We start from the raw sequence: 60,948 nt of genomic DNA, 5'->3' as shown, positions 1-60,948 counted from the left end.
ACTCAGTTGTGCCTTACAGTTTTTGAAAAATTTTTTATCAAACAAAGCAGCAGTCTCTGAGCCATTCCTAAACAATGAAAAAATCGACGAGAAGGTGGGACACTCCTCACTCAAAGACTGCCCACAGGCGAATGACGTAACCGACAGGCGTGAAAAAACTCTCGCATGCCCACGAGGGTTCAAGCATGTCTGATGTAATCACACGTGATTCAAATCCATATGGTTTTTGAAAAAAATAATAAGGTCCGTTACTTTTCTCACAGGCCTCGTATGTGACAAGATAACTGAAAATATCTGAAAAAATATTGATGACTGGAAGAACTGGAAGAATGTACTACAAACCTAATTCCAATGAAGTTGGGACATTGTGTAAAAAGTAAATAAAAACAGAATACAATGATTTGCAAATCCTCTTCAACCACAAAGACAAGATATTCAATGTTCAAACTGATAAGCTTTATTGTTTTTGTGCAAATATTTGCTTATTTTGAAATGGATGCCTGCAACACATTTAAAAAAAGCTGGGACAGTGGTGTTTACCACAGTGTTTCCAAAAACAATTTGAAATGTGGACTCATCAGACCACAGCACACTTTTCCACTTTGCATCTGTCCATTTCAAATGAGCTCAGGGCTCAGAGAAGGCGGCAGCATTTCTGGATGTTGTTGATGTATGGCTTTCGCTTTGCATGGTAGAGTTTTAACTTGCACTTATAGATGTAGCGACGAACTGTGTTAACTGACAATGGTTTTCTGAAGTGTTTCTGAGCCCATATGCAGTAAGATCCTTTACACAATGATGTTGGTTTTTAATGTAAGAGATCGAAAGTCACGAGCATCCAATGTTGGTTTTCGGCCTTGCCACTTACATGTAGAAAGTTCTCCAGATTCTCTGAATATTCTGATTATGTTATGGACTGTAGATGATGGAATCCCTAAATTACTTGCAGTTGAACATTGAGAAACATTGTTCTTAAACTGTACTGGACTATTTTTTCACGCAATTGTTAACAAAGTGGTGATCCTCGCCCCATCTTTGCTTGTGAACGGCTGAGTCTTTTGGGGATGCTCCTTTTATACCAAATCATGACACTCACCTGTTGCCAATTAACCTGTTTACCTGTGGAATATTCCAAACAGGTGTTCTCTGAGCATTCATCAACTTTCCCAGTCTCTTGTTGCCACTGTCCCAGCTTTTTTGAAATATGTTGCAGGTATCCATTTCAAAATGAGCAAATATTTGCACAAAAACAAAAAAGTCTATCAGTTGGAACATTAAATATCTTGTCTTTGTGGTGTATTCAATTGAATATAGGTTGAAGAGGATTTGAAAATCATTGTATTCTGTTTTTATTTACATTTCACACAACGTCCCAACCTCATTGGAATTGGGGTTGTATGTATGTGAGGGAAATTATATGTGACTATGTGAATGCATGCATTTGAGAAGAAAAATTACTCTGTAAGGCAGACTGAGTATATCTATACTGTCCCCTTATCCTACCGCTTCACCCTTTCCCTTCATTTTGCACATTCACGTGAATGTGCAAAATGAAGAGAATGCATGTGTGACAAAGTGAATATACTGTATGTAAGATAAAACTACAAGAATACATGCATGTGATGTAAAATGGAGCAAGAACACGTGCATGTGAGAAAGTGAATATAGTGTATATGAGATAAAATGGATCAAGAATACATGCATGTGAGAAAGTGAATATAGTGTAAGTGAGATAAAATGGAGAAAGAATACATGCATGTGAGAAAGTGAATATTGTATATGAGATAAAATGGAGCAAGAACACACGCATGTGAGAAAGTGAATATAGTGTATGTGAGAAAAAACTGCAAGAATACATGCGTTGTGAAAAAGTGAACATAGTATATGTGAGATAAAATGGAGCAAGAATACATGCATGTGAGAAAGTGAATATAGTGTATGTGAGATAAAATGGAACAAGAATACACGCATGTGAGAAAGTGAATATAGTGTATGTGAGATAAAATACACATGAGAAAGTGAATATACTATATGTGAGATAAAATGGAGCAAGAACACACGCATGTGAGAAAGTGAATATAGTGTATGTGAGATAAAATGGAACAAGAATACACGCATGTGAGAAAGTGAATATAGTGTATGTGAGATAAAATGGAACAAGAATACACGCATGTGAGAAAATGAATATAGTGTATGTGAGATAAAATACACATGAGAAAGTGAATATACTATATGTGAGATAAAATGGAGCAAGAACACACGCATGTGAGAAAGTGAATATACTATATGTGAGATAAAACTGCAAGAATACACACGTGAGAAAATGAATATAATGTATGTGAGATAAAATACACATGAGAAAGTGAATATACTATATGTGAGATAAAATGGAGCAAGAACACACGCATGTGAGAAAGTGAATATACTGTATGTGAGATAAAACTGCAAGAATACACACGTGAGAAAGTGAATATACTGTTGTTGTCCATTCAGCTGCTCCCGTTTTGTCCAGGGTCGCCACAGTGGATACAGCCAGATCCGCATAGGCATTTGGCACAAGTTTTACGCCGGATGCCCTTCCTGGCACAACTCCAATGTAACCTGGAGAAACACACAACCGCTGGTATTCCAAAGACGTCTCCCATCCAAGTAATAGCCAGGCCCTGCACTGCTTAGCTTCTGAAATCTCACGGGATCAGGCTTACACAGAGCAGATCAGCTGCAAGAAAGTGAATATACTGTATGTGAGATAAAATGGAGCAAGAATACACACGTGAGAAAGTGAATATACTGTATGTGAGATAAACTGCAAGAAACATCCATGTGAAAGTGAATGTAGTGTATGTGAGATAAAATGGAGCAAGAATACACACGTGAGGAAGTGAATATACTATATGTGAGATAATACAGAGCAAGAATACACACATGACAGAGCAAGTGAATATAGTGTACAGTATGTGAGGTAAAACTGAGTAAGAATACATCCATGTGAGAGCAGGTGAATATAGTGTATGTGAGATAAAATGGAACAAGAATACATGCATGTGAGAAAGTGAACATACTGTATGTGAGATAAAATAGAGCAAGAATACACGCATGTGTATTCAAGTGAATATACTTTATGTGAAGTAAAACGGCGAGAATGCATGCATGTGAGAACAAGTAAATATGCTGTAGTTGAGGTAAAACGACGAGAATGCATGCATGTTAGAGCAACTGGATATACTGTATGTGAGGTAAAATGGTGAAAATGCATGTTAGAGCAACTGAATATATTGTAAGTGAGGTAAAATGGCGAAAATGCATGCATGTGAGAACAAATGAACATATAGGATTTGAGGGGAAACAGTGAGAATGCATGCATGTGAGAGCAAGTGAATATACTGTATGTGAGGCAAAACAGAGCAAGAATGCATGTGTGTGTGAGACAAAGTGAATATACTGTATGAGACAAAACTGTAAGAACGCATGCATGTGAGAAGAAACTAAGAATGCATCCATGCAGGAAAGTGATTACACTGTATGTGAGATAAACCAACAAGAATGCAAGCATGTGAGAGAAAGTGAATCTAGTGTATGTAAGGTAAAACTAAGATAAATGCATGTAAGAAAGTGACTATATTGTTGTGAGGGTAACCGTGTGTGTGCGAGTAGAGGAAAAACTACAATGAATTATCGCTTGCACTGGTTCATACATATCTGCATTGTTCTTGATATCACCTTCTTTGCCACATCAGCGTTCCTGCTGCTGCATCTGTTTTTGTGCTTATTTGCATGGAAACCAGACAAAATGACACTGCTTTGCCTTTATTGACTCAAAAGCTTTTGATTCCATAGATGATTGAAAATATGCTTTTTGCATTCAGTTTATCCACATGAAAATCTCTTTTGAATATGTTTTGCTTTTGCATAATTGACTTTGATGATCTGTCCTAGAAAATCCATTATGACCAACAATGGCTCACCTGTTCATCAGTGTTTTGTTTTTGACCACAAAGTCATTACGGATGTCTGCCTTTTATCTATCTCTACTTTAGAGTCTGAGAGTGGGTACCAACAACACATGGCTTGTGTCAATAAACATGACTCAAATTATATAGAACACAGTAAAATCATATTTCCCAGTTTCATGCAAAGTAGATGTGAACCTGTAAGCTGTCTTGGCAAAGTTTAATGATGTTATCGTGACATGTCCCCGCAGACGTACAGCATTAAGGTTCCCTGCTTCCCCTTGTTGTGCTTCACTGGCGCTGAGGGATTTTGTACACTGACGCAAACTCGAGTCTCTCATGGGGGAAACGAGCAGATAAATAAAGTGGTGACTGTGTGCTGAGTGCTGGAAAGACTGACTCAGAACTACAAAAATGTAATGTAAAGTTCTATATTACGATATCAGCAACAGAATGATTTATTTTCTGTGGGTAGTTTTGGTGTGACTCGCACAGCTGTCACACTTTGATCAGTTAATAAGCAGTTAAGGCAGGTCACCAGTGGTGGGCACAACTAACTGAAAAGTTAGCTTTGAAAAGTTAACTTTTATAATGCTAAACCGATAAACAGCTATCCCACACATTGTCATTATCTTTATCAAAAGCAGTAAATCACCTTATTAGAAGTCACACTTTATCTCTATATTACATATTTATAAACTGTTAATGGAGCTACGGCTCACCCGTATTCGCCCTATTGACGTTTCAAATCCCGGAAAACCTCAGAGAGGTCGCTGCGCTGTGAGATCTCAGTAACATTGAGAACTGCATTGAGACGCTCTGATCGGGCTGCACTTTAACCGCTGCACACGGACAACACCATTAACATCGCAACATAAAACTATTTTTATATTGTGCCTAAAACTCTCATGAATATATTCTCTGGGTTTATAGACGTTGTTATTGCGTTTGTTTTATGCAAACATGGGAGAATCACAGGCTGTCTCTCTGTTATTTTCAATGGGAGCTGCTGTGAGCTACAATCGCTTCCTGATTGTTGTTCTGGGGGAAAGTGAAGTTTGCTCTTTAACGTCTTGATTATTGTTCTTTACAACACTGTTTGTCCTCTTTGTTCCAGACTAATATATATAATATGTCTGAAATTCGGTTTGCGTTTATTAAATTCCACAATTAAACATAGCAGACACGGATTATTTGTTATAATTGTTTTAGCAAGTTTTCAGGGTATCATGCATGCAGTTTCTTATTAACGTGACGGAAAGCATAAAAAAATTACATTTTTGTAGGATAATATTCATTTAAAATTGTCATCATGTGGATTCTCTATATGTTGTTTGACTGCAGTGACTCTCCGGCATGCAAGGGATTATGGGATACGTCAACAGGGCGAATTGTGTTTACAAACAGAAAACAAAAGCATGAAAAATTAATAAATGGAAATATTTGAGCTGCTTACATACCGTTTTTGTGCACAATGTAACTTCTTTTGGCTCTATGTGGCAACAACAGCAGTGCTTATGTACTTTGACCTATGAACCGGAAGTGTTAGCTAGCTCTCTGCATTCATGAGCAGGCACTAATGTACAATTTTAGGGTTTACAAATGTTTTTGACCATTAATTTACTCACTTTACCAGCAACAAAATGTGAGTGGACTGAAAGTTGGCGGAACTAAGTTTAGCGGAAGCTAATTGGTCCACTGATGGTTTTCAAAGTTAGCTGAAAAGCTAAAATGTTAGCTTAGCTACTTAGCAATTAGTGGAACTGTGCCCACCACTGCAGGTTGCCATGGTAGATGTTTGTTAGAGTCCCTTGATTGAGAGCGTAAATGGTGCCATGTTCTAAGTTGACGTTACTCTCCTCAATCAAGGTACTTTGTTTGTATGGTTTCTTTTTTCATGCAGCTCAAAGTTAACAGCTGCAAGAAAAAGTATGTGAACCCTTGAGGTACTACACTTCTGTATGTTGGAATGATATCAGAAGAAAAAAAAAAATCACGCTTCTGTACTTAAAAATTTCTAAAATGTTGTCCTTTAAACTCGCAGTGAAAACTAAACTCTATAACATGATGGAGATGAAATACAAATATAAAAGCCAAGCTGATGGGTTGCGTTAGTAATGGCACCTTTTAGCGTAAGCCACCCTGCTCAGAGTGCCGCTCTCATTGGACTGACATCTCTGCTATTTTAGCATTGTGGGATAGCTCGCGCCCACAAGTTGAGCTCGCCGGACTACTTTTCAGCGTGTCGCTCTCGATGGAGCAACAACACAGAGAATGTCTCTTCCCAGATAGATCTCTTTCAGTGCAGCTTCTTGTTCTGCCTTTAACACGAAGTTAACACCCAAGTCTTTCATCGCCAATTGTACGAGGTCTATTAGATAATAAACCGACCCTTTTATTTATTTTTTTAACTATATGGATTTGAATGACGTGCGATTACACCAATCATGCTTGAACCCTCGTGCGCATGCGTGAGTTTTTTCACGCGTGTCGGTGACATCATTTCCCTGTGGGCAGGCCTTGAGTGAGATGTGGTCCCGCCCTCTCGGCTGAATTCCTTTGTTTCACACGCTGCTCGAGACGGCGTGCGTTGCTTTATCAGAATTTTTTCTGGACCTGTGAGGAATATCCGAGTGGACACTATTCGAGAACTTAAGCTGGTTTTCGGTGAAAAGTTTAACGGCTGATGAGAGATTATGGGGTGTTTCTGTTGGTGTAAGGACTTCCCACGGAGCGTGACGTCGTGCAGCACTTCCAGGCGCCGTCGTCGGCCTGTTTCGACCTGAAAACATCCTAATTTAAGGCTTAATTAACCCAGGACGTCGTGAGAGAACAGAGAAGATTCAGAAGAGGCCGGCATGAGGACTTTATGCGGACATTCCACTGTTTAAGGACATTTTCTAATGAAAGACGTGTGTGCAAATTCGCCGAGTCGTTTCCGTGACGACTCGGCGAATCTGTGTGCGCCGCGACAGGAAAAACACCTCCGTGTTGAAAACCATTTGTAAAATTGAGGTGGCTTTTGATGGCTTTCAACAAGTGAGTAACTGAGAAATTGTTTAACAGCTTGGGCATGTTCCAACTTGTCCGTTAAGGTTTCCAACGGAGGTGTTTTTCCTGTCGCGACCCCCCGCGGTCGGGTCTGGCCCGACATGCGACTCTGCCCGCACGTTCTTTCATTACAAAATGTCTGTTAACAATGGAATGTCCGAATAAACTCCTCATGCCGACTTCTTCTGAAAGTTCTCTGTTCTCTGACGACTTCCTGGGTCGACAGAGCCTGAAATGTGGAAGTTTTCAACTTGAAACGGCGAGACGCTGCCGCCTCGAAGCGCAGATCGCCGTCAGGCACTGTGGGCCGTCCTTACGGCAACACTACCAGACCAAAATCTCTCATCAGCCGTTAAAATTTTTACCGAAAACCAGCTGAATTTATCGAATGGTGTCCACTCAGTTGTGCCTTACAGTTTTGAAAAAATTTTTATCAAACAAAGCAACAGTCTCTGAGCCATTCCTAAACAATGAAAAAATCGACGAGAGGGTGGACGACTCCTCACTCAAAGACTGCCCACAGGCAAATGACGTAACCGACAGGCGTGAAAAAACTCTCGCATGCCCACGAGGGTTCAAGCATGTCTGATGTAATCACACGTGATTCAAATCCATATGGTTTTTGAAAAAAATAATAAGGTCGGATACTTTTCTAATAGACCTCGTAAATGGTAATCAAAACATTCCAATCGTATCTTTCTGAACCCTTCTGCATCAAACTCCATCGTGTCAGTGTTTACAGTGCTCATAAACTTTTAAGTTTCTTAAATATTTATTATGGCCACTCTTAAAACTTAAGTTCTCTTTATAATTTTATTACTGGTAAATTTGAGAATTGATTTAGATGAAATATACTCATGATCTCACAGGAATATATCACAATTATCTGGGAACTACTTTTTGCACAGGAATTTATCAAGCATATCAGCTGCAGGTGCGTACTAACACAGAATCCCCAGAAACTGTGGAAAGTTGTTCGGCCAAAACAAGAGCGTCCACTTTTAGCTTGTCATAAGCTAAGCTAGTGGCACTCATAAAGAGTGTGGCGTAACGCAAGTAAATCATCACTTGTAAGGCCAGTTTGGTTCAGACAAATCGGGATGAATACATGAATATTTCCAAGTCACTGAATATGTCTTGGTCTTCATTTACATCAGTTATTAAGAAATACAAACAGTATGGTACTATGCCAAATCTGTCTGGAGGAGGCATGTCTGAAGAAGTTAGATTCTTCTGTGGCTGTGGTTGGAGAAATTGTGCACAGTGCAAGTTTTGCATTTTGAATCACCAGTTGTACAGCTTCATGATGAAGTGGTATAGAGGAGGATTTTCTTCAAAAGAAGACCTTAAAGTTCAACTATTCATGGTTTTAGAGTATCCCAGAGTCCTTTGCGCGCTGGAGAGCGAGACTTGATAATGCCTCAGCTTAATGCTAACTTTAAACATTGAAAATGCCATAGACATGCTAATGCGTTAGCATCGGTCCCGTTTTTAAGTTATAAAATACATCTGTCAACTATTTCAGAAGACCATAACAGGTCGGTTTAACATAAAAAAGGTAAATATTACTCAGACATGCTCTTTAGGTTTTAGTGGGGGAAAAATTAAGATAAACCGAAATAAAATAAAGAACCAACAAAGCAGATCAAAGATCGAAGCACTGCTTCACTGGTTCAAGGTTCAAAGCAAAGCCGCACTGCAGAAATGGTTGATTACAGACTTGCTGCAGGGTCTGCAGTCAATGTAAAGAAATGATCATTTTCCTGACAAACACCCCCCAAAACAACGGCCACTCTGAAAGACTGATAAGGGAATCGTTAAGCCATAATGCTATTGATGCCGATGGATCCAATCATTTCTTAAGGATACCGGAAATAAAGAACCGGTTCATGACATGCGACCCTAATACCAACATGCTTTTTTTTTTTTTTTTAAAGTTGCTTGTTACTTGTCCATTCCACCACCCACATATGCTTGTTTACACTAACAATGAAATCTCGGCCTCCCCAGCGAGAATGTAATTATGCGCGAGATTTGACACTGTAAAGGTGTCAATACTCAAATTTTTTATATGCAGAAGCTGGATTTTTCTGTTTTGATTTGATGCCATTTAAACATTCAGATGTGTCATAGCTGAAGGGTTCACATCCTTTTTCTTGCCACTGTAGAATCACAAAGCTGAAGAATTAATGAGTGAACATTACATTCACGCAAATTACTATTATTCTGAGTAAACCATTCTCTGTCACACCTCCACACAACCCTGCAGAAAGGATATTTGTATGAAAAGCAGACCGAAGCACTTCTTACTTGAGAATCAGTTCTGAATTTTTCAGTCCGTTGGAATCGTACGCCTTATCAATCCCTCTTACCTATGTTTTCTGGCAGTTCCATCATAACATCAAGCTTTCAGCTGGAAACCTGGCTGCAGCGACACTGAACACCTTTGTAGGCCTTCATTTTTCCACACAGAAAAGAAATAAAGAATTGATAAGGGAACTGAAAAAGAATCCGACCAATGGGCAGAATCAATAAAGGTATATATTGATAAAATCTTATCAGCTCCCTTCCCCAGTGTTCACCTTGTAATCAGCCTTTATATGGTCGATAAAATCATTGAGGTCACAGACTTTTATTGCACAACCATCACAAAAGCTGGAGATCCCAGATGTGATGAAACTATTGATTTGTAGACAAATTCACATGTACATAAAACAATTATCACATCAAATTACTGATTAATATGAAGGAAACTAGAGCACCGCGCTCACAGAGTGCAAACCTCCGCTACTTTCCAACACTAGTTTTTAATTCCACAAATTTGTACCTTGGAAAACATTTTGAAGGTCAAAGTCCTGTTAGGATTGACTTTTCATAACCTAAAATATAATTCAAAATATAGATCAAAAGGGCTTTTCAATGTTAAAATCAAATATCTGATAAATCCACAATATGGATCAGACGTGGATCAGATCTATTCACTGAGAGTGCTAGTCTGCATTTTTTTTGCATTTTTGAGATATTTGATTTCGGTGTACCCGTGATTATGCGGACCTGGTCAGGATAGGGTTCACCGAGGCAAACCCTATCCTGTAATGTAAAATGTACATTAAATGGGTTTTCAATGTTAAATTTAAATGTCTACAAAATCCACCATCTGCATCATATCGGGATCAAACTTCAATAGTGATAGTGAGGCGATAGTGAGTGCCAGTCTGCACCTCATCTTCAATATGAGAGTAATTGGGAGATGTTTGATTAACATATAATGTAAAATATACATTAAATCAGGTTTTCAATGTTTAAACGTCTGCAAAATCCACAATCCGGATCAGATCCAGATCAAACTTTGTCAGGTGATAGTGAGTGCCAGTCTGCACCTCACCTTCAAATATGAGAGTAATTGGGGCATGTTTGATTAAGATATAATGTAAAATATACATTAAATGGGGTTTTCAATGTTAAATTTAAATGTCTACAAAATCCACAGTCTGCATCATATCGGGATCAAACTTTGTCAGGCGATAGTGAGTGCCAGTCTGCACCTCATCTTCAATATGAAAGTGATTGGGACATGTTTGATTAAGATACCTGTATAATGTAAAATATACATTAAATGGGGTTTTCAATGTTTAAATGTCTGCAAAATCCACAATCCGGATCAGATCCGGATCAAACTTTGTCAGGTGATAGTGAGTGCCAGTCTGCACCTCACCTTCAAATATGAGAGTAATTGGGGCATGTTTGATTAAGATATAATGTAAAATATACATTAAATGGGGTTTTCAATGTTAAATTTAAATGTCTACAAAATCCACAGTCTGCATCATATCGGGATCAAACTTTGTCAGGCGATAGTGAGTGCCAGTCTGCACCTCATCTTCAATATGAAAGTGATTGGGACATGTTTGATTAAGATACCTGTATAATGTAAAATATACATTAAATGGGGTTTTCAATGTTTAAATGTCTGCAAAATCCACAATCCGGATCAGATCCGGATCAAACTTTGTCAGGTGATAGTGAGTGCCAGTCTGCACCTCACCTTCAAATATGAGAGTAATTGGGGCATGTTTGATTAAGATATAATGTAAAATATACATTAAATGGGGTTTTCAATGTTAAATTTAAATGGCCACAAAATCTGCAATCTGGATCAAATCCGGATCAAACATTGTCAGTCCATAAAGGATACCGTCCTACATAATGCTCTCAAATATGAAATAAATTTCATCTTTTTTGACAGTTATGAGTTTTTGAAAATGATAGGGATTTTTCCCAATTTTCCAGGATTTTTCCTGACTTTGCTCTTTGACCTTGAAAATGGAATCAGTTCTTGCCTATCAAGATATGAATCTTCGGTAAAAAGGTCATAACAATATTTGAAAAATTGTGAGCTCCAGGCTGTTCACAAACAGGCAAACAAACAAACATGGCCGATAATACAACCTCCTCTAACTTCGTCGGTGGAGGAAATAAAGGTCACGCTTGCCACAGTGTCGTGACCTCCCTGTTCTGAGCAGACGTTTTGCTCTGATGTGTTGCTCCGTCACATTTCTCGTGTGTTTGGTCGACCTCAGTGCGGCGTGAATAATTTCTCACTCTTTATGAATCTCTTAAGAATCTCCGCGGCTTTGACTCACACACTTTGTAGTCGGCCCCCGACTGTGAGTAACTCAGCTGTTGTCTTTAACATTCTTGCATATTTGGGAAGCGGTTACACCGCTACTTTAAATGACTTAAAACTGAAATATTTGTATGAAAGGTTTTTTTTTATTTAATGTGTATGGCTGCTGATTAATTTGAATGTTTTCTGTGTTTTGTGCAGTTACAGTGTGAGTATTATAATTAGTGTGTGTGGCTTTCATTCTTTATGTGCGGCCTTCGTAATTTTTTTTTTTATGTCCGTCTGTCAATTTTTTGTGTTCAAGTGGAGCAAACGCTTTACGCTTCTCATTAGCTTCCATTTCCAACAACGGAACATTTAAAGTGTATCCTGCACTGATGAGGTGCGTCGTTGGGGGCCAAATTTGTTGCATTGTGTAAGTCAAATGTTAAAGAAAAGCACTTGTAACATGATAAGGCCGACCCGGCGTTATCCCTCTTTACCATTATTCATCTCCTCAGAAGATTGCGACTTCCCTCAGGCTGACACGCCGGCGTTTGATGCAATTCAGTCCTAATCAGACACTGTTTGCCTGTTTGTGGAACCTCTCTCATCATGTTAAAGGAGCGGCGCCTCAGGCACCGCTGACTGCGACGGGCCCCCACATGGGACCCCATGGCTGCTCCATAGGGAGGAGCTCTAATCCAGGATTATTCTCTCAGACCCGCAGCCAGCTGGATTATGGGAGAGCGGAAAAGGCCGTCGTCAGCACTCTTTCCTGAGCAGCTCAGTGGATTAGAGCCGAGCAGACATGGAGCTGCGTGTGAAGGAGCAGCGAAGCTCGCCGGTCCCCTCACATCCAAACAGCAGCACCATACATGGAGATGGAAAAAAACAGCATGGCTGAGCGCACACCCATGCACATCTGAGAGTTGATTTTTCCACTCTTGACCTGGGGGGTGTTCAAATATGGTGTCAGGAGATAATATCCTGCTTAACGAAATGAGGGAAGGGGAAATTTAATTAAAGGCTGGGTTCATACTGCTACAAACTAGAAGGCACTCAGAGAGAACATACCTCAGCCAATTCTGGATCCAGAATATGTTCTGGATCAAATCCAAATTCAAATCCCTCCTTTTTATAACACATTGTCCATCTGCTCACTAAATTTCAACAACATCCTCACAACTTTTTCCACTTAAATGTTCCTATTTGCCAAACATTATTCTGGATTTTAGTTTCAGAATAGATTCTGGATTATCTCCACAATTATTTCTTGGAACATTATCTATCTGCTTGCCAAAATTTATTGAACTCTGTTCATTGCTTTTTGAGTTATCCTGCGCAGAGACAAATGGACAAATGCTGGTAAAACATTATACCTCACAAACTGATTAGCCCACTTTCAAGAAACGTGACTAAACCCTCCTTTATAACTGTGAGTATAAACCAAAATGTTTAGGGGCAGACCTGAAAAAGGGGTGGAGCAAAGAGAAGACAAGACATCCTGGACTCTGTTCCAATTTTCTGGCATTGCAAGAGAGATCATTTGACTGATTTACATTTTCAAACAAAACTTTTTAATGAGAGCGTGCTTATTCTGGAATAAATTCCATTACAATGGGAAAAAACAAACAAAAAAAAGGTGTTGAGGTGGTGGTGGTGGTGGGGGGGTGTTCCTACGAGAAACTGCCAATTTTGTGCAAAACAACTATCCAATGAATATTTGCAGCCTCAGGCCAATTAAATTAAGTTATAATACATGTATGTTATTTGCTGACTCACATGCGATGCTGTGTGAGTCTATGTAATGAATGATCCGTCTGTCATCGTTGTTATGCACGAGGACCCTACGTCAAAGTTTTTTCCAGGTACTATAGTTTTACTAAGTGTGGACACGGAGATTCTATATGCGGCAGCATCTGCTGTCCAGATGATTACTACATGATGCATTATTATCCTATACCCATGTGTATTTTTGGCATAAAAAACTGACTTTTGACCAAAAAAAAAAAAAATTGACATTGGCTATAACTTTAATGCTTTAAGGAATACAGTTTTCATATTCACTGACAATATATTATTCAATTACGGCCCTGTGATGAGGGCAAACAAAACAAACTTCTGTTGATGTTTAAAAATGTTTTTTTCATAAAAGTCTATTATAATAGGGACTGAGCAAGCTAGGCGGCAGGCGAGACCATACTGTGCTTCTGGTTATAGTTTTTGACATGATACTAATAGGGATGATACATAGTAACACGTTTGTTACATGATATGAGACGACTTGTGACATGGTGGTCACGGATTAGTGATTTTGGGGGGGAAATATATTTTGAGAACTTTGATTTCACACTTTGAGTATATAATTCTGGGGAAGACTAGTTAGAATTCAATTGTATCAATAACCGTCCATAACCATCCATGATTCAGTTTCTCCCAGATGTGTTACCAAGGATTTAAATGATTACTTGAAAATATTTTCATAATGTCTGTGTTTTTGAGAACTTTGATTTCAGACTTCGATTGCGAGTACTATGTCACTTTTTATGTCATAGATTCTTTGCTGGTTGCATGTGAGTCACATGAGTTTCTACCTGCTATATTTTGTGTTGGGAGTGTTTGGTTATTGGATGGACATCTTTCCCAAAACACACACACACACACACACACTTTTCTTTTCTTTTTTTATATTGCATAATGGGATCTTCTTGGTCATGCGAAAGGTATGCACTCTACGGGATGCTTTTGTAGTTACTGTTGCTACTGTCATCGCCACCATCTGTCTGGAAAAAAGTAGACTATGGATTTAAATTCAGTTTTTGTGGAGAGATTCATTTTGGAAGAGTTGAGTAACTTTGGTGGTGAAGTTGTCTGTTTGATTTTGATCTCATTCTTAAAAGTTGTCTTTCCTTATGATACTGTGTTGATGTAAAGTCCAGAATTCCAGCGTCCGTTCTCTGACACCTTGGCGGTCATGCTGGTTGGTTATTATTAACCTGGCAGAGACCTGCACTTGCAGAGTTCCCTCCTAGTTCCTGCAGTAAACAGTATTTCATCTTTGACTGTTTAAGCTGTCGCGTGTGCGTGCAACCGTGCCGTAACCGGATACAGACAGCCTCCCTCGTTAATTACAGATTGTCTCCGTCGCAGTTTGCGTGCATAGTTTTCATGCATTTTACAGCATGTTTTGTGTGCATGTTTTGTGTGCACAAGGCTGGCGGCAGCTTGTGAGCGTTTTTGTGGTGCAGCTGAAACTCGCTGTTTGATTGTAGCAGCAGAGAGGCGTCGCACATCCTAGCTATAGTTTCTCCAGCGGTAATCAGCAACTATTGATTGTGAAGTAGTCGATGAGGGTAAAGTCTCAATGCGGCCTCGGAGCATCGATCATCCGGGCCTGCTGCTGAGCCTCTGTGTGACCACAATAATGGAATGTGCAACATTTGCAGAAGATTTGGCTACGACGCTCACATGCACAAAACCACGGTGACGCTCTGTCAAAACCACATCCTATCAAAAGTAATGGGGAGGAAAAAAGAGGCCATATTGAAATTGCCAGGTGCCTAATTTGGTCGTTGTCGTCCATAATTGAAAGCAATCATCCCTCCCCCTGCAACGGGGGGAGGCAGAGCCTGAGAGATGATTTCCTTATAAGGCAGCAGGCTGTTCGGAGTGTGACGTCTCATTCCCAGCAGCCTGCTGGCAGATGATACGGTAAAGCCCACATTTCAAATCCATCCGAAGCGCGCCGGCTCTCCCAGGCTTTGGTTAGATAGCTCCAGCTGTCTCGGTCAGGACTGTGCGGTGGGGGTGCCGTCGGTGTAGGTGCACCATGTTATTGACTCCTCAATTACGTCTCTGCAGGGGCATTTTGTTGGGAATTTGTCTTTGTGGGGAAGGACGGAGGGATGCTGACTCAGTGCAGGTGGAGGCGACATTGTTTTCCTCCGCCTCTTTTGTTCTTTCCATCCTTCTCCGCAGTGCCGTCTTCTCGCCGCATCCTTTTCTCTTCGCTGCTCATCTCGCTCCCTCTCACCATCACTATCCTTCAGTGTCTCCCTGCATCCCGGCGTTCCCCTCCCCCAACCAGACAGCAGGGCGGGATGCATACGCGTGCACGTGAATGTGTGCATGCACTCCCAGCTGGGGGCAGCAGTAGGGAGGGATGTTCTTTGGGGAAATGGAGGACAGTTTGCAGTCTGCTCTTCTTGGAAAACAGTCAGCCTCTCCTCATCTGTTCTGCTCTTCCTCACTGTTTTCAAGTTTGTACATTCTCTTTTTAAATGTCACCATTTATTCAGTCTGATTTTGCCAACCTTCCAAAATGAGCTATTGGAGGTTGCAGAGCAGATCAGTCTACCCCCGTGGTTATTTATGAAAATGTTTATCTCTGCACATAAGGTCCAGATAAGTCAGACAGAGTGGTCAGTACACTCATCTGGGAGAGTGCACATTTTATTTCGCCATGGTAGTGTATGTGCATGGAAGGCGCTCGTGGCACTGTCCACATTAGTGTAACCGAAGGACCTGTCTTTGTGGCTCAGATGGCAGTGGGATTTGAACACCGGACTGCTCAAACTGAAGACCAAAACTGCCAAAATTCAACCAGGTCAGCCAAAAGGGAATTCCCCTTTGGCTGACCTGGTCAAGTTTTAGTCTTCAGTTCAAGCAGTCCGGTCGGCAGGATGTGGGTAGTCACAGAACATGCTTAAATGCACCTGTGACTTCGGGACAAAGTCAAAAAAGGTGGGGAAATGTATAGCAAGGTGAAGTCCGGATTGAAAAGATGTTCCTGCTAGCTTGGCTAGCGGGGAATTCCCCCTTGGTCTTCCGTTTGAGCAGTCTGGTGTTTCAATCCCGCCGCCGTCCTGGCAACAAAGATAGTTCCTCCGGTTACATTAGCAAAAAATATATTTGTGAATGGCATTAAAACTTTAAAGTCCTAATCCTGACATTAATCCTTACTGTACGTTGAGGGTAGATCTTGACAATTTATAGCACACGGTCTGAAGCAATGACAGTTTGCATGGTGCATAATCTGGGTGCCAACTAAGTAAGAAGCCAATCAACACCTTCAAGATAGACCTTCAACTGCTCACATGGGCAAGGTTCTATGGTCAGACAAGGCAAAGATTGAGCTATTTAGCCACAATGACAAGAGGTGTGTTTGGAGGAGTAAAGGTGAGGCTTTCAAATCTAAGAACACTGTACTAACTGTCAAGCATGGTGGTGGTAGTGTCATGCTCTGGGGCTGTTTTGCTGTCAGTGGTACTGGTGCATTGCATCAAGTAGATGGAATAACAAAGAAGGACTACCTCCAAATTCTTCACTGTCACCTCAGATCAACAACTAGACGGTTGAAATTTGACCACAATTGGGTGTTCCAACAGGACAATGATCCTAAACACACATCAAAACTGGTTGTGGGTTAGATAAAGCTAAACAAGCTGCGTTCACTAAGCTTCTGGAATGGCCTTCCCCAAAGTCCCGACCTCAACCCTAATGAAAATTCGTGGGCTATGCTGAAAAGCTGGTTTTATTTCAGGAAACCACAACCGATTTGAATGAACTCTACCAAGTCTGCCAAGAAGAGCAGTCAAATATCCATCCATAATTATGTCAGAAGCTTACTGATGGCTAATAAGAGTCTGGTCAAGGTGCAGCTTGCTAAGGGGCGTATTAGTAGGAGTGTATGCATGTATATATATATATGCACTTGTATGTATAGTTTTGACCCTGTGTAGATGAGAGAGGATCCAAAATAAATTCAAACTTGTGCACCCAATTCTTGTTTCATTCCATCCTGACAAAAGTGCAGTTCAAAGACATCAATAAAAGCCCAAAACTACCATGACAGTCATGCCCACGATGAGTGGATGTAAACATCAGATCACAACTGATGATAATGTGTCTTGTCCAAGCGCATGGACAAGTAGCCTGAAACACACCTGGAATGGCATTTTGGTCTATATATTGATAGTCCATCACCAGTCTCAAAGAGCCACACACCTTTTGAGAGTGACAGATATTAAACCAACCAGACTGTCATTAACTTTAAGATTGATGTTTGCTGAAACCTGGGACATTGCTATGTACATGGGGAAACAGAAGTGAGAGGTTTTCTGGCAAGGAAGCATATCATTTATGGCAGCAGCCACCAAAACTCACTGAGCTGAAACAGTTGAGCACCTTGCTCCTGCAGCATCTCCTCCTCCATATTGTTGGTGGAGACAGAAAAAAACAATAACTGTTTTTATCTTGTAATTCTCCAAACTAAAAGGGTGAATAAAGAGGATAATCTGCTTAAAATTTAACTTTGATGCGCCGGATCAATCGTGATGGTAAGCTTGTTTTACTTATTGAATATACAATACACCTGTCTGCTGTCTGCTGGAATTGTCCAGGATTGTTGCAGTAAATAATCTTTTCATCACAGGCATAATGGAAATTAGGAGCAGGTGTGGTTGAAATCTGGGGTTCTTTCACTTCCAAAGCGTGGGTCTGAGGGCCACCCAGGCTGCTGCTGCTTGTGTATCAATCAGTCTGAGCAACAGCAGTTTATGACTAAATATTTTACCCCTCACCTTTTCTCCCTTTTCTTTTTCTGATGGTTTTTTTGTTGTTTGTTGGTGTTGCTTGATGCCCTCTCAGCGTGCGCAGCTGTCCCCCCACAGAGTGGGTTTTCTCCTGTCACTACACACAGCTCACACTGTTCTCTCTCCACCAACAGTCTCTTTAAAGCTCAGCCCCGCCATTTATTTCTTATCTCTCCCTCTTTTTTTAATCTCACCTCTTTTTAAAGATGTGCCGCAAGCTCCTTTCAATTATCTTGCACTTTGTCTTTGTAGTCGCTGGGAGACAGATTTTCTCTGCAAATATTTGTTTTTCATGAATGTGCCGTCGTTAAGCATCCTGCTATAGGTGTGGGTGCAGCACTGTGGAAATGTTAATTACGGCTCGGCGAGGGTCTCTCATGCATTCCTCCCTGTGCTGGAATCTGGCAGGAGCTCAGACATGGAACAGACCGTCTGGGTCAGGGCAGGCTAAGGCAGAGAGACTGTAATCGAGGCTGAGACTGAGGGAAGGAAGGAGAGCAAAAAGACGTGATTGTTACAATTCAAAGCTCTTCTTGTGTTCTTTCCTAAACACTGCACTTCACCTGTGGATCTTACGGTGGCACTGTAGTGCAAAGCTATTCTAACACTCATCTGTAAGATGCTTCCTGCAGTATGGGAAGATGAACCAAACTGGATGTTTTTGTGCTTCTGACAACACTGTTGGCCCGATCTGAAGGGGCGCTGAGTGCTTCTGGAGTCAGAATGAGCCGCTTGATACCTCAGCTGCCTAGCGATCTTGCAGATCACATTGTCTTAAATAGTTTAGTGGTAGTCCAACGACTTGCCCATGTTTCACCTGGCTGCATCAAATAAATGTTAGTTTTGAGAGGTGAAGACAGACCAGCTGTCTGCCTGGATGGTTGTCATCCAGAACCCAAGGCAGTTCCATGGTGTGGCAGATGTGGCAATGCACTGGTCTGGTTAAAAAAGCACAAATAACATTTGTGGGTCACAAGTGTGCTTCTCTGGCATCTGGTGAGACAAATGCCTGATTACAATGTACATATTCTAATCCAATTACAATTTTTCAGTGAATCTGATTGGTTTATTGTGTGAGATTTCAGACCATAAAATATCACGAGGACGGTGGCAAAATATTAAAACTGTTTCACATTTGATGTGTTACTCTGCCCCCTGACCGCATTGCTGCACAGGTGTCAACAATGACGCTGTCACCTGAGACCAACAGAAACTAGTGCAGCAACGACGATCCTGAAATGCGTGGATTTAATGGATTTAACTGGATTGATTGATAGATTTAGCGTTGATTTAACTCAATACAGCTGATGAGATGGATAAATCTGTGGGTCTGCTCACAGAATTTCCAATTTGGCATCAAGAGGCACCCCAGTCTCACGACTTGTCGTGATTCAGCAGCACGAAATATACATTAATTTATTAGTTTGTCATATTGTCACGAAAAGTCCAAAATTTTCATCATGGGAGCACGAATTTATTGTAATTCATTCCGTGACGGGTGCACGGAATTAAAAGTGCAGCGGGGGGTGGTTATGATTAGGGTTAGGGGAAGGAGTAGGGTTAGGTTATGGTTAAGGTTAGGGTTGGGGGTAGGAGCAGTATTAGTAACAGTGAGTTAAAAAAAAACGTGAGTCTGGGCTGGAACACACTGTCGTGACGGTAAGTTTTGACAAGCCGACCGCATCCTTTCACAACGATTCGCCGACCGAATTTCTTACAGAATAATAAACCGTGCAAACGATGGAACTGGATTAGAATGGTCGCAAATAATGCGTCGCTGGTAAAATTCAATTTGCGACCATAAAATCCAGCATGAACGTCCACAAATTATCAGACACGATAGGGTTATTCCCTAATTACTGTCAATATAGGGTTTAGCAACAGCGCTAACTTAGCCACTTAGCTCCTGCCTCAGGCTGAAAGCACGAGGGATAAAACTTTCCCACATAGCCACAAAGACAGGCAAGACTTAAACAACAGACTACACAAGTTTGATCTGTTAAAACAGAATAACTCCTTTCATGAACACTTACCGAAGACTATAGTGAAAAGCAGCTTACCTCCGGGGCCACAGAGCTGTCACATCACCGTCCAGAGTCCAAACCAAGCGGCAAACGTCAACGATCTCAGATGAAGCCCTACCACAAGAAAAAAAAGTTGCAGTTCCTTGATTGGCTGCTTGAGGCTGGCTCCAAAATAGAGCAACTTCCCATTCAGCTCCATAGTTCTTATCAGAGTCGGCACTATTTTGTTCTCGCAATATCAGTGTGTGTGGTGCATGCTGGGATTGCCTCGGGGCAAACAACAACGGCTTCAGTCAGTTTACTGTGGAACTAATCCAAAACAGTTTTTAATTGAGCGTGCCAATGAGGTTTATGAACTGGGCGTACCCTGTCAACAGTCCTTTGAAGACTACATGAAGTAATGCCAAACAGCCATCCACAGAAAGTTGCACCTTGATTAGCTAACTTACAGTTTAGCTTCCCTTTCGAGCTACGTCATGAAGTTTACCTTCGTCAACAGAGACTGCGTTCACAACTGCACGTCAGATCATATTTATTTAAGACTCATCTATCACAGCGATATGGTGATAGAAATAACTCAAGTTTTTACAACTGTCTTTATAAACACTGTTTGCATCATCAGCATGTGCTGATAAATTATTCCACAAAGTAGTTACCATATTATTGAAATTGGAATTAATCAGCTAATATTACACCCTGCTACACTTCTCCTCCTGTGAGACCAACAGTGGGGTGGACCACTGCTCACTCAAAGCGTGCTCACAGGCGAATGACGCAACCGACAAGCGTGAAAAAACTCACGCATGCGCACGAAGGTTCAAGCTTGGCTGATGCAATCACACGTGATTCAAATCCATATAGTTTTTGAAAAAAATAAAAGGTCTGTTACTTTTTGGACAGATCTCGTAAGTGAAGACAGTGTCACATCAATGTGATGTACATTGGTTGCTTGTGCAAACAAAATATACCAAGATGGTGGATTCCGCTCAGACACAGCTGTATTTCTGTATAAATCAAATATGTTTGGCACTTTTTTCCTCATATTTTGTAAACATTAGAAATAACGAAATAAAGAAATAACATTTTCAAATCTAAAAACAGTTAATAGGTAATACCTCTGAAGTGATTTACAAGACATGTTACGTAGATGCGAGCATGCTAACTAGCAATACAGATATAAGTCACTGTGAAAGACATTGGACTGAAATGAACCAGTCGAACGTTGAGACATATGCAGAGGAAAAGCTCATAGTGACAGTGTCTGGTTTCTCCATGTTTTATAACCAAATCTGACTTGATTGTTTTTTTTGGATCTTTTTTCCTCCCTGAATGAAAAAAGGTGGATTTTCTGTCTGTCTGTCTGTCTGTCTGTCTGTCTGTCTATTTGAGTGGGATTCAATAAGGTCTGATCACACATCTGGCTTGAATCCGACTAACTCAGGGATCATGAGGTCATACTTCGTCACGATGATTGTGTGCCCACAGTATCCTCTCCACTGTGACGGTGTTCAGTGCAGCTGCACTGGCAAAGACAGCAAACACCTGTCATTATCTGTGGCGCCTTCTCACCAAAAGAATCCACTGGGTGCATTCCCTTCCACGTGTCGCACACACCCGTGCTCTCATGTCCAAATCCACATACATACACACACACACACACTCTCACGCCCAGATCTACATGCACACACCCGTGCTCTCACTTTCGAATCCTCACGTCCAGATCCACAAACACACACCCCGTGCTGTTACATCCAGATCCTTGTGTCCAGATCTACATGCACACACCCAAGCTCTCACATTCAGATCCTCACATCTAGATCCACATGCACACAGCCGTGCTCTTACAACCAGACCCGCACGCACACACCCGTGCTCTCACATTCAGATTTTCACATCCAGATCCACACACCCACACTCTCATGCCCATATCCACACGCACACACCCATGCTCTAAAGCTAGATCCACACACACCCGTGCTCTCACATTCAGATCCACACATGCATGCACCTGTGCTCTCACATTTAGATTTTCATGTCCAGATCCACACACCCACACTCTCTTGCCCATATCCACATGCACACACCCAATCTGTAACATCCAGATCCACACACACACCTGTGCGCTCACATTCAGATCCTCACATCCAGATCCATGTGCACACACCCACGCTCTAACGTCTAGATCCACACATGCACACACCTGTGCTCTCACATTCAGATCCTCACTTCCAGATTCACACACACACGCACACACGCACACACACACACACACACACACACACACTGTCATGTATAGATTAAAGAAACTCTTACCAAATTTTTTGGTGAAACTGCAAGAATTCGGCTTGAATCAGGTTGAGTTTGGACGTGTGTGAGTGTAGGATGAGCTGGATTTGAAAAACAGGTCTGAACGCTAGCCATCCAGATTGAATCCAGATTGAGCCGGTGTCGCAGGCAGAACAGTTCCCCCCTAAAAATTGGTCTGGTCTGCCTCCACCGTGCATGCGTCATTTCGGAGCCCAGCAGCTTGTCTGAGATGGACTCTCTTCACCCAAAGTGATCAAAGGCAATAATGGGATTATTAACCATCAGATGAATCATTCTAAAGTCAGTTTTAAGCAGAAACAAGGCCATTTGAAGTATAAACAGGTGATAATCTGTGCCGCTTTGAAATGACGGAGGCGCAGTGAACGCAGCAGAAGCAGCTCATGTAGCTGCGGCGCTCTGATCACTTCCTCTGTCTTTTATTATGAAACAATGCTGAATTTATGTGGAAATGATTGTTGTACAGAAGCTTCAGATATCTGTTGCTGAGATAGATGATAACTGGAGTGCAGTTTGAAGCAGAAACGAGGTGATGATCGGTGAAATACTGCCAACGCTCCGAAATGACACATGCGCAGTGAAGGCAGGGCAGACTGATTTTTAGGGAGGACCGTTCCGTCTGCAACACCAGATTGCGAACCACAGGCTGAATGGGGTCTTAATGTTTACCAATGTGTTTTTGGCATGCTAGCTCATACCATAACGTATATTACAAATCTGATCTATGTACTGGCAACACCCTCAAATGCAGTAATAGTTTATTAATGCTAGTGGTAGCACCTCTGCTAATGAATAGCAACATTTTCCTGGGTAACCGTCCATCTATATTGTAAACCTGCTTATTCTAGTTAAAGGTCAGGGGGTGAAGTCTACCACAGGGATCATAGGGTGAGAGACGGGGTTACACTTTGGACACGCTGCCAGTCTGCTACAAGCCAAACACATAGACAGACCTCGACCAGGATGGAATGACAAAATTATGTTCTTGGCTTTTCATTACTGTGAAGTTTGTAAGCAGAGAGAGGGACATTATGTAAATAGCCTCTTTTTGGAAACTTGGCTTTATTTTATGCTTTACAACCATTTTATAGACTTTTATCATAATTTATTTTCAACTTACTCCAATGTTGCAATATTACTACCCAGTAATTTTTGTCCCATAGTTTTTGATTCCCCCTGTTGTTTTACTTGCTTTTAATTACACACTAGCCTCCTATCTCGAGTCTCCTCTTTCCCTTTAGAGCTTTGCATTTAATGAAACGTGTTTTTTATCACACACATTGTCACTGATGTTATTGAAGCCAGAAAACTGACAGTGTTTATGCTGGAGGGACTTCAGTCATCAATTCTGACACAACTGGATGAGAAGCAAGAAGCCAACATGAGAAAAAGGGATTAGAGTCCATTTCAACATGGAGCTGGTATCTGTTGCAGGATCGACTTAATGTGGTGAACAGCAACGGCTTTGTTTTAGGCACGGAATGCAACCAGGTCAGAGGCGGCTATTTTTCTTTTGGCAGGAAGGCTTTTCCTATGTTGATAGACCTCCTCAACAGGGGGCGTAGTAAGACATGAAGCACAGCAGCTCCAATCAAACAGCCTGTGTGGTTTCATGCCAACGACAGAAGACATAGTTTGATATTTGTTCCAAGAACAAATGAAGGATTTATCCTTAAACTCAGCAGACAGCAACCAGTGGATCTGTTCTTTGTCAAGCTCCAGAATAAATCCACTTTGTTTCCAGTCTAGTATGATCAAATCGGTACAAATGATGACGCCTTGAGGAACCTGTGTCAAACAGGTGCACAAACAAATTGAACAACCAAGTGATGATAAAGGTAAGCACTCATGTATACAAGGTTTTTTTTCCTGCAAAATTCCAGTGGTCAAGTTGCTGTTACTCTGAGGGCATTTTTACCTTCAAATATGCATCTCTTCTCTGTGCAAGATTGACATTAAAGATCCTCCATCTTTGTTGGCACAAGTAACAGTCATTGTTACAACGGTGGACTATGGACTCTGAATTTCTTTCAAAATACCTTCATCACATCCAGATCAGTCTGTTTTTTTTGTGCCCCCACACATTTGTTACAAGGCCATCTGAGAGGTATAATCCCTCCAGTGTCTTCTGAGTCATCCCAGTTGGAGGAGCCTGGAAGACCTCCCCAAGGAGACGACCAGGAGGCCAAATACCCCAGCCACCTCAACTGGCTCATTTCGATGCAATGAAGCAGCGGCACTGCTTCAAGTCCCTCTCAGATACTTGAGCTTCTCACCCTTTCCCTGAGTGTAAGCCAAGACACCTGACGGAGGAATCTTATCTTGGCCACATATATCCGCAACCTTGTTCTCTCTGTCATTACACAAAGGTCTAGACCACTGGTGAAGACAGGAGTGTAAATCAACGAGTAAGTTGAGAACTTCATCTTGTGGCTCAGCTCTTTCTACACCAAGATGGCATAGTGTCCACGGGACATCAGATTCATCCCAATCCATCTAGTGAGCTCATGGTTCACCTTACCCCCACTAAGACCTCCATTTGAGGCAATAACTCTCCCCTGTCCAAGAGGGGATAAATCAGTCTTTTCCAACAGAGGACCATGCTCTCAGATTTGGAGATACTGCAAACCTGCTGAATGCACGTTGGAGGTTAATGTTTGATGAAGCCAAGAGAACCATACCGTCTTCAAATAGCAGAGAACTAATTCTGAGGCCATGCCAGCTGAGCTGCTTGTTCTGCTGCCACTGCAACCTAGACCTGGATTAGCAGCAGAAAATGAATGCTGAGTGAACTCTGAAGTGAGAGATTTTCTGCTATGGAAACAGATCTGCATATGAGTGGGAGCAGCCGTCATCCACCACAGCTCCCTGAGGTGAAACATTTCATCACCTCATTCTGCAACACCTCCTCCTTGTCTTCTTCCACCCTCCAAATCTCTTCCCTATCTATAAACAGAATGTGTTTTTCTATTACTTTTTACTTTAATTTTATTTTAAATGTTTGGTTTTCAGTTCGGTTTCATAGTAGTACGATTCTCCTCCCTATGTGTACGCATGATGTAAACTTGAAGCACATCTGATTATTCCTCCATGTAAAAATAACTCCGTTCAACTTTAGACCAGGTTTTTGGTGCAGTCGCTTGCTGCTGCCACATGAAAACGTGCTCTGCGCCTGACCAAACATAATTTTTAGACCAGCATGCCCATAGGCACACAAATGAGTACAATTGCCCCTTAGATGACATGGATGCCAAATGTGAAAATGATAACAGCATTGGTTGTTGTTAGGTTCTTTTATCACAGTGAGTAATCTTCAAAGAATTGGACAGGAAACGGACTTTAAAGTTTAGATGTTTTATTGTAAAGAGTTGTTATACTGATACAGAGAATCATCTCGGCGCTGGAATCTTATCATAAGGTCACATGCACCTGGGACAAAGAACCTAGATTTTCCTCCTTCACTGCCTTTTGTTCCTTCAGACTAAGGCACCCCCATATGGGGGGTCCTTAACCTGGCTTGAATCAGTGTCTGTGAGATGGCTGCAAAGTGAGGTTAATATTAGGGATGGGTACCGGGAATCTGTTCTTTTCGGGTATCGTTAAGAAATGATTCGATCCACTGACATTGACAGCCTTTTTGCTTAACGATTCCCTTATCGGTCCATCAGAGCGGCTGTTGTTTTTGAGGGTGTTTGTCGGGAAAATGATCATTTCTCTACATTGATTACAGACCCTGCAGCGGGTCTGTAATCAACCATTTCTGCAGCGTGGCTTTGCTTTGAACCTTGAACCAATGAAGCATTGCTTTAATCTGCTGCTTCGTTGGTTCATTGTTTCGCTTCTTTTCAGAAGTGGCAACTCTGCTTCTTAACCTCTCAAAGCCATTAAAATATGTTGTGGGTCACTTTTGTGCAGATTAAAGTGACTAACTGAGACTCCTGTCTTATTGCAAGAAAGAAACGAGAATCGTCCTCCGTTCCGTTGCTCCAAATGCTGTGCCGCTGTCTGCTGAGTCGAGTCCGCTCGGAATTAATAACTTCAAAGCGAATCGCCTCTTTAAATCAAATGACACCTCTTTCCAAACGTTGTCATACAAACAATAAACTACAATTGATCAAAACATTTCTTTTTTCCTCCTAAAATGAGACGTCCTATATTGATGTGCAGCAGCCCAAGAGTGTATGGCTGCAGACCTGCAGACTCCAGCAGCCAGCTGAGCTCAGTTCAGATGTATGGAGAGGCAATCATGCCATTAATGTCTGAAAGGAAATGCTTTTGACAAAAAACTACAGATTTTGTTTATTTCTATTTAAGTCCAGAGATCAAGGATCCAGTGACCAATTTCATATTTATTTACTTTAAGACTCAGTAAAATGTTGTTGACATAGAAAACCTGTAAAGCCTACTTTTAGTCCATAGAAAATTCACAAGAGGTATCGATAAGGGAATCGATAAGGAATTGGCTCGATAAGCAGAATCGATAATGGTATCGATATCGATAAAATCTTATCAATACCCAACCCTAGTGAAAATAGGCAGCTGTGGTTATGTAAAAATTTTATAGTGTGTTTATGTATGTAGTGTACTGGCACGCAATAAAACAGTGTTCCATCATGCTGATTGGTTTTAATCAGTTAAACATCTATAAAATATCAGATGGTTTTATCAATTAGACAGTTGTAAAAAGATCAATCAGATAGTTTTACCAAATACAAGGACATTTTGTGCGTCAGCCATTTTATGTTATGCTTCATGGAACTCTTACGGTTGCACACTAGCAACGACACTTAGGCTGCACTGTGTGCTGCTTTGTGTTGGATGAAAGCTCGCTTTATCTCAGAAAGTGATTGACTGATTTTGAAATTATTTTACAGAGAAATGGTCTCTGGGTGCGGGAAGAGTTGATTAAATTTTGAGCGTCTTTCTCTGACGTATTCCCTTTAATGCAGTCTTTAACATTCCTGCTTTATGACATCATAAATATGTGGTAACAGGAGTTGATCATTATGGTTTCGGCTCCTGCACCGGATAAGCAGATGCACAGTAGATAAAGGAGGGATGGAGGAGAGATGGTGCAGGAAAGATGCTCCTCCTCACGGCTCCTCCGCTGGAATGCATCTGATGTGGATTTGTACGAGTGTTTGGCTCACTTTCATCCATTTTCATTCACTTCTTTGCCATTCATGCCCTCTTATTCAACCTTTTCTGCATCGACAATCAGTTGTGAAACTGTCATGTGCTGGCAGAACAGGCGTGTGTGGGTGGAAGGATGCTTCCTCTTCCTCATTATGCTCTGATTTATTGCTTTAAAACATTCTTCCTTCCACAGCTTGTTTCTGTTCTCTTCCACAGGTGAACACTCCTGCACCTTCCCTCCTTTGTCTCTACTCTGTCGCCCTGCCCCCCTCTGCACGTCTGCTTCTTTCCCAGAGAAGTCAACCTGTTATCAGGAGGGTCTATGAATAGCGGCGGGCTGGAGCTGCGACCCACTCACCTCCCTAACGCAGCTCATGTCTTATGCATTGCTCCTGCATGCCAGAAATCCCTCCAGCCATCACAGCAGCTATTTCTGTCATTACTACAACTTCATCCCACAAACATTTTGAGGAATACGCCGCTATCCCAGAACCTTTACGCACTGCAGCGTATTAATGCATTCAGCTTACAGAAGCGATGACATTGTTCATAGTGTTGAAATAATGTAAAACATTCTGTTATCAGTTTGTTTGAACTTTGGCAGAAAAAAGTTCCATTTTATTTGTAACTTATGAGTCTTATTTGAATGCACAACAAACAGTGTATAATGCAGTGATATGCAAAACAGCACATTATGATGTCACAAAGATTTCTATTTACAAAATGATGAAGTTCTCAATTTTAATATTAAACTTGAAATTCACAAAACAATTGGCCAGTTGTGTATCAACTGGCGAACTGGTGTTGGAATAAACAGCGTGGGAACAAAAAGCCCTGAAGAATGACATTAATTTATGCAAAAAGGAAGCAAAACTGTCTTTTGTGAGTCTGAAACACAGGAAGGGTGCATAAGATTAACTTGGTCAATTGGGCAGCGCAGTCTCATTTGAGGGCGGGCGCTAAACAGGTAAAATATGACACATATGTAACCCAGTCTCACGGTATGTCGTGATTCAGCAGCACAAAATATACATTAATCTATTGGTTTGTCATATTGTCACGAAAAGTGCCAAATTTTCGTCATGGGAGCACAAAATTCATTCTAATTCTTTCTGTGACGGCTGCACAAAATTAAAAGTGCAGCGGGCAGGGGGGGTATGGTTAGGGTTGGGGTAGGATTAGGGTTAATAATAGTGAGTTAAAAAAAAAAAAACCCCGTCACGAAAATGTCAATCATTTTGTGACGGGAGCATGAAAAAAACGTGAGACTGATGTAATTTCTCTACTTCCGGGTCAGAAACACAGCATTATCTCTGATGTTTTGGGCAAATTACACACAGACAAAGTGAAAATGTAAAGAAAAAGTGACAATGCGGTGGAAAGTGGACATGTCTTGTGGTTTATTTATGACCCGGAGCTCAAACGTGTTGAGGCGGTTGTGCAGGAGAGAGAACACAGCTACTCTGGTTCATACTCTCATGTGCGCCACCAGCTTAGTTTATGGCAAGCTACCACTAGCAACAGTGGTAAGGAAAATTTCCCCCTGACTTACTTAATACACTGGGTTCTTGTCCATGTGAGATCTGATTTTAAGGTTGGCCATATGATAAATTATACCCAAGCCACCAAATAATTGCATATTCCCTCTGCTTTGATTTATAAGTGAGGTGTCAGTGAACTGAACAGAGGATCAAGGCTGCTGCTGCTGTGTGCAATGTAATACGGAGAAAAATATGAGTGTCGGATCTGGACTCTGTATTGGCAGATACTCAATATTAAAAGACTCGAATCGGGCCAAAAAAACCTGATCAGCACATAGTTAAAATTCTGGCAGCAGCAGTAGCGCAGAAGGTTCCGGGTTCAAATCCCACCCCTGCCACATTTCTCCATGTAATGTGGAGTTGCGTCAGGAAGGGCATCCGGCGTAAAATCTGTGCCAATTCAACATGCAGATCCACCTTGGATTTGCTGTGGCGACCCCGAGTGCAAACAAGGGAGCAGCCGAAGGGACTTAAGAGTTTTACCTGACATCTCCAGATATCACACAAGGTATCTAGAGAGATCTAGGGTTTGCTTTACTGCAACTGGACTTCTTGTTGGTCTTCCAGATGTGTTCCACTCATCCAAGTAGCTTCTTCAGTTTTGGGTGAGTGCAAAAACACACAATTTAAGGGCAAAAAGAAATTCAGTTTCTGTAAACTTTGAGAAAAATGACGATGGTCCCTCGGGCAAGTTACTTAATCTCTACGTTGTTCCTGGTCTGCAGATAAGCACGTTGCATAGCAATATTAGTGTGTGGGTGAATGTGAGGCATCACTGTAAAGTGCTTTGAACAAATGCATCAGATGAAAAAGTGCTATCGAAATTCAGTCCATTTACCCTTTAGACAGCTCTAAAGGCCCGGTCACACGGCACTTAACGAAGGGGAACGAAGCCCTAACGAAACAAGATATCTGGACGTTCATCTGCATCATTTATCCTTCGTTCAGCTTCGTTCTTGCAGCGGCCGCTTCGTCAGGATTTTTAAACTGTAGAAAATTTGAACAAAGGGCAACGAAAACCTCAATTCGTCCGTATTTCGTTTTGATGTCGTTCTTGACGGTTTTTTATAGTTTGCTTAGTTCTTGTAACGTTAGCCTTTTGTTTGACTTTGTTCAACCAGCTGAATGTTTTCACACAGTACAAAAGCCGTTTTTTGAGTGCTTTTGTGGAGGAGCTACAGCTCCGTCCCAGCGCCGAGTCCTGGAACGCAGAGATGCAGACACACATTGTTCCAGCAGTGGCTCCAGGCACGTTTTGTTTAAAGCACAGAGATCATTAGCTTCAGTTTCGTTTCATTCCTCTTTCATCCCTTTTGCGCTCTTGATTCACAGGCTATTCGGTGATAAAGCACGTTCATCCACCTTTTCTCAATGAATTGTGATTTTTTTTTTTTTTACTTTTTTCCCTACGTTCAGGAATCATTGTATGCCGTGTGACTATATGGAGATGTGTATCATCACCATAACAATGCATATAAACTCCTAAATTATCGTTTTAATCCTGAGAGGGAAACCAGCAAAGGACCAAGAACAGAACCTTGCGGTTTATCATATTTCACAACAGTAAATTCTGATATAGTATTGGTGATGATTTTGCCAATGAAAGAGCTACACTAGAGCCTCCAAAGTGCATGTGTAATCATTTTCGACACCCGCTTATTCCAGTTGAGGGCTACAGATGTGTTGGGGCCTACTCCAGCGGTAACTGGGCGAGAGGTGGAGTAAACCCTGGACAGGACACCAGTCTATCGCAGGTCCACATGTAGACAAACAAATATATTCCACCTACAGTGAATTTGAAGTTTCCAATTCACCTAACCTGCATGTCTTTGGATGTGGGAGGAAGCCAGAGCACCCGGCGTGAACCCACGCAAACACGGGGAGAACACGCAAACCCCACACAGTAAGGCCACAGGTGGGAATCAAACCCATGACCTTCTCGCTGTGAGGCAATAGTGCTTAACACTAATCCACCGTGCTGCCCTTATAAAGCTTATTGCATAAAATAATAATTTCCCTTCTGCACCTGCATGTTTTTCTGCTCTTCTTGCTTTGATAAACAGAAATATATACACGGCACATTCATCAAAAACTTGCACGGCAGATATACACAGATGCAAAACAAAGATAAGTTTCTGCGTCATTCTTCCTGTAGCTTCAGCTGAAAATTCATACAGCAAGATGCTTATTTCCAAATGATGAAACCTGTTAACAATGCAGCGAACGACAGCATCATCCTTCCAGTGTTTCTCCTCCATGCCAGAGCTCCAGTAATACACCAGGGACAAGGAGCTTAGCAGTGACAGCCCCAAATCCCTCGTTCCACAGCACTGATTTCTGGATTAAGGAGGGGAGATTTCCACACCTCTGAATTGTGTTGCGTTATGCGGCTCATGCATCTTTTCATGCATCGAAACAGGAGCATTTCCTTATTTGCACAGATTTGTTGTTGTGGATGAGGCATGGGGAGCTGCAACATGGAAGGTGGAGAATATGAGTGATTATTGCGGTAAACCCTTTTTTATTGGGGGGGGGGGGGATTTCTGCACCTCATAATAAACAGAACAACTGTGTATGTATATTTTTGTTCCTGGAAACAGGATCAGCTATTTATTCATGTTTTTTGGTTTAAGTTCAACTCATCATTCTCCTGTTATTTTGACAGATTAGGATGCCGGAAAAAAGTTGGGAATATTGCCATTCTAGTGCGAGAAAACATTCTTTTTTCTTAGTTCCTTCTTCTCTTCCACCTTCACCCGTCAAACACTCCTTTTTTTCCTTTCTGTCCTCTGTTCAGATCCTTCCTCTTCTTCCTTCATTTCACTGCCGAACCCTGTTTTGACTTTCCGGGTTCCGCATTCTTCTACACAACATTCCGACCTGCTTGCTGGACGGCCAGAAGAATTCCTGGCCTGTGATCATCCGCTAATATTTCATTTACACACAGGGAGGCCATAAATGAAGGAAGCGCGCTTTACGCTTTTATTGCCTCCAAACAAAGCTTTATTGTTTCTTCTCACACTGAGCTGAATTGATTTACTGACACATTCTAAAATGTCCAGACACCACCGATGTAATTTGGAGTGATTGATCTGGGTACATTTGTGTGTGTGTGTGTGTGTTTTGCACGTGCACATCAGCTGACAGTTTAGGGTGAGTGCAAACGTGCTGCTGCAGTACAATGTATCTTTTTTTATAAGCCAAGCTAAACAAAGCATTACTGCATGGTTTACTTTGCAATTAGAGACTAATTAAACTCTGACGTGCTGTAATTATGAGTCAGAAATTATAAAATATGGGATTGATCAAAAATAAATTACTATTATGATCCATCTGCAGTTATTTAGATTGTATAATTACAGCAAAACAGTTTTAAAAACAGTGATTTTGGCTTTAAAAAAATGTCAAACCTATTTATGCATATTCACACACGTGCATGCACACGTGCACAAGTCTGCCATTTGGAAGTGGGTGTTAATTGTGCTGTGCCTCGGGGCAAAAATAACACTGCAGCAAAGATAGAGTGTCAGTGTGCGCCATCATTCAGCAGGTGAGAAAAACGTGGAATAAATACAAACTATCGCTCCGTGTTTACAGCCGAAGTGATTCATCACGCAAGATGAAAAGTTCAAGATGAAAAGATCAAAGCCAAATCCAAATTTAGTATTTAGATAGAAAAAGTCGAGCTTTGATTAAGAGCAGATGAAATATGAGGATTCGTTGTGCTCCTCTGTTTTACAGTGGAATATTTTTGTTTTCTGGATGATGATTGGACAAAACTAGTCAAACTAGAAAAGGGCTTTTCTTTTTTTAGACACATAAAAACAATTTTCCAAATGATTAATAATTGCAGTCCTACTCATTAATTTTGCCCGTTCATGGAGAAGGATGGAGGTTATGTCTGTTTTTGTCTGACTGTGTGAAATATTTGTTGATAAGTAGGCAAAGATTTGGGATAAAATTTTAATGCAGAAGTGATGCTTTGGAAGACCAGGGGCCTCATGTACAAAGAAATGCGTGGATTTTCCGACTGAAACATGACATACGCCAAAACCCAGAAACTGGCGTAAGCACAAAAATATCAAGGGGACTCATGTACAAAGCATGCATACGCACAAAAATGTGGTGTACGTCCGTCTCCACGGTAACGTTCAGATGTATCAAAAGTGAAATGACTGTGGAAATGTGCGGTGCGCCACGCAAAAATCCTGGCTGGCGTACGCACGTTTCTACAGCTACTGTGCCTCTGCCGACATGTAGAGGTGACTCTGGGTGTGAAAACAAGTAGTCATCGTTACGCTGATGACTTTTTGTTTTCACACTTCTTAAAAAGAAGACTTGAAAGACTTGAAGAAGCTACAGTTTGCCAGAAGGTATGCAATATTTTATTTATTTATTTGTTTTTTTTTTTGGGTGAAAGAAAATCCTACTCTATATCACTTCATCATGAAGCTGTATAACTGGTGATACAAAATGCAAAACATGCACTGTGCACAATTTCTCCGGTCACAGCCACAGAAGCCTATTTCTTCTGGGTGTCTTGGTGGCTTTCTTCACTCTTCTCCTTCTTGCACAGTCACTCAGTTTTTGAGAACTGTCTACTGCACACAGATTTACCACAGAGTGCCAGACTGTTTGTATTTCTTCATAATTGATGAAAATAGAGTTCAAGACATATTCAGTGACTTGGAAATGTTCATGTATCCATCCCCTGACTTATCTGAAGAAAACTGGCAATAAAACGTATTATTTGATGTGCACATCACTCTGATGACTTCTTGCTTTCAGTGTCCCAGCAAGAAGTGCCTCAGCATCACCTCTACGTGTCGCCAGAGGAACAATAGCTGTCAAAACGTACATACAACAGCCAGGATTTTTGTGTGGCGCACCACACATTTCCATGGTCATTTTACTTTTGATACATCTGTACGTTAGCGTGGAGATCCGCTGCAGAAGCAGTTGATTACAGACCCGCTGCAGGGTCTGCAATCAACGCAAAGAAATGATCATTTTCCTGATAAAACACCCTCAAAAACAACGGCTGCTCTGAAGGACCAATAAGGGAATTGTTAAGCAAAAAGGCTATTGATATCAGTGGATTGAATCATTTCTTAAGGATTCTCGAAAAGAACCGGTTCTTGCTACCAATCCCTTGTGCCCCCCTGAAGAACTCTGCGCCCGCGGGGTGGGTGTGCTTCATAGTTTGAGAACCACTGATACTGTTCCATTCCAAGGAACAAAGGAATTAAACAAAAATAAATTCCAATAATAAAAGAATAAATGCCAGTAATAAAAGTACACTAATGCACAAAACTCCCAAATTAAAATGCTGATAAAATTTTTAGGTACCCTTCACCCATAACACGAAAGATGCAGAAACCGGAAGAAAATCCGGGGACCAAACAGTGCCGTGCGCTCACTCGCTGCGGCCCGTTGCAACAGTGATATATGTTTTTATGTATTTCCACGTGAGGGCAGCAATCAGACACATGCGCGTCACAATGGACAGTTGTAAGGCCCCTCAAATGAAGTCCAGAACCAGAGATCTCAACAGCTGCTGCTGTTGATCCATTTCAAAAAATTCTCCTACATTTTCCATCACTGTAACACATGTTTTCTTATCACCTCTTTATCCTTCTTGCCTTGTGATGTCACAAAGAACTGATGGGTGTGATCAGAATTCTGACTGAGCTCCTGTCAGTTGGTAGAAGTAAGGGACCCTTCACACATAGCACGAATACGTAGGGGAAACCAGGGAACAGTGGATCAGAAATGTTGTTTTGTGGCAGCTTAAACACATTATGCATAGGTTTGGGTCATTCTATTATGGATTTAATACAGCAAGTTATTGTTTATAAGGCTGTCTTATTTTTGTCTCCCCAAGTGTAATTTATAGGTGTTTAAAATCGATTTTAAGATTTTTGATTCACTGTGCCCCGGACACTAATTCACGGGGCACAGTGAATCAAGTTAGAATATAATGAAAAAACACATGATTATAAAGATTTCTTCAAAATTATTAAAAATATGCTGATGCATATACAAACTATAATCCAGCAAACCAGCTATGTAATGTGTGAGTGACTTATATAGTGATATAAGTCCTTTAGAAACTATTATAAATACAACTGTCATAATTTCTGTTCGAATGGGAAAACAGTTGTTTATATACACAAATTCTAGAAATAATTCATGGAAAAATAAATGTATAATACAAGTAATATTTGTCATCCAGTTAATACTGGGGGGGTGGGGGGTGGCAAAAGACACGCACACCACATGTGTTGCAGTGCGGGGTGCAACACACGTGCTCATGTGTGAATGGCCATTTCCTAAGTGCTCTGTGAGTGGTGTTGGATGTTCATGTGTAGCACCTGGAATTTGGCCGACACCTGCCAAGAGAGAGATTGAATGGGCTCTCACAGGGCACACTCTGTCTTTCGGCCAGTGGTGTGTGTGAATGGTTGTGGTGACAGGTGTACGAGGCGTAAGAGGTGACTCAGATTTTTCACCAATGGCATGTGATTCCTCCTCCGTGTGGCTCATTCGTGCTATGTGTGACGGGGCCCTAATATTTGACTGATATTGACCCAGTAAAGGAATGCACTCTGTGAGTGCCTTCTAATTTCATTAATACTCCAAGATATGGAATATTTAAAGGAATTCAATAAATTTGATTAAAAGTATTGTTACTTCTGTGTTTTGGCAGATATGCTCACTAAGTCATCCTCTCACTCTGTACATGCACAGAAGCTGGAAGGAAGCTTGGGGTTTTTGTGACATTTTCTCTTGGTTTAAACAGAAAAATGCTTAAAAGCGCAAACATGCAAAATGGGTAAATGTTTGGTAATATTGTTCTGAGCCAGTACGCACCATATGCACTCAGTTAGTGTCCCCGCCCCGTTACATACTGGAAAAGGTATTAACGCTTTTCTTTTTAAACACAGTTTTGGTGTTATTTACAGCAAATATCCCCCAGTGAATCCCAATAGATGGTGTTTTTGTGGCTATGTGACTGATAATTGCTAATTAGGCAAGTGTGGCAGCGACCCCTGTGTGAGGCGATAGCACTGTGTCGGCGTACACGGAATAATTACAATGAAAGGTGGTGAAGGAGCGTGTCAACATCTGCTCTCTGCTTGTAAGAAAGAACAGCCGAACGTGACAGGTTGTTAGTGCCGCCGTGATATTTGTGGAAATGTTTAAGTTGGCTAAACATTTCTTGAGTCATTTGCTTCTGCAGATTCAAAGTGGAGATTTTTAGAACAGGAATTAAATGACTTGAAATATTTTTATACACAAGAAGCATTTACCTTTCTGTCCACAGATACATGTTGAACTGGTTACTCAGTGGAGTGCAAACCTGCACCAAGACCCAGTTATGCCCCAATTTGAATTAATAATATATTCTTGAGTTAACTTTCTGCAGATACACACTTTGCATATTTGCAGCAAGTGTGCAGATTCCATCTCCTATCACCCATTATGTGCAAATATTTCATAAAATCTACACTATAAAAAGACAATTGTTGGACCAACTTGATAACATATTTTAACTGGTTGTACTCAAGTCAGTTAGGTTGACCCAATTTAATTCTGCAAATAACATTTCAGCCAACTTAATTGATTTGTGTTTTTCCAGTTGAAGCAATTTAATTACAGTAGGTGTTCTTTTTTCCTGTATATTTAAAGATACACCAATCCGTTTTGCAAGGTTCATGGATTTTTTTAAAAAATTTAATCTGTTGTAAATACATGCCATGTCTCAGAATTTTAAAAAAGGGTTCAAACACTGTGCTTCCACTCCGTTTTGTGAATCCAACCCGAAATGTCGAGGTTCCTGTTTTCTTGTCGTCAGACTCGACTGGAACAAAACAGTCAACAAATGAATATAACATTCATTCATTTTTTAAAAACCTGCTTATTCCAGTTAAGGTTATTGGGAGGATGGGAGCTGGACCCTATCCCAGGGGTCATTAGGTGAGAGGCGAGGTAAACCCTGGATAGGACGCCGGCCCATCACAGGGCCGACACACAGACGAACACATTCACTTCCACCCACACCTACAGTCAGTTCAGTGTTACTCGTTCACCTAATCTGCATGTCTGGAAATGGGAGGACGCCGGAGCCCCCATTACAGAACCCACGCGAGCATGGAGAGAACATACAAACTCCACACAGAAAGAAGAGTAGAGAACAGAACCTGGGACCTTCTCATCGTGAGGGAAACTCCAATTTTATCTGACTTGATGTCATGAAAACGACAGTTATGCTGTCCTCCATCATGTCTTTTAAGACAGTAATATTGCAAATTTATTTAGAACAAATATTTAACTTTTGTATGTGATAGTTTTTTTATTTTATGAAGTTGCCAGGTACAGTTTTTGCAAAGATGTCTGCAATAATTAATACTAGATTAGATTAGATAAGATAGAACTTGATTGGGAAGATTGAGATTCCCTCAGGGAAAATGAAGTTCCAACAGCATTGTATAGCAGCACACAGGGTAAGAAGCACACAGAGTATCAAAAGTGAAAGTAAAAAAACAAAAACAGTTTGCAAATATAAATATAAATGCCAGAAATACTGCTCTCTACTGGTTTACTGACTACTACTGTTCCTGGTCCTCTCCTTCCCGTCCTCTGTCTTCCTGTTACTCCTCCTCCCTCTGAGTTGTACAATCTGATGGCCTGAGTATCAGGTATTGACAGTCAGTCAGACAACAAATAGAAATACAGTCATCTGGGGCATTTTCCATCTTGCTCAGCAGAACAAGCAGCTCCAATAATTTTTATTTATGTTTTTTGTAAAGACAACAACAACAACAGGTGTAAATGTTAATGCAAGAACGCAAGCCTTAAGGAACCTAAAAGTTTCCATCTCGACTTTTCTGATTTTTACTGAATGCAACTTTAAATTCGGTTGTGCCAGTTTGTCAGTTCTCCTGGAACCCTCACAAATCAATAAATGTTAAATGTTGGAATATATTTGTTTCTCCAAAGATTAACAGCAGCATTTTTTTAATGCTAACATTTCCAAATTATATTTTCTTTTTTCTGGAATATTTTGAATGCATTTTCATCCCGGACCTAATGTAGTATAAAGGAACATGATGTCACCACATTTCTGACACAGTGCTGGCACATTTCTGCATTTCAGCGAGCTGAAAAACAAATAAAACGTGACAATAAAGTTGTTCTTCGTGGATGAATGAAAACCCCAGTGGACGGTGCAAACGCTGATAGTGTACGTGATGTATTTCACATTCCAGAGGCACATTTATCTTTATGTACTCTGTCTGTCTGCACATGGGAGGTGAAATGTGGCCGTCAGGAATTTTGCAGCTGCAGTCAAACAAGATTTAAAATGGCAAAGTTCCTCTCACAAAATAATTGGACTGCTTTCCAGTAGATTGTCTTTACATGCCACATTTTAGCTGCCATTTAAGATGATTAGGGGGTTTTATCGATTTTTGCTTGCTTTAAAAGTATAGAGTAGCTACCCTGTGCATTGGTAGTGATAGCAGGGTGTTGTTTTCATTAGTGTGTGTGTGTGTGTGTGTGTGTGTGTGTGTGTGTGTGTGTGTGTGTGTGTGTGTGTGTGTGTGTGTGTGTGTGTGTGTGTGTGTGTGTGTGTGTGTGTGTGTGGACATGATAACTCAGAAAGGGCTGGATGGATTTCCTTAAAATGAGGTGGGGATATTACCTGGACAGATATCTGTAGGTAATGCAATTTTTGGGTAGCTTGGTCAATTGGGAAGGTCAAGGAAATGAAAAAACAAACAAACCACACTTTTTTGGGGGGGTATCTCAACAGCCAAACAGCCTAGATGGATCAAACAGATATGGAGTAGTTTGGTTAAAGGTCAAAGAAAATATTGTCCAAAAACACATTTTATCATTATTATTATTATTGCATAGGCAGCACGGTGGCTTAGTGGTTAGCACTATTGCCTCACAGCGAGAAGGACGTGGGTTCAATTCCCGTGGCCTTTCTGTGTGGAGTTTGCATGTTCTCCCCGTGTTTGCGTGGGTTTCCTCCGGGTGCTCCGGTTTCCTCCCACATCCAAAGACATGCAGGTTAGGTGGATTGGAAACTTTAAATTGTCCATAGGTGTGCGAGTGGGTGCGTCTGTGTTTGTTTGTCTGTTTGTGGCCCTGCGACAGACTGGCGTCCTGTCCTGGATGTACCCCGCCTTGTGCCCTGTGACTGCTGGGATAGGCTCTAACCCCCCACGACCCTTAATTGGACTAAGCGGTAGAAGATGAATGAATGAATATTATTGCATAGCTCAAAAACCAATAACTCTGCATGGATGATCTAAAGCATGTAGTGATGAGCAAAATGCTTGTGACTGATTGGTATGAAATGAAGGCACACAGAAGTCATCTGATGAAGTCAGAAAACAAAATTACAAACATATTTATATTGTGTTGTGCAGAAAGCACAGGGTATGTATCAGCTCTCTGATGCCTTTCTTTTGTATAACTGCAATCATTTAACCTTAGTTGTGTTGTTTCCAGTGAAGAAACATGTTCTCGTCACATGCTTTCTTCAACACCTGACCTTGGTTTTCATTTCTGTCAGCTGTGTTATTATGATGTAGAAACTTTGACTGAAGAGATGTGCACATCCTAATGATCTGCACAACTTTTATGTTTTTTAAGATGTTTCTTTTGTCAAACTGGTGTCTGTGTGAGGCATCTGGAGGCAGGCTCCATCTTAAAGCATCAGCAGAGTGATATTTTTGACATCTTGTTATCATAATTTTGATTTTATGTTGAGGTGGTCCACAGTTCCATGCGGAGGTGTTCATGAATGTAAAACTATCCCGACATATACTAGAAGAGGCTGCATGGATGGCCAGAAAACGCTCCAAAGTCTTCATCTGGATGACAAAAAGGTGAATGAGGAGCTCATAGCAAATACTCCAACTTTTTCATTTTGTGTATTGATTGGCCAGGGGAGCGGTGGCCAAATCAAGAACACCCTCAACAAGTTAGGAAAGTTTATGCTAAGCCAAGTCTAACAGGATACGTTGGTGCTGCACATTGCTGCATCCACCACACTTTGGAACCGCAACAGGTCCTACACGGACACAATCCAGGCAGACAACTGGTCCATCCTCACCTCGCAGAAGTAACCATCTATCTGCTGTAGCCTAGTGAAACATGCACGTCATGATGGCTTTCTCCAGCCGCTGGGATCCTCAACACTAAGGCACCTGCATGTTGGATCACACCAAGAGAAACTCGCTATAACAACAAAATGTTGAAGCTGATGCTCCCTCGCAATGCAAGTGTAATTCCTCATCTGAGTCTCGCGAAGTAACTACTCATTTGACACAAAGTCATTCTATCGGTCGCCAAGGATTTTTCAAAGAGAACTGACACCAAAGACATCCAGTTATTGCCTTTGATCTCTGGTTACTGCAAAGTGTCAAAACATACAGTAAGACAGAAAACAACAGGATCTTGACTTGGACCTTCATTCTCCTGCACAGATATTTGACTCTCCAAACACTTCTATCCATCCAGTGACATCAGAATCAATAACCTCAAGAAGACTGAGATGAGCATCCGAAATGTAGAGACTTCAGGGCCTATTGCACTATATAGGAACCATGGAAGTAACCTTTACAGGAACTTAGGAACTATAAAATTGTTTAGCACAGACTAATGACAATGGTTAAATATTAAATATTTATGCCCTAATTCTAAGGACTCCAGTAACAAAGTGTTGCTGTGCCAATCCTATGGAGAATTGGATTTTTGTGATCTTTAAAAGACCAGGGGCCTCATGGACAAAGGCTGTGTGTGTACACACAAAAACATAGTGTATGTCCATCCTCACATTTATGTTCTGATGTATCAAAAGTGAAATGATGGTGGAAATGTGCAGTTCACCTGGCTGGCATATGCAAGTTTCTACAGCTATGGTTCCTCTGCCAACACGTAGAGGTGATGCTGCACTGTTAATAGTGTGAAAGCACATCAGAGACACACTTATGAACAATTAACACACCCACATGTTTGCAGTTATATGGGTGGACATAAAAGCATGTGCAAATGGCATTAACAATGGCTGCATTAGCGTTGTTAGAAGACTTTGCAAATGGTGCAATCCAACATGAGTGTGTACTGTTCAGGGAACATGAGGATTTACTTGCAAATGACGATAATTGGCTCATAAGCCAATTTTGATTACCTATGCCACTGTTCCTACAGTTGCGCACAGAATGCGGCCGGCCCAGAGGACAATATGGCAAGGAGCCATATTACTGAAACAGGTGCTGACCACGCTGGGGTTCCTGGCAACAGGGACATTCCAGCAGGAGCTGGCCGATCTGTCAGAAGTGTGCCAGTCAACTTTGAGCTGAGCCATGCCAGCTGTGTGGAACGCAATCATCCAAATGTCATCCAGGTACATCACAATCCAACATTAAAGTGCAATTTGCTGCGAGAGCCGGTTTCCCTCATGTAATTGGAGCTATTGACTGCACACATATTGCTATAAAGGCACCATCACATGATGAATTTGTTTTTGTAATTAGGGCACAGTTTCATTCCATCAGTGTACAAATCATATGTGGTGAGCAAATGCATTAGTCTGGTGTGGGAACAGGCAGGCTGGCACGGTGCACAATGGATAGCTGCTTGGTAAGGAAACAGTTTATTTGTGTAATTATTTCAAATAAAAACCAGCGGGGGCACATTTGGGCATGTGCACATTCAAATATGTCTATTTATTTAGTTTTATGTTTTGCTGGTGAAAGTAGAGCTGCAGAATGAACCCCAATACTGACCAAGAGAGGCAGAGAGTCCAACTGCATTCCCGCACTTGGACAGTAGTAAAGGGGTCAATCAGACATGGCGAGTCAGGCGGACGTCAACAGCTGCCGTGGAGTTTCACCCGTGGGTGGCACTTTGCCGGTGAATCTTCACAGGTATGTGTATTGTGAGCAGCTTATTGGATGACCAGTACAATGACAACATTTATGAGTTCAGCATGGGATGATCCGTATCACCTTCACAGGCTTCCACCACTCCAGTGAAAGCTGTGTCACCCACTATTGTGCCCACTTTTTTGTCAAAGAGGGTGAATTCCTCCACTCTGTCCCCTCCTTTGAAAACCTCTGTCTGACCTTTGTTTTGTTTTTTTATTTCAGTGTGTGTGCTCTGCTCTGAGTCCTCAGCATTTGTATAACCTCACACACACACACACGCAATAATCTTTTTTTCATTTCACATTGTGGCGAGCTGCATGGGAGAATGAAAACCGAGCCACAGCTTTTGTCTTTTCTGCACTGTACCTCTACAAGTGTTTTAACTTTACACACGACAACACAGAGACAATGGCAGACATCATGAAACACAGTACACTTCACACTTATGGTATCGTCAGCATGACACAACCAGACTATTTAAATAAATTTGCATATTCAGATGGAGGCACGGGTAGGGAGGAGTTTGGGTACTTCTGCATGTGCGCTCAATTCCATATTGATTGGGACGTACAAAAGGAACATGCTTGGATCCATGTGTATGCACATTGGGGCTGTTCGTGGTATATAGTGAAAAAATAAAAGTTGTGAGAGACTTTGGGCCACATGTTGTTTTTGTTCCAATTGGGGTTTTATAGGTGCAGACCAAATTTGAACTCAATCAGATAAGATTTAGAGGTCCCCCAGAGTGACACATTTTCCTCTCCCTCCACTGGCAAGGCAACGTCACCCTAATGGGAGAAGACTCTGATGCCATTATTTTTCTTTTACAGGTACATGTGATGGCTTCTAATCACAAAAAGTGGTGGTTGATTGGTCACCCAGAGGAGAACATTATTGGAATTACTGGATTACTACATTGCTTGTTTGGGGAAAATTGTTGCTTTGTGGGGAACCCCTAAACAACGTCCGATTACAATAAAATTTGGCACAGATCTTTTATTTTATTAGTGGAACAAGAACAACATGTGGCCCAAAATATTTAGTAAGATTTGACATTTTGAAAAGGTCTAACGCACACTTTGGTACATCTGCATATCTCTGTGCATAGGGCGGTTTCTGGGTTTTGGTGTCCGTCATGTTTTAGTACGAAATCCACACAAGTCTTTGTACATGAGGACCCAGGTGTGTCTCTATGCAAATCCAAATGGTGCATCAGCAAAGTTTTGCATTTTGAACCATTTTTTAGTTTCTACACCATATACCCGATGATTCAGTGAAGCCTAAAATCTCACATTTTGCACACGATTCACTTCAATCATATAAAATGTGTTTCCATTGATTTTGCTCAAAAGCAACTAAAGACTGTTGGTATTGAAGGGGTAGAATCTGAGTCAAATACAGTAATTAGTCAAAACAAAAGTGATTTTTCTGTCTCTACTGGATGGGATTTATCACAAAGTGGCCGGGATTCTGATCACGGACGTGGAGGGACCACCGTGACATCCTGATGCACTTGGTTTTCAAACCACTAATTGACATTGCTTCTCTGTGTGCAGATGGTTCTGCAACCCCCCACCTTCATGTTCCTCTGACTGCCTGTGGAAAAAAAAACCATTTTGAGGTTTGGGACTGCAATATGCAGAAAATCTTGTCTGTGGGCAGAAGTATTCTGAAAACACGTTGGTCTAATGGATTTAATATGGCTGTAAATTACAGAACAGACTGCCGGAGCATCAGTACCACTCACATGGAAATGAGCCCGGCTCGAGTGCCTTTTAGCATCACACTCAAAGCTTTATTAGTGTGTGTGTGTGTGTGTGTGTGTGTGTGTGCAGCATCTTCATCTTCATGCATCTTTCAGTGGATCTTTCCAAAGTCACAAGTGTTCATTGTGTTTCTGTGCTTCCTGCAACTAATAATTGTTGGATAATTGATCAATCTATAAAATATATATAAAAAACAAACTTCAGAATTCCAGTTTTGTGGAACCAGCAACTTACCACGGAAAGGATTCACAACATCATAGCACTTCACGTTTTCCACATTTTTTATGTTACAGCCTTATTCCAAAACTCAAGTGTTGCCCGGGGGGATCCACGGGCTCTAGATCGGGCAGTGTTTATAAAATAGGTAGCTGGCATTTTTCAAGGGTGGTAATAAGCAAAGTTTCTATAATGAGTTGGGATGATGTGTGAGTCCAGAATGTTTTCTGAACCTTGACCTCAACAATTTTTCAAAGAACTCAACCCTTTTATTTCCTGTCAATTATGTAATTTTTAATGTTAATTTACTGTCTTAATGTATTTATAAATTGTTTAGGTTCTTGTTATACACAATATTATTATTATCATCATTATTATTGTTTTTTTTTCAATACTACTTCTATTTTGTCATTTGATTTTTAAATGGACCACAATGGAAAAACGTGTTTTCACTTTCTTGTGTCATCCATGTATTTTTAACATATTTACAATTATATTGTGTAGTTACATTTAACTTACTAAATAAAAGCATGCACACACTCACAGCCCCTGCTGGAATTGCATGCAGGTCCAGAATGTAATTAGCAATGTTAGCTAATATCCATAGCTTCTTCAAAAATATTAGTCCCATCAATGTTCCATTTAGGCAGTGTTCATCCTTGACCCAAAATACATAAGCATACCAAACAGAAAATATCAGCGGTCCTCAGTTTCTCCGTGATCGAAGTTACGCATGCACACAGAGCCTTTTGTCTTTTCCACATTCTGCCACCAGCAGGTGCTTCTAATTCTTAGACACAAACAGAGAGGGTGGCAGAAGACATCAAGGCAATACACTTCTCACTTATGGTACTACTAGCAATTAAACTATCCAACTGACTTAATCAATTGAACTACCAAAACACAATAAATCAATAACACAAAAACTGTCAAACTAAAATGAAACACAATGACAGTATTTAATTTTCCAAAATTCCAAACTCCCATGATTCATTGTCATGTCCACTTTTGAGTGGTTAGCTAAAATTGCAAATTTCTCCAAAGACATTTGTCCTATCAACTTTTCGTTCTTGCAGCGTTCATCTGTGACCGAAAATGCATAAGAATACCAAACGGCAAATGTCAGCTCTCCCCAGTTTCTGCGTGATTGAAGCCACACACACACACACACACACACACACACACACACACACACACACACACACACACACACACACACACACACACACACACACACACACACACACACACAGAGGCCACTTGGCTATTATAATATAGATGGATGGATGAAATTCATTTTCCCCCCAAAACTGTACAAATAATACCCCATAATGATGATGTGGAAAAAAAAAAAAAAAAAAAAAAAAAATATATATATATATATATATATATATATATATATATATATATATATATATATATATATATATATATATATATATATACTCAACAAAAATATAAACGCAACACTTTTGCAAATGGTGGTCACACCAGATGCTGACTGGTTTGTGAACAATATTTGAGGGAAATGGTGATATTGTGTATGTGGAAAAAGTTTTAGATCTTTGAGTTCATCTCATACAAAATGGGAGCAAAACCAAAAGTGTTGCGTTTATATTTTTGTTGAGTGTGTGTGTGTGTGTGTATATATATATATATATATATATATATATATATATAGTCCACCTAGGGTAAATTCAGTTGATTGGACATGATTTGCAAAGACACACACCTGTCTACATATAAGGTCCCACAGTTGACAGTGCATGTCAGTGCACAAACCCAAGCATGAAGTCAAAGGAATTGACTGTAGACCTCTGAGACAAATCTGGGGAAGGGTATAGAAACATTTCTGCTGCTTTGAAGGTCCCAATGAGCACAGTGGCCTCCATCCATCCATCCATCCTTCCATCCATTTTCTTCCGCTTTATCCGAAGTCGGGTCGTGGGGGCAGCAGCTCAAGCAAAGCCGCCCAGACCTCCCGATCCACACACACCTCCCCCAGCTCCTCTGGGGGAACCCCAAGGCGTTCCCAAGCCAGCTGAGAGATGTAATCCTTCCAGCGTGTCCTGGGTCTTCCCCGGGGCCTCCTCCCAATGGGACGTGCCCGGAACACCTCTCCAGCGAGGCGTCCAGGGGGCATCCGGAAAAGATGCCCGAGCCACCTCAACTGACTCCTTTCGACGTGGAGGAGTAGCGGCTCGACTCCGAGCTCCTCCCGAGTGACCGAGCTCCTCACCCTATCTCTAAGGGAGTGCCCAGCCACCCTGCGTAGGAAACTTATCTCGGCCGCTTGTACCCGCGATCTCGTTCTTTCGGTCATGAGCCAAATCTCATGACCATAGGTGAGGATCGGAACATAGATCGATTGGTGGCCTCCATCATCTATAAATGGAAGAAGTTCAAATCCACCAGGACTCTTCCCTGAGCTGACCGCCCGTCTAAACTGAGCAATCAGGGGATAAGGGCCTTAGTCAGGGAGGTGACCAAGAACCTGATGGTCACACTGTCAGAACTCCAGCGTTCTTCTGTGGAGAGAGAAAAACCATCTCTACAGCAATCCACCAGTCAGGCCTGTATTTTAGAGTGGCCAGACAGAAGCCACTCCTGAGTAAAAGGCACATGGCAGCCCAAGGCACCTGCCAAAAGGCACCTGAAAGACTCTCAGACCATGAGAAACAAAATTCTCTGGTCTGATGAAACAAACCCTAACCCAAACAAAGATTGAACTCTTTGGTGTGAATGCCAGGTGTCATGTTTGGAGGAAACAAGGCACCATCCCAACAGTGAAGCATGGTGGTGGCAGCATCATGCTGTGAGGATGTTTTTCAGCAGCAGGAACTAGGAGACTAGTCAGGATTGAGGGAAAGATGAATGCAACAATGTACAGAGACCTCCTGGATTAAACCTGCTCCAGAGCGCACTTGACCTCAGACTGGGTAGACGGTTCATCTTTCAGCAGGACAGTGACCCTAAGCACACAGGAAAGATATCAAAGGAGTGGCTTCAGGACAACTCTGTGAATGTCCTTGAGTGGCCCAGCCAGAGCCCAGACCTGAATCTGATTGAACATCTCTGGAGAGATCTGAAAATGGCTGTGCACCGACGCTCCCCATCCAACCTGATAGAGCTTGAGAAGTGCTGCAAAGAGGAATGGACAAAAATGCCCAAAGATAGGTGCACCAATCTTGAGGCTGTAATTGCTGCCAAAGATGAATCAAGAAAGTTTTGGGCAAAGGGTGTGAACACTTATGTACATGTCATTTCTTAGTTTTTTTTTAAAAAATAGATTAAAAAAACAAAAAACAAAAAACTAAACTTTGTTTATGTTGTCATTATGGGGTGTAGAATTTTGAGGGGAAAAAATTAATTTACTTCATTTTGGAACAAGGCTGTAAAATAACAAATTGTGGAAATGGTGAATACTTTCCAGAGACAATGTAGTTATAACAAACAGAAAAAACAAAGTTGTATTATTTACACCAGCATTTGTGGCCATTTATTCAGATTATTATTTTTCCTTCTCACTCCATTTGTGGTTTCTTTTCCATCAACAACTTCATGCTTTATTTCATCAGAACACATTGGATGGATTTCATGTCAGTCTGATTAATTTCAGCCTTCATTTGAATGGATTTTTTAATTATCCACACAGTCGCTTCAACAAAAATAGCTTGAACAGGCTGCAGCTTTAAATCCGAGCAGGAATTAATCAGCATTACTACATTGTAATTCCCGTTTCATACCCAAAGAATGGCTGATTGGGCTGATTTTGATAATACAGCAAAGCAATGAGCAACAGAAGCAGAGTGATGAGTTACCATGTAAAGGGGTGCTGCTTTGCCATGCTGTTTATTCTACGTGCACACGCAGCGTGAGTGCACACACACGTGTTTGTGTAAGTGTGTGCGTGTTTAATCTGTTGATTGTGTGAGTGCTGCAGATTTTAACCTGCGCCTCTGCCTCATTAGGCTTGCCTCCGTTGCCATGGTTGTCTATTAGAGTAGTGGAGATTAAAGACTAATTTACATGTGAAAGAGGAGAGAGAAGAGAGAGAAAGAGAGCGAGAGCGAGTACTCTATTACGCTCATTTGAGTTTGTGGTGGAGATGAGGTTCAGGTCGGGTGCATGTTTGCTGAAGGTTTGGCCTACAGTTCTCCAGTTTGACCATTTATCGCTGAACGTTTTACAGACTTTGGTTCTGTCTTGCAAAATATTAGAAAATATACTGAGCATCTTGTCAGTCTTTATACATTCTGGTCCATAATTATTTGGACATGACACTTTTTGTAATTTTGCCTCCGTGCACCACCACGGTGGAGCTGAACTTATAACGCAATGCTAAAATACCCTCGGCTGTATGAGCATTGTGTTCTTCATAATTTGCAGTTGTTTAATTAATTATCATATACATATAAATGATATGCCAATATGATTGGATAAAACACTAAAGAATAAATAGAAATACACCCTTTTCGCAGACGGGTAATATTTTTCATACCACCCGAGTAATCCAGACAGCGGAGCGGCGCCACGACGAGGAGGCGCGGTCAGAGGAACTGTGAAATACTAGTTAGTCACTATTAACAATTTCTTACGTGTCCAACCTCATAGGTTGATCGTTAAAATTAAATTTGTTAGTTCTAAAAGCCATCATAATTATTTATAGGAAAACGTTCAATTTTTTTTCTACTAAGGTTTGAACTTTGAGTGTTTACACAGGAGAGAAAAGTGAGAAAATGTTAATGCCTGTTTGAGTATAAAGTGTGTAGTGAGGGGTTTTACAGCCTTAAAACATCTATAATAATTGTAAAAAATAACACTGACTACTTCGCGGATTTCGCCTATCGCAGGTTATTTTTAGAACGTAACTCCCTTTCGCAGCCTCGCAGTTTCGTGGATTTTTTTAGTGCAATTTTGCAGCTGCTTTTTTTTTTTTTTTTTTTTAACAGCGCATTGTGTTCTGCATCCTTATCAGGTGGGCCGGTCGCGGCACTGGTCGACATCACCGTGATTGCTCTCACTGCCCCAGATGCGCTTACTGAGTCTGTGGGCTCGGTATGCGCCACAGCGGGCCACTCACACCGTCCCCCTGTCTGCTCTGCCGAGCTGCATCCAACTCCAGCTGTTGTGAAAGTGTAGTGACACGGACCCACAACAGGGGGCGCAAATGAACGGTCAATAGATGAGCCAAAAAGTAACAATTTAATGTTGTGAAGGTGCACAACGAATACACAGACAATCTCAGAATCTGATAACAGTCAATCCACAAAGGTGACGTGTGGGCAGGCTTGAGGATAGAAGACGTCTGTCCTGAGAAGAGCCGGAACCACACGATTTCTGGAGCCGCCAAGTCCCGAATTCCCAGGTGATCACCGTCCCCGACTGTCGGATCTGGTACTGCTGGCGAAGAACAAAGACAGTCAAGTGTGGGTGTGTGTACGGGGGCTGATACCCCAAACACACCTCAAATGGGGAGAGGCCAGTGGCAGAGGACACCTGGCTGTTATGCGCATACTCGATCCAGGCCAGATGTTTACTCCAGGCCGTCGGGTGTGCGGACGTCACGCAGCGCAGGGCTTGCTCCAAATCCTGATTGGCCCGTTCTGCCTGTCCATTGGTCTGCAGGTGATACCCGGACGAGAGGCTCACAGTAGCCCCCAGTTCCCGGCAGAAGCTCCTCCAGACGTGTGAGGAGAACTGGGGACCACGATCAGAGACGATGTCGGTGGGTATCCCATGCAGACGGACGACGTGGTGGACCAGGACGTCTGCTGTCTCCTGGGCTGTTGGGAGCTTCGGGAGGGCCACGAAGTGGGCCGCCTTGGAGAATTGGTCCACTATCGTGAAGATGGTGGTGTTGCCCTGGGACGGCGGGAGGCCCGTGACGAAATCCAGGCCAATGTGGGACCAGGGGCGATGAGGCACAGGTAGCGGCTGGAGAAGTCCTTGGGACCTTTTATGGTCTGCCTTGCCCCTGGCACAGGTGGTGCAGGCCTGGATGTACTCCCGGACGTCGGCCTCCATAGACGCCCACCAGAAGCGCTGCCGGACAACTGCCATGGTCCTTCGCACCCCTGGATGACAGGAGAGCTTGGAACCGTGACAGAAGTCCAAGACTGCAGCTCTGGCCTCTGGTGGGACGTACAAACGGTTCTTCGGACCAGTTCCGGGGTCCGGGGTCCGGGCTCCGTGCCAGGGCCTCCCGGACGATCTTCTGCAGTTTTGACCTCCTCTTCGTGTACCCGGGACAAGGCATCCGACCTCTGGTTCTTGGTCCCGGGGCGATAGGTGATCCGGAAGTCAAAACGCCCGAAGAACAGTGACCAGCGGGCTTGCCTGGGGTTCAGCCGCTTGGCGGTCCTGATATACTCCAGGTTCCGATGGTCAGTGAAAACCGTGAACGGCACAGACGCTCCCTCCAACAGGTGTCTCCACTCCTCAAGAGCCTCTTTCACCGCAAGGAGTTCTCGATTGCCGACGTCATAGTTCCGTTCAGCCGGGGTCAACCTGCGTGAAAAGTAGGCACACGGGTGAAGAACCTTATCAGTCTCTCTGCTCTGGGATAGCACGGCTCCTATCCCTGAGTCAGTGGCGTCCACTTCAACCACGAACTGGCGGCTAGGGTCGGGCTGCACCAAAACTGGCGCAGTAGAGAACCGTTGTTTCAACTCCTTGAACGCGGCTTCGCACCGATCCGACCAGGTGAAGGGGACTTTTGGAGAGGTCAGGGCTGTCAGAGGGCTAACTACCTGACTGTAGCCCTTAATGAACCTCCTATAGAAATTAGCGAAGCCGAGGAACTGTTGCAGCTTCCTACGGCTTGTTGGTTGGGGCCAATCTCTCACTGCCGCAACCTTGGTCGGATCAGGGGCGACGGAGTTGGAGGAGATGATAAACCCCAGGAAGGACAGAGACGTGCGGTGAAACTCGCACTTCTCGCCCTTCACAAACAGTCGGTTCTCTAACAACCGCTGCAGGACCTGACGTACATGCTGGACATGGGTCTCAGGATCCGGAGAAAAGATGAGAATATCGTCCAGATATACGAAGACGAATCAGTGCAGGAAGTCCCGCAAGACGTCGTTAACCAAGGCTTGGAACGTTGCGGGGGCGTTGGTGAGGCCAAACGGCATGACCAGGTACTCAAAGTGACCTAACGGGGTGTTAAATGCCGTCTTCCATTCGTCTCCCTTCCGGATCCGAACCAGGTGATACGCATTTCTAAGATCCAGCTTAGTAAAGATTTTGGCTCCATGCAGGGGGGTGAACACGGAATCCAACAATGGCAACGGGTATCGGTTGCGAACCGTAATCTCATTCAGCCCCCTGTAATCGATGCATGGATGGAGTCCGCCATCTTTCTTGCCCACAAAAAAGAAACCTGCCCCCATCGGGGAGGTGGAGTTCCTGATCAGTCCGGCAGCTAATGAGTCCCGGATGTAGGCCTCCATTGATTCGCGCTCAGGTCGTGAGAGGTTGTACAGCCTGCTGGACGGGAACCAAATCAATGGCACAATTGTACGGACGGTGCGGGGGAAGGGTGAGTGCCAGATCCTTGCTGAAGACGTCAGTAAGATCGTGGTACTCAACCGGCACTGCCGTCAGATTGGGAGGGACTTTGACCTCCTCCTTAGCATGTAAACCGGGAGGAACCGAGGATCCTAAACACACCCGATGGCAGGTTTCGCTCCACTGAACCACCACCCCAGACAGCCAATCAATCCGGGGATTGTGCTTCAACATCCATGGGAAGCCCAAAATCACGCGGGAGGTAGAAGGAGTTACAAAAAACTCAATCTCCTCCCGATGGTTTCCAGACACTACCAGAGTTACTGGTTGTGTCTTGTGTGTGATTAAAGGGAGGAGGGTGCCATCTAGTGCCCGCACCTGCAATGGCGAAGGAAGCACCACCAGAGGGAGCCCTACCTCCCTTGCCCATCTTCTGTCTAGCAAATTCCCTTCTGACCCCGTGTCCACCAGTGCTGGGGCTTGAAGGGTTAAATCCCCGCTCAGGATTGTAACTGGGAGTCGTGTGGCAATCTGTGTGTGTGTCCCACGTGAATGCTTTGACCCCCCCTTAGCCCAGTCTCTAAGGGCGGTTGTTGTTGTGGCCGTTTGGGGCAGTTTTTCTGTATGTGCTCCTTTGAGCTGCAGAGAAAACACTCCCCGCGGACCAGCCTCCTCATTTTGGCCCTGTGCGTTTCCCTAACAACGTCAGCAGGGGGAGCTGTTGCCCCACGGAGCGCTGCGGCTGTGGAGCGTAGGGAGGGCGGCCCCTTTTCAAACCCGGAAGGGAGAGGGACGGCGCGTATCCGGCCACGTCCTTCGCCTCGCTCCCGACAGCGTTCCTCCAACCGATTGTCTAACCGTATAACGAGATCGATAAGCCCATCTAAATCCCGCGGTTCCTCCTTAGCTACCAGATGCTCCTTCAGGACCGATGACAGTCCGTTTATGAAGGCGGCGCGGAGCGCAACGTTATTCCAGCCGGACCTCGCAGCCGCGATGCGGAAGTCGACTGCATATTCGGCTGCGCACCGGCGCCCCTGTTGCATTGACAGCAGCATTGTTGAAGCGGTCTCTCCTCTGTTAGGGTGATCAAACACTGTTCTGAACTCCCCCACAAACCCAGTGTATGCTGATAACAACCGTGAGTTCTGTTCCCAGAGCACCGTAGCCCAGGAGCGTGCCTTACCCCGAAGCAAATTAATAACATAAGCCACCTTGCTGGCGTCAGACGCGTACATCACGGGTCGTTGTGCAAAGACGAGCGAACACTGCATCAGAAAGTCCGCGCACGTCTCCACACAACCCCCGTACGGCTCAGGGGGACTTATGTATGCTTCAGGGGATGGTGGGGGGGTTTGTTGAACGACCAGCGGAATGTTAATACCCGGCACCGGGTCGGCAGGAGGAGGAGCCGCAGCAGCGCTCTGATCGCGCGCTTCCACCTGTGTGGTGAGAGCCTCCATCCTGCGATTAAGGATGACGTTTTGCTCGGACATCAAATCCAGCCGAGCGGTAAAGGCGGTGAGGATTTGCTGCAACTCACCGAGCACGCCTCCTGCAGACGCCTGTGCACCCTGCTCTTCCATTGGCTGTCCAACAGATGGATGATGCCCCTCGGGATCCATGACGCTGGCCGAGATATCCTGTTGTGAAAGTGTAGTGACACGGACCCACAACAGGGGGCGCAAATGAACGGTCAATAGATGAGCCAAAAAGTAACAATTTAATGTTGTGAAGGTGCACAACGAATACACAGACAATCTCAGAATCTGATAACAGTCAATCCACAAAGGTGACATGTGGGCAGGCTCGAGGATAGAAGACGTCTGTCCTGAGAAGAGCCGGAACCACACGATTTCCGCCGCCACCGAACCTGGTGAATACTGGAGCCGCCAAGTCCCGAATTCCCAGGTGATCACCGTCCCCGACTGTCGGATCTGGTACTGCTGGCGAAGAACAAAGACAGTCAAGTGTGGGTGTGTGTACACCCCGTAACAACAACGGTGGGAATGCCACCTCCACCTCTAACACACACTCGTGCAGCGTCTGTTTAACCACTTATCTGACGGACGTAGGACGAAACAGTCACGACCCACGCCGGTCCTCTGGTTGACAGCTGCAAAACAATAGCTCTTAGAATCAATTAATACAGGCAGAGACAGTTACCTCCATAGAAGTACGATATCTCGGCAACAAGGTGGAGATGACATCTGGTCTTTATGGAGTGAGATGCTGTAGAGTAGATGGGTGAAGAGCTGTCAAGAGATAATGAGTGACAGCTGTCACCCCCGGCTGTGTCCGTGGCAGCAGCGCCCTCTCGTGCCTGAAGCCCGCACTTCAGGCAGGGCGCCCTCTGGTGGTGGGCCAGCAGTACCTCCTCTTCTGGCGGCCCACACAACACCAGCACCAGGTCCAGAGACTACGCGCGCTGTTGATGCGCAGCGCCCGCTGCATGGTCTTGGTAACTGCAGCCGCAGAGCTCCGTGGCCATGACTTGGATTCTTTGCGGGTCCCGCATCCGCACCCCCAGAGGCAGTGAGCGAAGGGAGAGCATGCGCATTGTGTTCTGCGTGCATTTATCATTTATAGGTATATGATAAAATCGTTATCAAGTTGTTCACTAATGAATATGGCTTTATACACCCTGAAGAAAACCATACACCCTGAGGCCGAACTGTTGTCTTACGTACAATTTGTACATGTTCAATAAAACCCCTCAATCAGTCAGTCAATCAATCAGAAACAATACTTACATTTTATTGGTGTCTGCATGAGGCTTTGCATGTGCATGTGCACAAGTGTTTGACAAGAGCGGAAGTTGTGCAAATCAAAGAATATTTGTAGATCACCCTCTGTGCATTTGCTGGTATTAATGAGACAAATTTAATTTTGAGTTAACAGATGCTAGTGTGCACGCTAACATAGCCTTGCAAATGACTCCAGGGGTGTTATCAGATTACAAAAACAGTGTTTTCAGTTTTAGAAGTGTTTATTTCTTTCTAGCTTTTACATAATATATGACATAGAGGATATATTTACACACAAATGAAATGGAGTTTTGGAGCTAGCTGCTAGCCTGTGATGTCACCATGCTAACATTCGTGAAATGTCTTGTAAATAAGTTCAGTAGGGCTACCAAAAGTCCTGTTTTTCCAGGACATGTCTTGTTTTTCATGTCCTGTCCTTGCCATCCTGGATTTTTGTTAGACAGTGATGAAAATGTCTTGGTGTTCATTGTTTTTCATCTTTGAGAATCTTTGAGTAAACATATCTCCTTTCCGTGCTGACTGTCCTGGCTTTCAGTGATCAAAATATGGTCACCCTAGAGTACAGAGGTGTTATTAGTTTCCAAAAGTGTTGTTTTCCGTTTTAGAAGTGCTAATTTTCTCACTAGATTGTACATAATATATGAGCGTTATGTATATAAACACACAAAACAAAGCGGTTTTGGAGAGGCCAGCCACTGACATCACAGTGCAGCTCTGCTCTGTTTGACTTTTTAACCTCTTAAAATACTTCTTACAATACGTCAAGGTTAGACATCTTTGAACTTGTCCAAGGCCTGTGTCCTAAGAATGTTCCCTGTGAATTTGAAGACTGTGGCAGTATAAGAACTGAGCACAGACAGACGGACAGTTGGATCGCCGCAACGTCTTCGGAATACCTGATGGCCATATTTGATGGCCTCTGGTAAAAATCAAGATGTGCTTGTAGTGTCTACTTTTCACTTTAATTCAAGGTTTTTTTTTTACAAAAATATCGCATTACCTATTTCACAATTATTGACAATTTTATACACAATCCCTCAGTTTTCATAGCCCATAAGCAGCTGGACACACTAAACATGAGGGATATCTTCAATTGAAAAAAATCACTTTTACAGCCAGTTTTCTTTCAAGAGGTCAGGCGATGGATGTATGAACATTTCCAAGTCGCTGAGAGACTGTGCAAGGAGAGTGGTGAGGGAAGCTACCAAGGTACCCAGACAAGTCTGGACTCATAGGCTTCTGTGGCTGTGGCTATAGAAACTGTGTACAGGGCAACCTGTCTGCTATACCACCAGTTACACAGCTTCATGGTGAAGTGTAACAGAGAATGATTATCATATAAGAAAACTGCTCAAATCTAGGTTTGAGTCTACCGTGTGGCTTTTGGGAAACTGTTGCTGAAATTTCATATCCTCATATGTTGCACTCCACCAGGAAGCCATATAACTGGTGATGAAATAAACAAAGGTTGTACAGTGCACAGTTTCTCCAATGACACAGGCACAGAAGCCTGCAGTCTGAGACATAGTGACTTGGAAGTGCATGCATCATCCCCTCGCTTCTTAAAAAAAAAAAAAAAAAACTGGCTGTAAAAGTGATGATTTGTATAAACAATAATCCTTATCTTGTCATTTACAAATGGGCTCAAAAAAAAGGAATTGTTGTGAAAAAGTTGACTACAAGAAGATCTTGATTGTTTGAGACAAAAAACTACAAAGACCATGTGTCAGGGTACACGGCTGCCCGGCAACCGTAGCAGCTGGACCCGCAATGCAAACTTAGGTGTAAGAGATAACATGGTCTTTATTCCAGGCTCTGGTTCAGTACACGTGGTCAATCAGCGGAGCAGACGTACAATCAGGATCAGACAAAAATGCAGTCATGGTTGAGCAGGGGTCAGAGGCACGAGCAAACACAGACATCCAGGATGAGACAAGAGGCATGGTCGAGGAATACAGAGCAAAAATACGGTACACGGCAAGGCAAAAATCAGGACTGAAAAAGAGAGCTGGAATGTGTACAAAGACAACAAATGCGCAGGGGTGTGGTGGCTGGGAGGAGATTAAATAAGACAGGCGTTAACAAGGTGCATGTGAGGAACAATCTAGAAAGGGGTGTGGCCTATGAACGAAGATTAAGCATGGTGTAAGACAGTGAGGGAATGCAACACAAGGTGGAGAGACGAAAAGACAAAGATGCGTGAACAGGTGCCAGGAGCGTGAGTGAATGAAAACTCAAAGCAGATAGAAACAAAGTGACAGACAAAGACATGAGGCAGGTGCAGAGATGTGGAGTGAGAACATAATCGGATGGGTGTGAGGGAAACGGAACTATGAACCGAGGAGATAAACAGATGACACAACAAATAATCACAGACTAAATAATTAACAGAAAGCAAAACCTGATAAGTAAGCATAACTGGTGACAATTATGATAACAACAAAATAAACAAGTGATAACCCAATGAAAACTACATGAGAATAAATAGAGATAAATACTAAAACTAAACTAAACAGAAACTGACTAAGAAAACAAGGTGATAAAACAAACCATGAGAAAAGCAGTGACAAAACAATAGCAGAAAACAAAACCTGACATTAAAACACAACAAATGTTACAAATGAGAGGAACGAGATAACCAAGTGATAAATTAATGAGCAACAAATGAAAACACAACTGACTGAAGAAAACTAGAACAGAACTGAACGAAAGGCCAAAGTAAAACGTAACAAAGAAAACAAATTGACAAAGCAAAATGGAACATAGAATAAACACATAATGTAAATCAACAACTTATAAATCCAAGCAGGAACAGAAGGTGAGAAAAAGAAAGAGGCAAAAATAGAATCAAAGCCCTGATCAGGGCAAAAATGTGACACCATGTCTCTGTAAAAATACTTAAGGACCTTATGCCTCGGCCTCACTGAATAATAAGCCATGAATAATGAACTACGAATGGGTGTCTCAGTGATTATTTGAAGAATGAGCCACGTTTTAAGCTATCAGGTATCCGCTACTAAGGCGCCACTATGTGCCTCTCTGTACCTCACATGTGCCACATATCAGCCTCTAGTGAACCACGTCCAACCTCGCCTGGCTCATGTCACCACATATGATTGATGTCAAGCCACATATGATCCATGCAGCGCCATGTAACGAGACATTGGTGCACGTTTAGGCATGGGTTTGGTCCAAACCTCCAGCCCTCCCACACTTGGTCCCTTTAAAGCGTGGGTTTTCAATGGCTGCAGCCAAACTGTGCACTCTGATTTCTCTGAGCAGAGGACCTGCAGGTTGCATCCTCAGCTCCTCTCTGCCCCCCTGCGCACACCTGACGCAGACATTTCTGCATCGTCATGACGCCACAGGAAGCAAATCAAGGTGGGCCTGGTGTGAAACAGGCTATAGTGCCTTGTACACAAACTGCCCCACGCTGTTGTTGCTGAATTTTGAACTTCTTGAAATTAGCACCACGCCCAGAGATGAGCCTCGTTAGCTGAATATTCTGCCTCTAAGAGCCTCTCAGAGCCACTATTCTCCCCTCGATTGTTGAATAACTGGACTCGTACCAAAAAAACATGCTGCGTAGCTCATTTTTCATCCTTCATTATTCGGTGGGACCAGGGCTTTACTTTAGTTGTAGCCTAATCCAGACACATGTAGACACTGCAAATTGTAAATTATGTGCACATGATTACCATAATCATAATCATTCATTGCTTGGAAATGGTGGGGTTTAGAAATGTAGTAACTAGTTTTTGTTGCATGGGATAAGAAAACTGTTTTCTGTCATCCGGTTCAGCGGTTCAGGCCTTGAGACCAGTTGGAGGGTTGAAGGAGATGCTCAATATGTCACAGCACGATCACGCATGTTGTCAAGGTGGAGCGTCTCAGAGGTTGACTTAATGACTGAGCATGTAATTACTGAGGCATGACTCACCTTACCCACCCTCCATCTTTAATGCTCATCGTGCACCAAAGCAGGAACAGTAAAGCGGAACACACTCTTTCACTCTGACTCAGTCTGTCACCACTGTGGGTTTGACCAAAACAAGCCACGGATCAGTGAACTGTTCATGTGCTTTTATCAGCACAAACCAAATAAATCACAAAACAATCAAAGAAAACGACAAACTTTCAGGATTTATATTTATTTTTATATTAAGAAAAGGTCTGTCAAGATTAAATTATCCCTCATATTTTACATTGTATTTTTTCTTTACAATTGAGACTTTTGTAAAAGTGACAGTAAACGATAAAAGAAGTCAAATTAACAGAAAGAATAATACTTTTTTTAAGGTGCTGGCAGGGTAAAGGTGTTAAACCTGAGTTTTTAATAATAGACACAAATGTGCTAATGAAAATACAATGTGAGTTTACATAGATTTAATAGCAGAATACCTTTTTCAGTATCAACATCACTTGTGTTATCACACAACCCTCACTGGTTCACCCCAAGAACCACATCAGTGTTCATTTGTGTCCAGATCAGGAACACTTTGACCCGCCTTCAAACCTGTTTGGCTCAAGCAGCTCCCTGGGCCACTGGGGGATTTTGGGCTGCAGCTTTTACTTACATATCTGATGCACTGCAGTTTTCAGGCATGCAAGCAAACTGAATGGGTCTCTGTGCATGTGTTTTTTTTGTGCACGAGTTGCGGATAGATGGGTCATTTGCCTGAGTGGTTGCAGTGAGGCACGGCACCAGCCTGTGCTCCTAGACCTGATCTAGGGAGTAATTGCACGTTCACTGTTGTGTGGGCCGCTGAAGAGGAGGTACTGCTGGCCCACCACCACCAGAGGGCGCCCTGCCTGGAGTGCGGGCTCCAGGCACCAGAGGGCGCCGCCGCCTCACGTGAGCAGCTACGGTGACAGCTGTCACCCATCACCTGAGACAGCTGACGGCAATCATCTGTGGGGTATATCAGCAGGACGGCACCTCCACCTCATTGCCGAGATATCGTTTCTACCTTCGAGGTAACGTATCAAAGCAGACGGAGTGTATAGCTTGTGGATTACTGTTCCAACGAGAGGTGGAGGTAACTTCCCTGCTGTTCGGAGTCTTGGGTGCAAACGCGCCCCCATCTAACTGTTCTTTGTTCCTCGCCAGCAGTACCAGGTCCGACACGTGGAGGCAGTGGCCACCTGGGAGTTCGGGACTTGGCGGCTCCAGTATTCCCGGGGTCCTGTGGCGGAGGAAGCCGTGTGGTTCGGGTCTTACCTTGGAGAGGCGTCTCCTATCTTCGAGCCTGCCCACACAACACTTTTGTGAATTGACTGTTGTCCATTTCGTGATTGGTTGTATTCGTTGTGCACGTTCACAACAGTAAAGCCTTGTTATTTGACTTTCTCCATTGTCCGTTCATTTGCGCCCCCTGTTGTGGGTCCGTGTACTGACACTTTCCCAACATTCACATTAGCCTCCAGAAATGGTGTATCAAAGTAAAACCCAACAAAAGTTTGTAAAAAAAAAATAAATAAATAAAATAAAATCAAGCCAGAATTGAAAATGCACTGTTTGGTCACATCAAGTCTGGGAGTCACATCCACCACACTGCAGAACCACCTTGGTCTATATGGATGGCAAACACCCAGGGTGCCAACTCGTATGTACCCACCTCTTCAAACTAATCATACACCTCACTCAGCCAAGTGCAACGTGGGCATCCTCTTGGCCTTCTCCAGCCACTGGCATCCACAGCACTGAGGCACCTGCTGCACTGGATCATGTCCAGAGAAATGCACTACATGCTCAAAATGTCATAGTTGACATTTCCTCACAAGGCAAGTGATTCTCCTTATCTAAGTCTCTCCAGGTAACTGCTCGTTTGACACAGACTCATTCTAGTGGTACTCAAGAGTCCTCCAAAGAGACCTAGTACCAAAGACATCTACTTGTTACCTTACCTTGTCACCACTGGTTAGCATCAAAGTCTCACAACCATACAGCAAGACTGTAAACAACCAAGACCTGAGACACTTGGGTCTAGTGTCATAAAGCAATCTAATCTTTGAGTCTACTAAACTTTCTCAGTCGACTACAGTTAGTTGCCCAACATTGTCCGTCTAATCACCATTGCACATTGACGGTTAAACTTGTAGATTAGCTGTCTCATCTTAGTCGACGGTTTTCACGGGCATTATTAACTGGCTTTATTAAAATTTACGGACCCATACGAACAGCAGAATGGCGTGCTTAGCTCTTAGCCTAGCAATTTCACTCTTCAGATTCTTCTGCTACACTTCCATCAAACCTTTTTGTGCACACTATGTTGCTCAGCAAAACAACACATCATGACAGTTGGCTTTGAGTCACTCTTGAGTCACTCTTTGGATCTTCATCAAATTGTCTTAATTTCTCAAGAATTTGGCCTTTGCTCACACCTTATTGTTGAACCCTGTTGTGCTGATGAGTTATGAAGAGAGTCTTCAGTTGTCCAGAATTTGTTTTTGAGATCCCTTTACTGATAAAGCTCTTTGATGTGGCTTTTCACTGCTTTGCAGCTCTGA

At 42.6% G+C, this 60,948-nt stretch overlaps 1 long non-coding RNA gene across 1 annotated transcript; it reads right to left on the bottom strand.

Moving 5' to 3' along the window:
- Window positions 1-9,802: 9,802 nt before the first annotated feature.
- Window positions 9,803-24,611, bottom strand: LOC117528136. The gene is made up of 3 exons (XR_004565680.1): window positions 24,601-24,611; window positions 22,278-22,282; window positions 9,803-9,937 (listed from the first exon to the last, which is right to left on the bottom strand). It is a non-coding gene; the product is annotated as an uncharacterized LOC117528136 (long non-coding RNA).
- Window positions 24,612-60,948: the final 36,337 nt, after the last annotated feature.

Source organism: Thalassophryne amazonica, chromosome 16, assembly GCF_902500255.1.
Source record: "Thalassophryne amazonica chromosome 16, fThaAma1.1, whole genome shotgun sequence".
Taxonomy (NCBI): domain Eukaryota; kingdom Metazoa; phylum Chordata; class Actinopteri; order Batrachoidiformes; family Batrachoididae; genus Thalassophryne; species Thalassophryne amazonica.
The sequence above is the reverse complement of the archived record's forward strand: the minus strand, read 5'-3'. Positions and strand labels throughout refer to the sequence as shown.